Genomic DNA, 72,089 nt, shown 5'->3' on the forward strand with positions numbered 1-72,089 from the left:
AAAAGTGTTATTTACAGCCGCAAGTTGTTGTGGTAATTCAAGTCGGTAAGCTACTGGTCCGACACGATCAATAATCTTGAATGGTCCTATATACCTTGGATTTAATTTTCCTTGTTTACCAAATCGAATAACGCCTTTCCAAGGTGTAACCTTAAGCATGACATCTCTCCAATTTCAAATTCTATATCTTTTCTTTTAATGTCGGCGTAGCTCTTTTGTCGACTTTGGGCAGTTTTCAACCGTTGTTGAATTTGGATGATCTTCTCGGTAGTTTCTTGTATTATCTCCGGACCCGTAATCTGTCTATCCCCCAATTCACTCTAACAAATCAGAGACCTGCACTACCATAAAGTGCTTCAAACAGCACCATCTCAATGCTTGAATGGTAGCTGTTGTTGTAGGAAAATTCTGATAACGGTATATGTCGATCCCAACTGTTTCTGAAATCAATAACACATGCTCGTAGCATGTCTTCAAGAATTTGTATCGTCCTTTCGCTCTGCCCATCAGTTTGTGGATGATAGGCAGTACTCATGTCTAGACGAGTTCCTAATGCTTGCTGTAATGTCTGCCAGAATCTTGAAATAAATCTGCCATCCCTATCAAAGATAATAGAGATTGGTATTCCATGTCTGGAGACGACTTGTTTCAAATACAATCGTGCTAACTTCTCCATCTTGTCATCTTCTCTTATTGACAGGAAGTGTGCTGATTTGGTGTGACGATCAACTATTACCCAAATAGTATCAAAACCACTTGCAATCCTTGGCAATTTAGTGATGAAATCCATGGTAATGTTTTCCTATTTCCATTCTGGGATTTCGGGTTGTTGAAGTAGACCTGATGGTTTCTGATGCTCAGCTTTGACCTTAGAACACGTCAAACATTCTCCTACGTATTTAGCAACATCGGCTTTCATACCCGGCCACCAAAAATATTTCTTGAGATCCTTGTACATCTTCCCCGTTCCAGGATGTATTTAGTATCTGCTTTTATGAGCTTCTCTAAGTACCATTTCTCTCATATCTCCAAATTTTGGTACCCAAATCCTTTCAGCCTATATCGGGTTTCGTCTTCCCAAATATTAAGATGCTTCTCCGATCCTTTGGGTATTTCATCCTTTAAATTTCCCTCTTTTAAAACTCCTTGTTGTGCCTCCTTTATTTGAGTAGTATGGTTAGTGTGAATCATTATATTCATAGCTTTTACTCGAATGGGTTCTCTGTCCTTTCTGATCAAGGCGTCGGCTACCACATTTGCCTTTCCCGGGTGATAACGAATCTCAAAGTCGTAATCATTCAACAATTCAATCCATCTGCGCTGCCTCATGTTTAGTTGTTTCTGATTAAATATGTGTTGAAGACTTTTGTGGTCGGTATATATAATACACAACATGATTACAACCCTCTAATCTGAATCACTGGTTTCTTCTTCTTCGTACTTGGTTCGTTTTCCTAATTTTTTAGGGATATATGGTGTTCCTCTAATACGAGCCGTCATTTTCCACAATGGTTTAGAAAAACCTGGTGGTTTAGAGGTTCCCGGTTTATTGTTACAATTTAGGAAGTACGGACGTTGCTGATACATATAAAGTTCATCGGGGTTGAAATCAGGTTTCTCTATTTTTATACCTTTTCCCTTATTATTTTCTTTTACTTTATTAAATTGGGTCGGGGTAATTTCTATAACATCATCGGAATCCTCATCGGGATCCGATTCATCAGAAAATTGATAATCTTCCCAATATTTTGTTTCCTCTGCGGAAACACCATTGACCATTATTAATGTTGGTCCGTTGGTTGAGGATTTTCTTTTATTTAATCGATTTAATGTAGGTATCAATATTTCTTCCTCCGGAACCTCTTCTTCTTCCGGTTCTTCCTCTTCCGGTTCCTCCTCTTCCGGTTCCTCCTCTTCCGGTTCCTCCTCTTCCGGTTCCTCCTCTTTCGGTTCCTCTTCTTCCGGTTCCTCTTCGGGAATTTGTGAATCTTCCCAAAACATATTCAACTCTTCATTATTATTAGGTGAATCGATGGGATTTGTACTAGTGGTAGACATCTATCACACAATATCAAACATATTAAGAGGTTAATATATCACATAATTACATGTTAATAATATATAGTTTCCAACAAAAGTGTTAAGCAATCATTTTTAAAGAAAACACGGTCGAAGTCCAGACTCACTAATATATCCTAACAAACTCGATAAGACACACTAATTCAAATTTCTGGTTCTCTAAGACCAACGCTTCGATACCAACTGAAATGTCCCGTTCATATTGATTATAAACGTTCCATATTAATTGATTTCGTCGCGAGGTTTGACCTCTATATGAGACATTTTTCAAAGACTGCATTCATTTTGAAAACAACTATAACCTTTATTTTATCCATAAAGTTTTAAAAACATTACGTAGATTATCAAATAATGATAATCTAAAATATACCGTTTACACACGACCATTACATAATGGTTTACAATAAGAAAATATTACATCAAAAATAAGTTTCTTGAATGCAGTTTTTACATAATATCATACAAGCATGGACTTCAAATCTTGTCCTTATTTTAGTATGCAACTGCGGAAGCTCTTAATAATCACTTGAGAATAAACATGCTTAAAACGTCAACAAAAATGTTGGTGAGTTATAGGTTTAACCTATATATTATCAAATCATAATAATAGACCACAAGATTTCATATTTCAATATACATCCCATACATAGAGATAAAAATCATTCATATGGTGAACACCTGGTAACCGACATTAACAAGATGCATATAAGAATATCCCCGATCATTCCGAGAAATCCTTCGGACATGATAAAAAAGAATTCGAAGTACTAAAGCATCCGGTACTTTGGATGGGGTTCGTTACGCCCAATAGATCTATCTTTAGGATTCGCGTCAATTAGTAGATCGGTTTACTAATTCTTAGGCTACCAAGCAAAAGGCGCATATTCGGCTTCAATCATTCACCCATATAATGTAATTTCATTTACTTGTGTCTATTTCGTAAAACATTTATAAAACTGCATGTATTCTCATCCCAAAATATTAGATTTTAAAAGTGAGACTATAACTCACTTTCACAGATTTTTACTTCGTCGGGAAGTAAGACTTGGCCACTGGTCGATTCACGAACCTATAACAAATATGTACATATACATCAAAGTATGTTCAAAATATATTTACAATATTTTTAATACATTTTAATGTTTTAAGTTTATTAAGTCAGCTGTCCTCGTTAGTAACCTACAACTAGTTGCCCACAATTAGATGTACATAAAATAAATTGATATATATTATCTTGACCCAATCCACGACCCAGTGTATACACGTCTCAGGCTAGATCACAACTCAAAGTATATATATTTTTGGAATCAACCTCAACCCTGTATAGCTAACTCTAACATTACTGCATATAGAGTGTCTATGGTTGTTCCAAATAATATATATAGATGGGTCGATATGATATGTCAAAACATTTGTATACGTGTCTATGGTATCCCAAGATTACATAATATATTAGAATACATGTATAATACAATATAATTTAGCTAGGATATGATTAATATAGATTTGTTACCAATTTTCACGTAGCTACAACAATAAAAAAATATCCAATCTTGTTTTACCCATAACTTCTTCGTTTTAAATCCGTTTTGAGTGAATCAAATTGCTATGGTTTCATATTGAACTCTATTTTATGAATCTAAACAGAAAAAGTATAGGTTTATCGTCGGAAATATAAGTTACAAGTCATTTTTGTAAGAGGTAGTCATTTCAGTCGAAAGACCGACGTCTTGGTGACTATTTTGAAAAACATACTTCCACTTTGAGTTTAACCATGATTTTTGGATATAGTTTCATGTCCATAAGAAAAATCATTTTTCTAAAAGAATAACTTTTAAATCAAAGTTTATCATAGTTTTTAATTATCAAACCCAAAACAGCCCGCGGTGTTACTACGACGGCGTATGTCCAGTTTTACGGTGTTTTTTGTGTTTCCAGGTTTTAAATCATTAAGTTATCATATCATATAGATATATAACATGTGTTTAGTTGATTTTAAAAGTCAAGTTAGAAGGATTAACTTTTGTTTGCGAACAAGTTTAGAATTAACTAAACTATGTTCTAGTGATTTCAAGTTTAAACCTTCGAATAAGGTAGTTTTATATATATGAATTGAATGATGTTATGAACATCATTACCACCTCAGGTTTCGTGGATAAACCTACTGGAAATGAGAAAAATAGATCTAGCTTCAAAGGATCCTTGGATGGCTTGAAAGTTTTTGAAGCAGAATCATGACACGAAAACAAGTTCAAGTAAGATTTCCACTTGAAATAAGATTGTTATAGTTATAGTGTAACGACCCTAGTTTTTCCAACGTTATTTATTAATAATTATTATTATTAATACTTGTGATTAAACGAATGTATGTTATTACATTAACTTGTTGCCATGATTAATCGTACTTGACTTTAATTGCCCGAAACGTCTTTGTGTCACGCGTACATTACACGAATAATATTTTCAGATATTATTTACATTCATGATTAGTTTTATTAATCATTTTAATTAACTATGGTTAACTAGTTAATTACTTGGGCTTTTATTGGATTTACTTGTTTGTTATTTGAACTTGGGCCTTCATTAGTGTTAATGGACTTTAGAAGCCCACCCTACATTTTAAATGGACTAACTAGCCCACTCTTTCATGTAAGTAATACTTGGAACTAAACTAGAAGACTTAACTTAGTAAAGAATCTTGTTACTACATAATCCCCATGCAAACACATCTTGTATCCATCTTTTTAGACCTTTACATGCTAGTGACCAAGGAACAAGTCCCTCCTCCCTTCCCCATTTCTTGGCCAACGGTTTTGGAGTAATACAAGGGGAGTTCAAACTTTTCTTTTTTCATTACTCACTTACTAGCATTACTCCCTCATTTACACACACACAAATACTTGAAATTCTCTCAACTTTTTTTCTCTCTTTTCTTTCTAGATATTGTAAGTAACTTGAAGACTTTTTCTCTCTTCTTTTCTTTGTAAAAACCGAATTACATATACACATAATCATCATCATCACTTGTTCTTTGATTATTGTTTTGTTACTTGTTGTAGTTGTACTTACTTGTAGTTATTCTTTACTAGTTACAAGAATCAAACTCTTTAGTTTCATTCTTCATTTTATCTTGTAATTACAAGAACACACAAGAACTAAACTTACTAGTTTATGTTCTACATATGTTGTTTCAAAGATTGTAAGTTCATGGTTGTAAATCATACTTGAAGTTCATGAAGTAAACTTTAAAGTTTACTTTCTAAAGATCAAGACTTAGGCTTGAATCTTTAAAGTATGCAACCCATGAACTTATTAGCTTGTTTACTTAGCTTATTTACTTCATTTACTTCCACTTTAATTTCATGATTTATGTTCTTGTTGGTCAAATGTTACTAGTTAACTTTGATCTCATTAATCTTGAACTAAATTTAACTTTAAATAGTTCAAGAACATGTAAGTAAGATTTCTTTAATTATAACTTTGTACACTTTTGTTAGATCTAGACTTTTGAGTCTTGGATCTTCAAGATCAAACTAAGAACTATGTTCTACAACTTAAGATCTTGATTTCATAAGTTCACTTTCAAGTTTGTAACTTATTATTAGTTTTAAAGTTCATGTATGTGTTAGATCTAAGACTTTGATGTAACTTTGGTTCATCAAAACACTTGCAACACTTAAGTGAGTTGTGCTTCATGTCTTAGACTTATACTTGGGTTATGATGGTCAAACCTTGGTGAAAATGATGCAAACACATCAACGAGTTGTACACTTGAAGCTATATGCATCAAGGATGAGAACCATGATAAGCATCGAGCACCAAGAACCACCGGAACCTACTGACCCTACTATTTTACTGTTTCCGTGTTTGACCTGTACGACTTGGGCTACTGTAAAGATGATTTTCAGATAGCTCTGTTCGAGTAGATAACTTTTCATATAGGACTCGTCTTAATCCGAGTTACGGTTTAGGATTTATGGCCCTTCGATCGTCACTATGTCCATTTAACGTTGTGCTGAAAAATTCTGACCTACTCGCAGTTAGACCGTCGCCACGGTCAAGCGAAGACGAGTTTGCTTCTGTAATTTTTACCACAACTAAAGGACTCATATACGGAGCCATGGCCACTGTTCTCACCTTATTTCAGTAGGTATAGAAGCCGTGGTGACTGACCGAACTCAGCCTTTGTATTAAACTATTTTCATGAACGAAACTTACTTTACACCTTTTATTTAATGATGAATGATGATGACCTTTAAGACCTTATTTACATACTTTTAAACCTATTCGGACGAATTACTGACTTAGTACTATTTGACTTAGGTTGAGGACCCGTTTGGACAACCTTCATTACTTGCTTACTTTCCGAGTCATACTTTACCGCTACTTTATCATTGTGAGTTATAGCATTCCCTTTTTACTTTAACTATTTTGGGAACTGAGAATACATGCGCACTTTACGTTTTACATACTAGGAACGAGTACTTAAACTTATATATGTGTGGGTTATACAACGGCATAAACATTCCCTTTAGCTCGGTAACGTTTAGTCATTGGTTTTTGAACCGGTGAACGCGAATCTTAGATATGGATCCATAGGGTTTGACATTCCCACTCGGGCTAGTAGCGCTAGCATTTAATGAGTGTTTAATACTTCGTAAACATACGCACTTGACAAGTATACTTTCAGGGGGTATAAACGTTAAGTTAGTTACCAAGTGCCCACGGTTAAGCATATACTTTATCATACTGTTTTGAAACGCTCTTTGTAGCACTGAAATCTCGTGGCCTACCTTACATACTGTTATACTTAAACTATAGCTCACCAACCTTTGTGTTGACGTTTTTAAGCATGTTTTTCTCAGGTGCTTAAGGTTATTTGCTTCCACTGTCGTGCTAGTCTTGCCGTAGACACCCGCTGCTCTAGTGTTATCACCGCATGAACTGTTTATCTTGCATTCAACCTTTAATACTTTTCAACTATGTTTTGTAACGCCCTAAGGGTCACATACGTTTATTCATGCTTGCTATTCGTAGAAGCATACTGTTAGTGTAAAACATTTGATGTCGGTTATGACGTCACCTTTTTATCGTGAATGCAACTTCTTTTATTACAGCATATAGTACTTAACCTTGTAATGATCCTGTTGTTGATGATTCGTACACGATGGTTTTGTACGGGGCATCACATATAGAAATTGAATCAAAGTTTGAATATGAGTATTACCTTGTATTAGAAAGATATCTTACTGTAAATAAGAAAGATTTCTTGAGGTTGGATGATCACTTTACAAGATTGGCAGTAAGCTAGCAAACTTGGAACTATTCTTGATTTTATGAAACTAGAACTTATAAAATTTATGAAGAACACATAGAACTTGAAGATAGAACTTGAGAGAGATCAATTAGATGAAGAAAATTTAAGAATGAAAGTGTTTGTAGGTATTTTTGGTCATTGGTATATGGATTAGATATAAAGGATGTGTAATTTTGTTTAGATGTAAATAAGTCATGAATGATTACTAATATTTTTGTAATTTTATGAGATATTTCATGCTAGTTGCCAAATGATGGTTCCCAAATGTATTAGGTGACTCACATGGGCTGCTAAGAGCTGATAATTGGAGTGTATATACCAATAGTACATATATCTAAAAGTTGTGTATTGTACGAGTATGAATACGGGTGCATACGAGTAGAATTGTTGATGAAACTAAACGAGGATGTAATTGTAAGAATTTTTTTAAGTAGAAGTATTTTGATAAGTGTCTTGAAGTCTTTCAAAAGTGTATGAATACATATTAAAACACTACATGTATATACATTTTAACTGAGTCGTTAAGTCATCGTTAGTCGTTATATGTAAATGTTGTTTTGAAACCTTTAAGTTAACGATCTTGTTAAATGTTGTTAACCCATTGTTTATTATATCTAAAGAGATGTTAAATTATTACATTATCATGATATTATGATATATTAATATATCTTAGTATGACATATATACATTTAAATGTTGTTACAACGATAATCGTTACATATATGTCTCGTTTCGAAATCATTAAGTTAGTAGTCTTGTTTTTACATATGTAGTTCATTGTTAATACACTTAATGACATGTTTACTTATCATTTATCATGATTAAACATAGTGTATCAATATCTTAATATGATTCATATGTATTTAGTAAGACGTTGTTATAATGATAATCGTTATATATATCGTTTCGAGTTTCTTAATTCAATAAACTCAATTTTATGTATATAACTCGTTGCTAAAATACCTAATGAGATACTTACTTATCATAATATCATGTTAACTATATATATAATCATATATATGTCATCATATAGTTTTTACAAGTTTTAACATTCATGAATCACCGGTCAACTTGGGTGGTCAATTGTCTATATGAAACCTATTTAAATTAATCAAGTCTTAACAAGTTTGATTGTTTAACATGTTGGAAACACTTAATCATGTAAATAACAATTTCATTTAATATATATAAACATGGAAAAGTTTGGGTCACTACATTCTAGCACCTTGATGTGCCACTAATGGACGGTTTTATTTCTGCGGTGTCCTTAGGTTGCAGGGTGTCCGATTCGGTAGCACACCGTGTCTTCGTTTATTTATATTTTGCGGGGCCAAAATTTACTTTTACTTTCTAAGGTGTAGAAGGTGTAATTTAACCTAGTGTTGAATTTTATGCTGATTAACGAATTTAAGATCAAGGGGATAGTTGTCTTTTAGTTAAATTACCTAGATAAAGATAATAGTTGATTTTAGCTAAAGGTCCTAAATGCTGAAAAGTAAATAAAGCGGAAGGATATCTGGAGTATGCAGATCAGGGAAATGTTGACCAAGATATCTGTATTGGGTTAGGGAAAGGTAATTATGCTTATGTTAAGGCTATGCTTAGATTGATGTTGATCTGGTTGGATGAGCCAATTACACAGACCTACTTATCTCTGAACTCTCGGAGTCCTCTTTGAGCAGTGAGAAGTATGTCACTTGGTCTTATAACGGAAGTGTAACAATACCTCAAAGGTTATCCTCAGTAAAGTACTAGGTTTATTAGTAAGTTAAGCTCTAATCCTATCCCTCGTTATTAGTTTAAGTAACTAAATAACAACGTGCCGTGTTGATTGAACACTAATCACAAACGGAAGGAGTCCGTCAGTTTAAGTTGGAAAAACCTTAAATGGAAACTAAAAACCATTACATCATACTAGTGAGATCACAACAAATCAAACATTATACAGCATTACAGTTAATATACTGATAGTAAAGCAGATAGAGACCTAATAAGTACCTAAACAGTTGATATGACTAAGACCTAGGGCAACAATCAGACAAGAACATGCAATAGGCTTGGGTCATATAGTAAAGGCACTAACTAGATCTTAACAGCTCCTAGGAAGTCTCTTCGGAATAGTCAATAGGCATACTAGGTCATTCATGTCTCAATTCCTAGGTTCCATGTCCTAAAAGTACATTAAATGCCTCTCGGGAACTCCGGCCATACCGAGTTCATAGAATCTTCAGATACAGTATAACCAGGGGTTTTAATCCTATGAAGTAGCTAATTTCATATAGGTGGACAAGTCCTGATCACAACCTAAGTTGGTCAATCCTTAAGATGCTAGCATACAAATCTATCAGCCTTTCTAGTTCAGCATTATAACAATAACCGTACTATATTAACATAATTACGCTAACCCAAACTTCTATCATGGCAACATACAGTTAAATTAAGCTATCATGGCAATATCAGAACGCATTATTAAACATAAAGAGTAAGAATACATGTTTAATACAAAAGACAAGCGTTTCGGATAAAAACCTGAAAAGGCCGAACTAATCTGCCCGGGATCGCAGGGTCTCGCCGGGATATCCTCTGGAAAATAAAAGCTAAGCTAACTACTACTAAAAACTAACTAAAATATTGAAAATGTAAATTGAATTGCAAGTTGAGTGTCTCTTGGAATGAATGGAGAAAGGCCCTTAAATAGACTTGGAATTCTGCCAAATACGCTTGGCAGGGCGTATGGCAAGGCGTATGGCAGGGTGTATTTGGCAGGCTGTATGCAAGGCATGCTGTATGGTGAAGGCACTTGGTGGGGCGTATCCATACTGGCAGGCCGTATGGCAAGCCATATTTGGCACTGACCCGCCTTGATTCCCTGGATCGTTACTTGATTTCTTGTCTTTCACCGTTTTCGCACTAGAATCTTCGTTTTAGCTCCGTTTTACTTGATTCTTTTTGCATCGCCTTTGTAATTACTTAATCTACAAAATCAACTAAAAAAGCGATAATTTTGCTAACAAAGTTTTAATCTTTATTGTTTTAGGGCCTGATTTAGGGGGTAAAAACGTGACTTTTTGCCCGATATCAAATACCCCACACTTAGCTTTGCTTGTCCTCAAGCAAGAAAGCGGAAATATCGGGATCTTTCTAATAGATTCTTCCTTACCCTACCCGTAGATTTTTTTATTATGCCTTCATCAGAAGTCGGTACAACTTTCGAAAGTATTAGAAAAAGTTTCGAGCTTCGATGATTTGGCCGCTAGATTTCAATTGCGTCCATAATGGAAAAGGCGTAATTTCCAACTCTAAGATGTAGAGTATACATGATCAGGCTCCTTACTGATAGATCACTCATATCACTCAAGTGTTTAGGGTGTCCTATTCTAGTTGTATTGTCGCTCAGAAGCCAGTCGTGTAACAGTCTTCATCATAGGCTTGGTAAAGCATCGATATCTCCACCGGTTAAGTAAGGATGGCACTGATCTTCTTCCTAAGCATTCTTTCAAGAGGAAGATGGGTTATAGGGTTTGGTTGGAAATTTATGAATTTGGTGAAAGGTATCCAGATCTTTTGATTTGAGAGAATTGATAGACTTTGATTCTTCAGAGTATCCATTTTGGATAGATAATGGCTGAGAATTATGTAAAGGTTTTCTTCGGAAGAGGCGTATGTTGCTAAGACTTTGTCTAGAATTTTCTTTTTCTTTTCCAGCATTCTTCTTCAGGGCATCTCCTTAGGTTTCTTTTTGCCTTATTTGAGACTTTTCTCTATAGAGACTTTGCTCTTTTATAAACACATTTTTTTTTTCGGAATACCCTTTCTTCATAACTTTTGTCTTTCATTCCTGGTGCCCAGAGAGGAAGTGATAATCCACTGAAAATAGGTCTTTGACCTATCAAAAACAATCAGGGGTTCGGAATCTTTCGACTAGTGCTTTTGAATCGAATTAGATCGATCTATCTCTTCATTTATCTTTGGATCTTTGGATGAATGGAAAGGGGAATGAATGGTGTATTTTGGAAGTGAATTTGGGGTGAACATTTCTGATTCATCAACTCTTTATGTGAGTTGGTCGGTTTAAAATTGCGTGGAGTGGAAACGGAAACGGATGGCTTTTTGTCTTTTCTATTCAGAATGATTTCGGAAGGAGTATCGCACCTGCACCACGTATGGCGCTTACTAACCATTGGCCTTGAAATGTATGGATTAACCAAGTTCTAATTTGAACCGCACACCGGCACGCTCATCAATTGAAATAACAGAGTACTGTAGATATGATGGGTCATACAGATACTTTGGGTCCAAGATTCCTCACTTTTTAGAGTAGGGGTCGTGCTTGATCATGCGTAGCCTTTAACATATTTTCTTAAAAGAAATCTTTTTGACACAAAACATTAGTTTCAGCTTGATCGTTCCGTTCTAATAAATGTTCCGAAAACAGATTTCTAGCAATTTTATTAGATCTTTTGGGCAAAAACAAAGTAAGAATTTTTCAAAATTACCCAATATCCATTGCTTAATTACTTTTGAACAAAAGAATTTTTCAAAACTTGGCATTTTTGGTTACTTGACTTTAAAACTTTCGACCTTAAAAACCTTACCCATTACCCCACACTTAGAAGAACATTGTCCCTAATGTTCTCTAGAAAGAATATTTTGATACTTTATAAATTAAGGACATGACTTCTAAAATTCTAAGTTAGTTGCGAGGGTTACCCCACACTTAGAGATTTTAGTGCGTTATAATTGAAACAGGGTTGAGGAAAGATTACTTCCCTATGTCGCGTTACTTTCCTAGTGCTTGGGCCTTCCTACGTTCAATCTCCTACATACCAGTCTCTTTTAATAAAATTTCTGCATGAAGAACAAAAAGAGAAAGACAGCATTTCCACTATATATAACTTTTAGTACAATGCTTCAAAAAGATAAAAACTAAAAAAAATAAAGATAAAGTAGTCTATGGGATACTATCCTGGTCAATGCTGTGTCGGCTCTGCAAAGTATCTGAGGACGTCATCATCCTCCAGGATCGGCAAGTGCTAGAAAGGCTGCCCAATATCCATCTCAAGGCCGAGTAGAGAATCTAGACATAAGTCTGTCAGAATCTCCAGGTGGGATAAGTCTGGGAAGAGTTACTCGTCAGGTATGCTCCCAGTAATCTCAAATTCCTGGGACATTGGCGGCTCCACTGAAATAGGAATAGTAACTAGATGACAACCCTCTGGCAACTCAGTAACTAGAACTGGCTCGGTGACTGAGGCAGGAGTAGCGTGTGCAGGCATAGCAGCTGAGGCAACGGAGTGAACTGAAGCTGGTGTGGAATGCCCGGGCGTAGACCGTCGTATCAGCTGAACACGACGTGCTAGCCTAAATGAAGATGGGCCCAGAGTGCTGCGTCGCATCCCCTCGCACTGGAGGTATGCTCTCAGAGCGTTGTAAAGTCTCTACTGATCTCTGAGTAGTGCCCATGCAACATCAGGGTCACTCAACGTAGCTCCGTAATGGTTCACCATCTGTGGCTCATGCGTATCTGGAAACTGTATATGCTCAACCGGTCTCCTGGCTAGACATCTAGATCGTCGGACAGGAGGAGCTGGCGGTGATGTGCCGATATCTTCCTCAACGCTCTCTAATACTAATCTCCTAGGGCCTAATTGCCCTGTTGATGGCCTGTTCTGATCAGCACTGCTTCTGGATGAGTAAGCTACAGGAGTCCTCCTCCTGCGCACGGGAATATAACCTGATGCTCCTGAACTTGGCATTGCGCCTAAACACATTCAACAACTTGTAAGCACTAAGCGCAAGTATGGCGCTTAGTTGTTAGTACAGAAATAATATCTTAAGACTGAAAATAATGAAAATAAAAATAAGAAATAATAAAAGGATAAGTAAGGGGTACCTCCCAAGAGCACTTTGTTTATCAAGTCATTACAGCTCGACTTTTCCTTGTTAGATCTTTAGAATGGATCAAAGGAGAAGAGGTGCTCCTCCTTATCGTGGTCTTCTAAATAGGCTTTCAACCGGTGGCCATTGACCTTGAAATTACCAGTAGGTCCCACCAACACCACGGCTTCATGTGGAAAAGCGTGTACAACTTTGTATGGGCCACTCCATCTTGATCTAAATTTTCCCGCGAACTTCTTGAACCGAGAATTGAAGAGAAGAACTTTATCTCCAGGGGCGAACTTTGTAGGGATTAATTTTGCATCATGCGTAACCTTCGTTCGTTCCTTGTAGATGTATGATGTTTCATATGCTTGGTCTCTCAATTCGGCGAGTTCGTTCAATTGCATCTTCCTATGTCTTCCGGTAACTGAGGGATCGAGGTTGCAGGTCTTCAGCGCCCAGAGAGCTTTATATTCGAGTTCGAGCGGAAGGTGACAAGCTTTTCCATAGATCATTCGGTAGGGTGTAGTTCCTAGAGGATTCTTGTAAGCAGTCCGGAATGCCCACAGAGCATCATCTAGCTTTTCGGCCCATTTATTTCCATGATGGCCGATAGTGCGTTCTAAGATTCTTTTGAGTGCTCTGTTCGTGACCTCTGCTTGTCTGTTGGTCTGTGGATCACAGGCAGTGGACATCTTGTGGGTAACTCCGTATTATTGCATCACCTTCATGAACTGAGTGTTACAGAAGTTTGTGCCTCTATCACTTATTATCGCACGGGGAGCTCCAAATCTACAGAATAGTTTCTTCAGGAAATTTGTGACAACTTTGGCATCATTAGTTGGAAATGCTTGAGCTTCGACCCATCTGGAGACGTAATCTACTGCTACGAGGACATATTCTTTCCCGTTAGACTTTGGAAATGGGCCCATGAAGTCTAATCCCTACATATCGAAGATCTCGCAAGCTTGGATATTAGTCCAAGGTATCTCGTTCTTCATAGAGATATTGCCTTGCCTTTGGCATGCGTCGCAACGCTTTACAAGCTCTTGCGCATCACGAAATATAGATGGACAGTAGAATCCTGATTCGTAGACTTTCCTCGCGGTTAAGTTTGCTCCATGATGACCTCCAGTGGGTCCATGGTGACATTGGTGAAGAATCCCTGCTGCTTGCTTTTCATCTACGCACCTCCTGATTATCTGATTAGGGCAAATTCTAAACAGGTAAGGATCTTCCCAGTAGTAGTACTTGGCATCCCTGAAGAACTTCCTTCTTCAGGAGGTACTCATACCCTTTTGTACTACTCTGGCAACTAGGTAGTTGGCCATGTCATCATACCAAGGAGTGTCAGTAAATTGTGATCCTATGTGAGTTTGTCTAAACTCATAAGCTGTTCTTCTGGAAATTTATCTCTGATATCTTGTTCTGCAAGTTTTTCCATCGTTAGGTTCTCCAAACGACTAAGATGATCTGCTGCGACGTTCTCTGCTCCTTTCTTGTCCTTAATCTCGATGTCGAATTCTTGAAGGAGTAAGATCCATCGTAGGAGTCTTGGCTTTGCGTCTTGCTTTGTGAATAGATATTTGAGGGCTGAATGATCCGTATAGACTGTAGTCTTGGATAGAATAAGATAGGAACAAAATTTGTTGAAGGCAAATACTACGGCTAGCAGCTCCTTCTCCGTGGTAGTGTAATTCTCTTGAGCTCCGGTTAAGGTTTTGCTTGCGTAATAGATTGGATGAAAGTGTTTATCTACCCTTGTCCAAGCACTGATCCAACTGCAAAATCGCTCACATCACACATGATCTCAAAGGGTAGACTCCAGTTAGGAGCTATCATGATCGGTCCATGTGTTAACTGCTCTTTTAGATAGTAGAATGCTTTTCGACATTCTTCATCGAAGACAAACGGGACTTCCTTTCCTAGGAGATGAGTGAGAGGTCGTGTGACCTTTGAAAAATCCTTAATGAAATGTCAGTAGAAACCGGCGTGTCCTAGGAAACTCCTTACCGCTCTTACTGTGGTAGGCTCTGGAAGTTTAGTGATGGTGTCAATCTTAGCCTTATCAACTTCTATTCCTGCTTTAGAGATCTTATGTCCTAAAACTATCCCTTCTTTTACCATGAAGTGACATTTTTCCCAATTTAGAACTAAATTTGACTCTTCACACCGGGTGAGCATCTTGTCAAGGTTTGAAAGACATGAATCAAAGGTACTACTAAAGACTGAGAAGTCGTCCATGAAGACTTCCATACAACGCTCAATCATGTCGTGGAATATTGCTACCATGCATCGCTGAAATGTAGCTGGTGCATTGCATAACCCAAAGGGCATGCGTCGCTAGGCAAATGTTCTATAAGGACAGGTAAAGGTTGTTTTCTCTTGGTCCTTTGGATCGAGGGGAATTTGAAAGTAGCTGGAAAAACCGTCTAGGAAACAGTAGTACTCATTTCCTGATAGACGTTCCAACATTTGATCAATGAAAGGTAATGGAAAATGATCCTTCCGAGTTGCATCATTTAATTTACGATAGTCTATGCAAACCCGCCAACCGGTGACTTCCCGAGTTGTAATAAGCTCATTATTCTCATTTTGAATTACGGTCGTCCCTCCCTTTTTGGGTACCACTTGAACAGGACTGACCCATGGTGAATCAAAGATTGGATAGATCAGATCGGAATCCAGAGGTTTGATTACTTCTTTCTTGACGACTTCTTGAATCATAGGGTTGACCCTTCTTTGCCTCTGAACTGATGGTTTGAAATCGTCTTCCATGAAGATCTTGTAGGTGCAATAGTTGAGGCTGATCCCTTTGATGTCGTAGATCTTCCAAGCAATTGCCTTCTTATGTGATTTCAAAACTTGAATCAATTTCGCCTTCTCTTGTAGCGCGAGGTCTTTCGATATGATCACAGGGAGTTGCGATTCTCCTTCTAAGAATGCATACTCCAGATTTTCGGGTAACTTCTTCAATTCTAATTCCGGAGGCTCCTCGATAGATGGCTTCATCCTTGCTATCTCCTTTCGGTCTAACGAGTCGTACTTCTCCTGGAATTCTGATTCTTCAGTAGCGGTCACTGATGCTATATGTTCTTCATTTCTGGAAATTGTCCTTCTTAATGCTTCTTCTTCAGAAACTTCTTCTTTAGTTTCGAAGGTAGGTTCGGGGAATTCCTCACAGTCTTTCCTTGACTGGGGTCCCTGATATTCCGGAATGAAATCTGTTTCTTCATTCGGTCTTCTCCTTAATAGAGATAAAGGAATGCCTTGTCCTAGCGGTGCTATTTGAATAGTGTTGCCAAGAAAGTTACTTTCAAAGAGGGGAGATATGGGATGACTAAGGTCTATGGCTGAATGGTTATCAAGATTTCCTTCAGGAGGTGTAAAGAACAGATCCTTAGAAATTTGATCTTGACTGCAAATAGCCATAGTCTCTTCCAGGTACTCATTGACGAGTTCTTGGAAAGAAGCAGAGAGATTCACATCCTCTTCGTTAGGATGGTTTATGAGGCGATCAATATTGAATGTGATTTCTTCTCCTCCAACCCTTAACTTTAGAGATTTCTCGTGAACGTCAATTACGGCCTTGGCAGTATTCAGGAATGGTCTGCCAAGAATGAGTGGGACCTTCGTGTCTTCCTCAATATCCATAATGACAAAATCAACGGGAAACGCGAATTTATCTACTCTAACTATGACATCTTCAGCTATTCCCCTAGGAATTTTAACTGATCTGTCCGCGAGTTGGATAGTCATTCTGGTTGGCCTTAAGTCATTTAATCCTAGCTTCTTGAATAATGAATAGGGCATTAGATTTACACTGGCTCATAAGTCTGCTAACGCATTGCTAATTTACACTGTAAATCTTCCTGTATCTCCTAACTTAGGGGGGATTCCATGCTGTAACACTAACGAGCATTCTTCACTTAAGGGCAAGCTAACTATCTCTCTTAATCTCTCTTTGTTTGAAAGCAGTTCTTTGAAAAATTTAGCGCAGTTTGGCATTTCTACTAAAGCATCTACTAGACGTACATTCAAATGCAAATTCTTAATAATATCCCAATACTTAGCAAATTATGCTTCTTGTTTTTCCTTCCTAAGCCTACCTGAGAAAGGTATGCGGGTGCGCGAAATAATTTCCGGGGTCTTAGGAGAGATAGGTTCTGGTGGATTGACGACTGGGTCAATTGGCACAGGTTCCTTGGAAAAATCTTGTATGGGTATATTAACAGTTGTTTCTTTTCTTCCTCTAGTAATTACTAGGGCATCAAACTCACTACACTCTATATCAATTTTAGTGGTTAAGCGTTTAAGTGTAAGCTGAAAATTTGTGATTAATTCTTCAAAAGTCTTTATCAAAGTGTCGAACTTGTTCTGGCATTCTATGACTTAAAGGTTTATCATATATTGCTTTTTCATAAATTCAGCTAAAACTTCGTTAGAGTGGAGAGTAGGTTTGTGCAATGAAAAAATTATATTATAATCTGAGCTATTTTGCTATTTGTGTGCCCATCTAGGGTAAGGATACCTTAGATTGGTTCTAGTGGCATCAGAGTTCTTAGGAATCTATAAACTTTGAAGAGTGAGGGTGAGATCTTGTAACCTGGTTTCCAGCATTTTTACCGTATGAGCGAAGACGTCATCCTTCTCAGTAGCTTTATTGTTCCAGTCTTCCTGTTGTGCAGCTATCGTGTCCAAGAGATCTCATGCTTCATTTGCTGTTCGAGACATGAAGTTGCCTTGCGAAGCCATGTCTAGGAGAGACTTATCATCCTTGGTCAAACCATTGTAAAGCGTACAGATTATGTCTGCCCGACTTAACGAATGATTCGGACATCTTTTAAGCATCATCTTTACTCTATTCCATGCTAGACACAATGACTCATTTTCTTTTTGAGAAAAGTTTGTGATGTCATTTCTTAAACAGGTTTGCAGGGAGGGTGGATAAAATTTGTTTAGAAATTTAGTGTCTAAATCCTCCCATGTATGAATTGAATTTGGATTAAGTGCCTCAAACCATGCTGAAGCGTGTTTAGAAAGTGAGTATTGAAAAAGATGAAGTTTTAAAATATTTTTCTCGTTTGATTCCTTCTTAAAAGAGTCAACCAGACTGATAAATTTGTTTATATGAACGTTAGGATCGTCAGTCGGTAATCCTTGAAATTTACAGATCATACTGACTAGTTTAATCATGTGCGAACTGATTTCAGGAATTCCTTCGGTTCCTAAGGTGATTGGTCCTCCTCTTTCCTCTAAGCATGACTTATGCATAGAAGCAAGGGTGTCTTGTTGTTCCATTTTTTTATTTTTCTGTTAATAAAAATACTTAAAAGTAACTTTTAGAAAATATTAATTTACTAAAAGGATCGATAAAAACAATTATTCTTGAAATTCGGTCGCTAACCAGATCGGATATCTCAACTGATAGGACTTCTCACAGATTACTTGTATCTAGGTAGCCAGGCTTACTACAGAGAGGCAGGATTCTTTTGGTTCCAATATAATTCGAGACTGTTTGGAAAATCCAATAACCAAGTCCGTGTATAATTGTCTTTCTTAGACACCACCAAACAATACTTTGTCTATTTAAAATCTTTCTCGATTAAAATATTCGATCCCCGGCAGTGGTGCCAAGAGAAACAGTGATGTGCCACTAACGGACGGTTTTATTTCTGCGGTGTCGTTAGGTCGCAGGGTGTCCGATTCGATAGCACACCGTGTCTTCGTTTATTTATATTTTGTGGGGCCTAAATTTAGTTTTACTTTCTAAGGTGTAGAAGGTGTAATTTAACCTAGTGTCAAATTTTATGCTGATTAACGAATTGAAGATCAAGGGGATAATTGTCTTTTATTTAAATTACCTAGATAAAGATAATAGTTGATTTTAGCTAAAGGTCCTAAATGCAGAAAAGTAAATAAAGCGGAAGCATATCCGGAGTATGCAGATCAGGGAAATGTTAACCAATATATCAGTATTGGGTTAGGGAAAGGTAATTATGCTTATGTTAAGGCTATGCTTGGATTGATGTTAATCTGGTTTGATGAGCCAATTACACAGACCTACTTATCTCTGAACTCTCGGAGTTCTCTTTGAGCAGTGAGAAGTATGTCACTTGGTCTTATAACTGAAGTGTAACAATACCTCGGAGGTTATCCTCAGTAAAGTACTAGGTTTATTAGTAAGTTAAGCTCTAATACTATCCCTCGTTATCAGTTTAGGTAACTGAATAACAACGTGCCGTGTTGATTGAACACTGATCACAAACGGAAGGAGTCCGTCAGTTTAAGTTGGCAAAACCTTAAATGGAAACTAAAAAACATTACATCATACTAGTGAGATCACAAAAAATCAAACATTATACAGCATTACAGTTAATATACTGATAGTAAAGCAGATAGAGACCTAATAAGTACCTAAACAGTTGATATGACTAAGACCTAGGGCAATAATCAGACAAGAACATGCAATAGGCTTGGGTCATATAGTAAAGGCACTAACTAGATCTTAACAGCTCCTAGGAAGTCTCTTCGGAACAGTCCATAGGCATACTAGGTCATTCATGTCTCAATTCCAAGGTTTCTTGTCCTAAAAGTACATTAAATGGCTCTCGGGAACTCCGGCTATACCGAGTTCATAGAATCTTCAGATACAGTATAACCAGGGGTCTTAATCCTATGAATTAGCTAATTTCATATAGATGGACAAGTCCTGATCACAACCTAAGTTGGTAAATCCTTAAGATGCTAGAATACAAATCTATCAGACTTTCTAGTTCAGCATTATAACAATAACCGTACTATATTAACATAATTACGCTAACCCAAACTTCTATCATGGAAACATACAGATAAATTAAACTATCATGGCAATATCAGAACGCATTATTAAACATAAAGAGTAAGAATACATGTTTAATACAAAAGACAAGCGTTTCGGATAAAAACCTAAAAAGGCCGAACTAATCTGCCCGGGATTGCGGGGACTCGCCGGGATATCCTCTGGAAAATAAAAGCTAAGCTAACTACTGCTAAAAACTAACTAAAATATAGAAAATGTAAATTGAATTGCAAGTTGAGTGTCTCTTGGAATGAATGGAGAAAGGCCCTTAAATAGACTTGAAATTCTGCCAAATACGCCTGGCAGGGCGTATGGCAAGGTGTATGGAAGGGCGTATTTGGCAGGCCGTATGCAAGGCAGGCCGTATGAAAGGCAGGCCGTATGGTGAAGGCACTTGGTGGGGCGTATCTGGCAGGGCATATCTATACTGGCAGGCCGTATGGCAGGCCGTATAGCAGGCCGTATAGCAGGCCGTATGGCAAGCCGTATTTGACACTGACCAGCCTTGATTCCCTGGATCATTACTTGATTTCTTGTCTTTCACCGTTTTCGCTCTAGAATCATCGTTTTAGCTCCGTTTTACTTGATTATTTTTGCATCGCCTTTGTAATTACTTAATCTACAAAATCAACCAAAAAAGAGATAATTTTGCCGACAAAGTTTTAATCTTTATTGTTTTAGGGCCTAATTTAGGAGGTAAAAACGTGACTTTTTGCCCGATATCACACCTGCAAAAGAAACCAAACATCCTATACAAGTACTATATGCATTAAGTGTGTGAGATTTGGTCTTATTGCATGAAAGTGACTAATCATTCCAAAAGTGGCAAACCCAACATTCTTGGAGAAGTGTCTTGATTGATATTTAGGGAAATTTCAGATTGGTCAAGACTTAGTTAGTCACTTTAATGCTCTTGGTTCAATTCTAAAGGCTAGTCACTATATCATTAACTTCCTAGTTTTAATTAATCTCAACTCATGTTTTATTTGAGTTTAGTTAGGGATTAATTGAATAATGTCTCTATAGGATAATCATGAAGTATGTAGAGACATTAAGGTTAAGTTATTATTGAATAAGCAATCATACTTAGTTACTTAGACTAGACCAAATAGACAATTAACTATTGTGAACCATTTTACACTTAATCTATTAGAGTAAGTTAGTTACTTAAATTCTAACTAATGAGCACATGGCAAACATATTAAGTTGACAAGTTTGTGAGTATTAAGCATATTAGCAAGTAGCAAGTAATACTCACATAGCAAGAGATAGTTATTCTAAGATCAATCATATAGATACTTGTACAACTTATAATTCTTAATAAGTATAATGTGCAATATAACACATTTCATGATTCATGTGTAAGCACACATTAATATCCAACACATGCACAAGGGAAGAGCAATCTCTAGTTGGGACTTGGTGACCATCCTAAATGTATCTAAGTGTGTTTTAGGATTACAAGTCATTTCTAGTTTAACCTTGAGATCATTGTTCTTCATTTAGCCTTAATTAATCACTAAGTCCTTTTTAATAGCAATCATTGTTCTAGTGATATTGACTTGCGTGTGCTGATAATTGATGATCATAATAAAGATATCTAGATAAGAATTAAGATCACAAGTTATTGATTAACACTTATGTGTTATGCCTAATCTTGGTTAACTTGTCATTAAGATATCATTAGGCGTAATTAATCACAACTAGTGTTTTTATGATCAGGACTCAATTGAGTATGGAGAGAGCATCTATCCTAAGTATGTTTAGAAAGGTTTCATGAATTATAGATGCCGGGAACTAGTCAAACTTTATTTGGCCAAAATTTGAGACAGAAGAAACTGCGGTCGTACTGCGGTTGACCGTGGTGGCAACCGTGCAACTTGTTTTCACAAAACTTCGTTGCAATTCAGTTTGGGGGTTCACGGTTGACTATACGGTCGACCGTACCTCGATCGTGTGTTTGCCTGAACTTTTAATTTCATTCTTTAACCTATGTTTGACTTGGTCGTTTGCAAGATAAAGTATGGATTAGTGACCTTGCGTGTTTTATGTTAAGATGCCAGTCATCACTTATGTGTATGTGTGTGTGTCATCATCATAACATATTCTTTGGTTAATCATACTTAAGTTTATCGTTTAGTGTATTAACCCACATTCAACCAACATTTTCCCCCTTTTTGATGATGACAAACCATACAAGTGATGAGGGACATTTTGCTATAAATACGTAAGTGTTAACAATCACTTGTATCCATCTTTCTCCCCCTTTTGTCGAAGCAAAAAGGTTAGCTCCCCCTGGAACTAAGCTCGCCCTTAGAACAAAACTCCTCCTTAAATTGTGCACGTTGGAAGAAAAAAAAACATATATATTAAAACACAACAAGCACTCATTTTATTCAAATTAAGCACGAAATACAGATAGAGAATACTCATCTTATTTAAATTTACCCTTGTCTTTGCCCTCAAGTCATGATAATCTTTGACCAAGTTTTAGAATGTTTGCATGAATTTAATTGTTTTGTCCTTGTGTCGAAAGAGAACAAAAATTGGGTGGATTTTCAAGAGGAGGTTCTTGGACATGCTTGGTTGAAGCTTTGCATATTGGATATGAAGAGACTTGAATGGAATGATGAAATGGAGATGTCATTCCAACATATGCGAAAAGCTTGGTTAGATGGAGACCGTGGGAATGTTGACTTGAATGTTGCATTCTTGATGCCATGAAGTGTGCAACATTCACATTTGTGGAGTTCAGAAGACACCACATGAAGGTAACTTCATTTGCATCAAATCGATCTAGTAGCTCCCCCTTTCTGTAAACATTTGCAGTAATGATCTGTTGCCAAAGATCACACGTTGATGCAAGATGTTGACAAAGGAATCCATCCTTTTTGATGAATTCGGGTCTAAGAATTCCGTTGCACATAATGTCTAGTGCATTATCTTTCTTTACCCATCTATGAAATTCATTGAACGAATTTGGTTCTAGAAAGAATGTTCGACCGTAAACTCAGCCGTACAGTGACAGATTTTATATTTTTGCAAGCAAAATCTATTTAAGCACACAATAGGCATCACATAGGCAAGATCAACTTAAGCAAAAAATAAACATCACATTACTAGTTATTTAACACATAAGTGTTTTGGTGCCAGCAGTTAAGTACTTCACATATTACACAACTAGAGAGTATTTTCCCAAATACACAAGTTATGACCTGTTACAAGAAATTGTTTTGACAAATCACTTCAATGCTTTCTTGATCCTAGAATGATTTTCACTTATCTCTTCCTCACATTTCAGAATCCTGTCAATCTTGGTTTCAAAATTTGAATTAATAAATTCTTGATGTTCCTGCAAGATTGCTTCTTCATCTTCTATCTCCTCTTCATCCGATTCTTCCTCTGGTTGATAGTTCTCAATCTCTTCGAGATCCCCTTGAAGACTTGATCTTCTTCCACGAGAGGATTCTCCCCGACGACCACTTTGAATGATGGTTAACTTATCTAATGGCTCGAATGAAGGTTGCTGAACAATAGCGTGAGTCACTTTGAGATAGGTGAACAAACTATTCAGATGCATTCCATATGGAAGAGATCTGGTTAATTCAGTCATTAGATTGCTTATTCGGGATGCCATCAGAAACGCCACATTAACCTTCACATCTAGTTCAATTGCCCACATGATAAAAATCTGGGTGACATGGATGTTAGCATGGTTTCCCAGCCTACAGTAGATGTTGTGGTCAATGATTTTGTTCAAGATATCCAAATCTAATCGGAGATCCTTTCTGGTTAGTCCTTTGGATAGGATTTCTGAGTGATTGGCATTAGGATTGCAAAGTAAGGTTAGTACTTCGGTAGCTTGAATACACCCAGGAAGATGTTCTAGTTTGTGTCGTCTACTGTAGAACTCAATTACTTCAGTGGGAACACCCAGAATTTCACCAAACGTGCTGAGAGGATAATCCCACCACTCTTTGTTGAGATGAAATCTTATCATCTTAGTTTCTGTGTTGAAGCTAAAATTGGCATAGAACTCTCTTATCAACTCTGGATATATAGGCCCATTGATTAGAACAAACAAACCTAGATCCCTCTGAAATAGCTTGTCAACTACTTCAGGGAATGCTTCAAGATTTACGATTCTTCCTTCTGCTATTGCTCTAGTTTTGATCCATTTCTTGTTATAAGTTGTGCGTTGTCTTGCATCAGTTGGAGGATTATATCTATTCTCTCTTCCTCTAGATTGAGCATCTCGGGTCCTTGCCATTTTCTACACAATGACACTTCAAATTAATTCAAGATGCATAATTCAATTCTAGGCAACATGTTTTGCAAACTTTAATTATCATCAATACTTAGGTGTTTTGATGTTAATATTCTTCACATTTTCACTCTTCATTAGTGTTAATGAGTTTGCAACTAGATTAGGTTTTTCACAAAGTTCATATGTGTTCTAGACTTTTGAAATCATCAACACATGTTTTGACATTCAACATTATTACACTCAATTAGTAACAATGTTATTCATATCATATGAACAATGCTTCTATGAAAATCTAATCTAGATGTATAGTGAACCCTAGAATCGTTCAATGTTAAATCAATGCATAGATACAAGCTAATCATTACTACAATTGTTTTCAAATTGTTCTTCAAGAGCAATTTCAATTGTTTGCATCAATTTAGGTTTTGATTCATTCTAGTTAGGGTTTCTTCATAACCCTAATTCATTATACAAACACAATTGAATGTTAGGAAAGCAAGGATTAATCATACCGAATGTAGGATTTGAATTTGAAGGAATGCGTGTTTTTCTTCGTGTGGTCGATCTCCTCAGCCGTGTGTAGGTGTGTGTGTTTTGAAGTAGGTTAAAAGGAAATAATAGTGAGGGTTTAGTTTAAATTAAAACTGAATCAGACCACGCACGGTCGAAGCACGGTCGACCGTGGTGTTAGCCGTGTAGATATTTTTCCACGAACAGGGCAGGGGTCTGCGGTCGAGTACATGGTCAGCCGTTGTACTGCCGTGGATCCTTCTGATCACTCGTTTCTTCACTTCTTCTTTCTTCAAGCGCGTTTTGATGATTCTTAGGTTCTATAGAATACTTGAGGACAAGTTTTCTTTTCCTAACATTGAGTGATTACATTCTTCCGATGTTTAATAATCAATGACACGTAATATACTATATCTATACGTATATATATATATATATATATATATATATATATATATATATATATATATATATATATATATGTTCAATCACACATACTATACACAAAATGCATCAACCTAGTATTTAGCATACAATACATGTTTTCACATAAACACACAATCCTAAGGCAAGTAACCTTCCTACACTTAATATTTTAAAATCATTTTTCAAAAAACAATTTGCATTTGTAAGAAAAACCTTTCTTTTATACAAAGTCTTTTGAAAGGTTATTCTCATTAGCATTTTGATCATTGATTTTGATTGATTTTAAGATTACCCAATCCTTGACTTATCTCTACCATGGAATTACTAGCTTGGTCCATTTTTCCCATAATTTCAATTTTCCTAATAATAGATAATGGACTTTGATTACAAGATTTGTGTTTGTTAGAGTCGTGGCATACATTAATTTCATGTTTTCCTCTTGACGAATCAAGTTTTCTTTTCAAAGTGTTATTTTCATCAATTAGAGCTTTGTTAAGTTGTGTAACTTTGTGTAATTATTTCTCCAAAAGTTTTACTTTGTCACGACTACGATCATACACAAATTTAATAGTCTTGTAATCATCTAACAATTCTTCATAATTACAAGGATAGAATACATGTACCTCATTGCAATCCATGTTGGAGACATCATCTTCTTTGAATGGAGATTCAACCTCTTCTTCACTTTGACCATCTTGATCCATGTCATTCCAAGAGCTCATGAGGCAAAAGTCTTCATTTTCATTCAACCCTTTTGCTCGAAAATCACCAACCCTTTCATAGCCCTTCTCTAATCCTTTACCCTTTAAACTCTTAGAGTTTAAATCTTCTTGAGAATATAGTGAGTCCCAACATTCTTTTGCACTTTCACATGAGATTATCTTTAATCTTTCTTCACTAGGAAGAATTTCATGAAGTAGTGAAATTGCATCAAATTGTTTCAAAACATCATAGTTTTGAAAAGTTTGCTTTACTAGTCTTGAACTAGCTTGTGGTACAAAGTCTCCTACTTTGATTATTCTCCACAAGTAGTAATCCTTAGATTTAAGGTAAGACTCAAATCTTGATTTCCACACATCAATATTCATCTTATCAAAGATTGGTGCTTCTTTCACCAATTCTTCCAAGTATCCCATCGTTTGAGTTGATCCGAGAATCGTTGACTCAAGTTTTTGCACGAAACGAATTGTCACGCTTTCACGATCGTTTGTAGCGCAATGATTTGAGCAACTACTCTGATACCAATTGTAAGTAAGTAGAGGGGGGGATGAGTAGTTACTTAATACGTTTTTAACAATTTTTTGATTGATCACCAAATTCGATTTTACTTTGATCAACCAATTCAACTCAAACTTAATGTGTGTGGTGTATATGTTCAAAATGATAAATGAAGTAATGTAAAGAACATAGACACAAGGATTTATAGTGGTTCGGGTGGATGTTAAATAATCCACCTTAATCCACTCCCCGATTACACTAATCGGGATTTGTTGCTTCACTAAGCACTTTTCTCCAAACTCGGTGGAGATCCGATTTACAAGTCTTCAATCTTCTTTAGTAGACAACAAACCTAATCTTTCTATCCCTTCAAAAGATCAACTCTAACCTAGATCAACTTGTCTTCACCTTGGACAAGTATTAATCTCCAAATAAGATTAATCAACTTCATAAGTCTCTTTAAGGAAGTAGATCACTAAGCTAGCCTATGCTTCTACTAATTGAAGTTACAAGACTTATACACTCTGCAATGATGATCCTAACACAATACTAGGACATACATTACATTAAGTAAACTCACAAGATAAATGAATTTGATTAGTAAGTTTACAAAAGTGGCAAACCCAACATTCTTGGAGAAGTGTCTTGATTGATATTTAGGGAAATTTCAGATTGGTCAAGACTTAGTTAGTCACTTTAATGCTCTTAGTTCAATTCTAAAGGCTAGTCACTATATCATTAACTTCCTAGTTCCAATTAATCTCAAGTCATGTTTTATTTGAGTTTAGTTAGGGATTAATTGAATAATGTCTCTATAGGATAATCATGAAGTATGTAGAGACATTTGAAATGTCCCGTTCTTATTGATTAAAAACGTTCCATATTAATTGATTTCGTTGCGAGGTTTTGACCTCTATATGAGACGTTTTTCAAAGACTGCATTCATTTTTAAACAAACCATAACCTTTATTTCATCAATAAAGGTTTAAAAAGCTTTACGTAGATTATCAAATAATGATAATCTAATATATCCTGTTTACACACGACCATTACATAATGGTTTACAATACAAATATGTTACAACAAAATAAGTTTCTTGAATGCAGTTTTTACACAATATCATACAAGCATGGACTCCAAATCTTGTCCTTATTTAAGTATGCGACAGCGGAAGCTCTTAATAATCACCTGAGAATAAACATGCTTAAAACGTCAACAAAAATGTTGGTGAGTTATAGGTTTAACCTATATATATCAAATCGTAACAATAGACCACAAGATTTCATATTTCAATACACATCCCATACATAGAGATAAAAATCATTCATATGGTGAACACCTGGTAACCGACAATAACAAGATGCATATATAAGAATATCCCCATCATTCCGGGACACCCTTCGGATATGATATAAATTTCGAAGTACTAAAGCATCCGGTACTTTGGATGGGGTTTGTTAGGCCCAATAGATCTATCTTTAGGATTCGCGTCAATTAGGGTGTCTGTTCCCTAATTCTTAGATTACCAGACTTAATAAAAAGGGGCATATTCGATTTCGATAATTCAACCATAGAATGTAGTTTCACGTACTTGTGTCTATTTTGTAAATCATTTATAAAACCTGCATGTATTCTCATCCCAAAAATATTAGATTTTAAAAGTGGGACTATAACTCACTTTCACAGATTTTTACTTCGTCGGGAAGTAAGACTTGGCCACTGGTTGATTCACGAACCTATAACAATATATACATATATATCAAAGTATGTTCAAAATATATTTACAACACTTTTAATATATTTTGATGTTTTAAGTTTATTAAGTCAGCTGTCCTCGTTAGTAACCTACAACTAGTTGTCCACAGTTAGATGTACAGAAATAAATCGATAAATATTATCTTGAATCAATCCACGACCCAGTGTATACGTATCTCAGTATTGATCACAACTCAAACTATATATATTTTGGAATCAACCTCAACCCTGTATAGCTAACTCCAACATTCACATATAGAGTGTCTATGGTTGTTCCGAAATATATATAGATGTGTCGACATGATAGGTCGAAACATTGTATACGTGTCTATGGTATCTCAAGATTACATAATATATAATACAAGTTGATTAAGTTATGGTTGGAATAGATTTGTTACTAATTTTCACGTAGCTAAAATGAGAAAAATTATCCAATCTTGTTTTACCCATAACTTCTTCATTTTAAATCCGTTTTGAGTGAATCAAATTGCTATGGTTTCATATTGAACTCTATTTTATGAATCTAAACAAAAAAAGTATAGGTTTCTAGTCGGAAAAATAGGTTACAAGTCGTTTTTGTAAAGGTAGTCATTTCAGTCGAAAGAACGACGTCTAGATGACCATTTTAGAAAACATACTTCCACTTTGAGTTTAATCATAATTTTTGGATATAGTTTCATGTTCATAATAAAAATCATTTTCTCAGAATAACAACTTTTAAATCAAAGTTTATCATAGTTTTTAATTAACTAACCCAAAACAGCCCGCGGTGTTACTACGACGGCGTAAATCCGGTTTTACGGTGTTTTTCGTGTTTCCAGGTTTTAAATCATTAAGTTAGCATATAATATAGATATAGAACATGTGTTTAGTTGATTTTAAAAGTCAAGTTAGAAGGATTAACTTTTGTTTGCGAACAAGTTTAGAATTAACTAAACTATGTTCTAGTGATTACAAGTTTAAACCTTCGAATAAGATAGCTTTATATGTATGAATCGAATGATGTTATGAACATCATTACTACCTTAAGTTCCTTGGATGAACCTACTGGAAAAGAGAAAAATGGATCTAGCTTCAATGGATCCTTGGATGGCTCAAAGTTCTTGAAGCAAAATCATGACACGAAAACAAGTTCAAGTAAGATCATCACTTGAAATAAGATTGTTATAGTTATAGAAATTGAACCAAAGTTTGAATATGATTATTACCTTGTATTAGAATGATAACCTACTGTAAGAAACAAAGATTTCTTGAGGTTGGATGATCACCTTACAAGATTGGAAGTGAGCTAGCAAACTTGAAAGTATTCTTGATTTTATGAAACTAGAACTTTTGGAATTTATGAAGAACACTTAGAACTTGAAGATAGAACTTGAGAGAGTTCAATTAGATGAAGAAAATTGAAGAATGAAAGTGTTTGTAGGTGTTTTTGGTCGTTGGTGTATGGATTAGATATAAAGGATATGTAATTTTGTTTTCATGTAAATAAGTCATGAATGATTACTCATATTTTTGTAATCTTATGAGATATTTCATGCTAGTTGCCAAATGATGGTTCCCACATGTGTTAGGTGACTCACATGGGCTGCTAAGAGCTGATCATTGGAGTGTATATACCAATAGTACATACATCTAAAAGCTGTGTATTGTACGAGTACGAATACGGGTGCATACGAGTAGAATTGTTGATGAAACTGAACGAGAATGTAATTGTAAGCATTTTTGTTAAGTAGAAGTATTTTGATAAGTGTATTGAAGTCTTTCAAAAGTGTATAAATACATATTAAAACACTACATGTATATACATTTTAACTGAGTCGTTAAGTCATCGTTAGTCGTTACATGTAAGTGTTGTTTTGAAACCTTTAGGTTAACGATCTTGTTAAATGTTGTTAACCCAATGTTTATAATAACAAAATAGATTTTAAATTATTATATTATCATGATATTATGATGTACGAATATCTCTTAATATGATATATATACATTAAATGTTGTTACAACGATAAACGTTACATATATGTCTCGTTTCAAAATCATTAAGTTAGTAGTCTTGTTTTTACATATGTAGTTCATTGTTAATATAATTAATGATATGTTTACTTATCATAATATCATGTTAACTATATATATAACCATATATATGTCATCATATAGTTTTTTTACAAGTTTTAACGTTCGTGAATCACCGGTCAACTTGGGTGGTCAATTGTCTATATGAAACCTATTTCAATTAATCAAGTCTTAACAAGTTTGATTGCTTAACATGTTGGAAACATTTAATCATGTAAACATCAATCTCAATTAATATATATACACATGGAAAAGTTCGGGTCACTACAGTACCTACCCGTTAAATAAATTTCGTCCCGAAATTTTAAGCTGTTGAAGGTGTTGACGAATCTTCTGGAAATAGATGCGGGTATTTCTTCTTCATCTGATCTTCACGCTCCCAGGTGAACTCGGGTCCTCTACGAGCATTCCATCGAACCTTAACAATTGGTATCTTGTTTTGCTTAAGTCTTTTAACCTCACGATCCATTATTTCGACGGGTTCTTCGATGAATTGAAGTTTTTCGTTGATTTGGATTTCATCTAACGGAATAGTGAGATCTTCTTTAGCAAAACATTTCTTCAAATTCGAGACGTGGAAAGTGTTATGTACAGCCGCGAGTTGTTGAGGTAACTCAAGTCGGTAAGCTACTGGTCCGACACGATCAATAATCTTGAATGGTCCAATATACCTTGGATTTAATTTCCCTCGTTTACCAAATCGAACAACGCCTTTCCAAGGTGAAACTTTAAGCATGACCATCTCTCCAATTTCAAATTCTATATCTTTTCTTTTAATGTCAGCGTAGCTCTTTTGTCGACTTTGGGCGGTTTTCAACCGTTGTTGAATTTGGATGATCTTCTCGGTAGTTTCTTGTATAATCTCCGGACCCGTAATCTGTCTATCCCCCACCTCACTCCAACAAATCGGAGACCTGCACTTTCTACCATAAAGTGCTTCAAACGGCGCCATCTCAATGCTTGAATGGTAGCTGTTGTTGTAGGAAAATTCTGCTAACGGTAGATGTCGATCCCAACTGTTTCCGAAATCAATAACACATGCTCGTAGCATGTCTTCAAGCGTTTGTATCGTCCTTTCGCTCTGCCCATCAGTTTGTGGATGATAGGCAGTACTCATGTCTAGACGAGTTCCTAATGCTTGCTGTAATGTCTGCCAGAATCTTGAAATAAATCTGCCATCCCTATCAGAGATAATAGAGATTGGTATTCCATGTCTGGAGACGACTTCCTTCAAATACAGTCGTGCTAACTTCTCCATCTTGTCATCTTCTCTTATTGGTAGGAAGTGTGCTGATTTGGTGAGACGATCAACTATTACCCAAATAGTATCAAAACCACTTGCAGTCCTTGGCAATTTAGTGATGAAATCCATGGTAATGTTTTCCCATTTCCATTCCGGGATTTCGGGTTGTTGAAGTAGACCTGATGGTTTCTGATGCTCAGCTTTGACCTTAGAACACGTCAAACATTCTCCTACGTATTTAGCAACATCGGCTTTCATACCCGGCCACCAAAAATGTTTCTTGAGATCCTTGTACATCTTCCCCGTTCCAGGATGTATTGAGTATCTGGTTTTATGAGCTTCTCTAAGTACCATTTCTCTCATATCTCCAAATTTTGGTACCCAAATCCTTTCAGCCCTATACCGGGTTCCGTCTTCCCGAATATTAAGATGCTTCTCCGATCCTTTGGGTATTTCATCCTTTAAATTTCCCTCTTTTAAAACTCCTTGTTGCGCCTCCTTTATTTGAGTAGTAATGTTATTATGAATCATTATATTCATAGATTTTACTCGAATGGGTTCTCTGTCCTTCCTGCTCAAGGCATCGGCTACCACATTTGCCTTCCCCGGGTGGTAACGAATCTCAAAGTCGTAATCATTCAATAATTCAATCCACCTACGCTGCCTCATATTCAGTTGTTTCTGATTAAATATGTGTTGAAGACTTTTGTGGTCGGTATATATAATACTTTTGACCCCATATAAGTAGTGCCTCCAAGTCTTTAATGCAAAAACAACCGCGCCTAATTCCAAATCATGCGTCGTATAATTTAGTTCGTGAATCTTCAATTGTCTAGACGCATAAGCAATCACCTTCGTTCGTTGCATTAATACACAACCGAGACCTTGCTTTGATGCATCACAATAAATCACAAAATCATCATTCCCTTCAGGCAATGACAATATAGGTGCCGTAGTTAGCTTTTTCTTCAATAACTGAAACGCTTTCTCTTGTTCATCATTCCATTCAAATTTCTTCCCTTTATGCGTTAATGCAGTCAAGGGTTTTGCTATTCTGGAAAAGTCTTGGATGAACCTTCTGTAGTAACCAGCTAGTCCTAAAAACTGGCGTATGTGTTTCGGAGTTTTCGGGGTTTCCCACTTTTCAACAGTTTCTATCTTTGCCGGATCCACCTTAATACCTTCTTTGTTCACTATGTGACCGAGGAATTGAACTTCTTCCAACCAAAATGCACACTTTGAAAACTTAGCGTACAATTCTTCCTTCTTCAATACTTCTAACACCTTTCTCAAATGTTCACCGTGTTCTTGGTCATTCTTTGAGTAAATAAGTATGTCATCAATGAAAACAATGACAAACTTGTCAAGGTATGGTCCACACACTCGGTTCATAAGGTCCATGAACACAGCTGGTGCATTAGTTAAACCAAACGGCATGACCATAAACTCGTAATGACCGTAACGTGTTCTGAAAGCAGTCTTTGGAATATCATCTTCTTTCACCCGCATTTGATGATACCCGGAACGTAAGTCAATCTTTGAATAAACAGACGAGCCTTGTAGTTGATCAAATAAGTCGTCAATTCTCGGTAGTGGGTAGCGGTTCTTGATGGTAAGTTTGTTCAACTCTCGGTAGTCGATACACAACCTGAATGTACCATCTTTCTTCTTGACAAACAAAACAGGAGCTCCCCACGGTGATGTGCTTGGTCGAATGAAACCACGCTCTAAAAGTTCTTGTAATTGGCTTTGCAGTTCTTTCATCTCGCTGGGTGCGAGTCTGTAAGGAGCACGAGCTATTGGTGCAGCTCCTGGTACAAGATCTATTTGAAATTCAACGGATCGATGTGGGGGTAATCCCGGTAATTCTTTCGGAAATACATCGGGAAATTCTTTTGCAATGGGAACATCATTGATGCTCTTTTCTTCAGTTTGTACTTTCTCGACGTGTGCTAGAACAGCATAGCAACCTTTTCTTATTAGTTTTTGTGCCTTCAAATTACTAATAAGATGTAGCTTCGTGTTGCCCTTTTCTCCGTACACCATTAAGGGTTTTCCTTTTTCTCGTATAATGCGAATTGCATTTTTGTAACAAACGATCTCCGCTTTCACTTCTTTCAACCAGTCCATACCGATTATCACATCAAAACTCCCTAACTCTACTGGTATCAAATCAATCTTAAATGTTTCGCTAACCAGTTTAATTTCTCGATTCCGACATATATTATCTGCTGAAATTAATTTACCATTTGCTAATTCGAGTAAAAATTTACTATCCAAAGGCGTCAATGGACAACTTAATTTAGCACAAAAATCTCTACTCATATAGCTTCTATCCGCACCCGAATCAAATAAAACGTAAGCAGATTTATTGTCAATAAGAAACGTACCCGTAACAAGCTCCGGGTCTTCCTGTGCCTCTACCGCATTAATATTGAAAACTCTTCCACGGCCTTGTCCATTCGTGTTCTCCTGGTTCGGGCAATTTCTAATAATGTGGCCTGGTTTTCCACATTTATAACAAACTACATTGGCATAACTTGCTCCGACACTACTTGCTCCGCCATTACTCGTTCCGACACCATTTGTTCCTTTCGTTCTATTAACCCCTGGTCCGTAGACCTCACACTTCGCCGCGCTATGACCATTTCTTTTACACTTGTTGCAAAATTTGGTGCAGAACCCCGAGTGATTCTTTTCACACCTTTGGCATAGTTGCTTCTGATTGTTGTTGTTGTTGCGGTTATTATTGTTGTTGGGATGATTGTTGTAGTTGCTGTTGTTGTTGTTGTTGTTGTTGTTGTTGGGCCGTTTGTTGTAGTTGCGATTGATGTTGCGATTGTTGGGATAATTGTTGCGATTATTGTTGTAATTGTTATTGTTGTTGTATTGGTGATTCTTATCACCGTTTTCCTCCCACTTTCTTTTGACTTGCTTCACATTGGCCTCTTCAGCAGTCTGTTCTTTAATTCTTTCTTCAATCTGGTTCACTAGTTTGTGAGCCATTCTACATGCCTGTTGTATGGAGGCGGGCTCGTGTGAACTTATATCTTCTTGGATTCTTTCCGGTAATCCTTTCACAAACGCGTCGATCTTCTCTTCCTCATCTTCGAATGCTCCCGGACACAATAGGCACAATTCTGTGAATCGTCTTTCGTACGTGGTAATATCAAATCCTTGGGTTCGTAACCCTCTAAGTTCTGTCTTGAGCTTATTGACCTCGGTTCTGGGACGGTACTTCTCGTTCATCAAGTGCTTGAATGCTGACCACGGTAGTGCGTACGCATCATCTTGTCCCACTTGCTCTAGATAGGTATTCCACCATGTTAACGCAGAACCTGTGAAGGTATGCGTAGCGTACTTCACTTTGTCCTCTTCAGTACACTTACTTATGGCAAACACCGATTCAACCTTCTCGGTCCACCGTTTCAATCCGATCGGTCCTTCGGTTCCATCAAATTCCAAAGGTTTGCAGGCAGTGAATTCTTTGTAGGTGCATCCTACACGATTTCCTGTACTGCTAGATCCAAGGTTATTGTTGGTATGTAGCGCAGCCTGTACTGCGGCTATGTTTGAAGCTAGAAAAGTACGGAATTCCTCTTCATTCATATTCACGGTGTGTCGAGTAGTCGGTGCCATTTCCTTCAAAATAGTTAAATGGAACAAGTTAATCATACAGAATATTAAGAGTAGTTAATAGTATTTCGTAGCATAATATGAACTCATTTATAAAAGCTTTTTCTTCATATTAGCGTTTTATAAGTTTAAATTCGGGTAGTACCTACCCGTTAAGTTCATACTTAGTAGCTAATATACAATTCAACTACTACAATTCTATATGAAAAACTGATTATAATAATATTTCGCGTTCAAACTTTTATACAATATTTTACAAACTTACAATACCGCTTATTTTACATAAAGCATGAAATATAGCACACAATAACTTTGATACAAGATAGTTGTGAAGACAATTCTAGCTAGTACACAAGTCGTTCAGCAAAGGCAATAAAGACACGTAATTCATACGTCCAGAAACAAGTCATGCATTCTGGTTTTACTAGGACTACTTCCCATCCTTGGTCTTGTGCAACATAACCGTTATGGCCGTTGATAAGACAGCGTGTTGTAACGTCATCAAAGGGACGAGGGTTACGTAATGTCCAACAGTCCCGTAATAATCTAAAAACCTCATTTCTTACCCCAATTACCGACTCCGTCACTTGTGGAAACGTTTTGTTTAATAGTTGTAGCCCGATGTTCTTGTTCTCACTTTGGTGAGAAGCGAACATTACTAATCCGTAAGCATAACATGCTTCTTTATGTTGCATGTTAGCCGCTTTTTCTAAATCACGAAGTCCAATATTCGGATATATTGAGTCAAAATAATTTCTTAACCCGTTGCGTAAAATAGCATTTGGGTTCCCCGCAATATATGCGTCAAAGTAAACACATCGTAACTTATGGGTTTCCCAATGTGATATCCCCCATCTTTCAAACGAAAGTCTCTTATAAACCAAGACATTCTTGGAACGTTCTTCGAATGTCTTACAAACTGATCTCGCCTTAAATAGTTGTGCCGAAGAATTCTGGCCGACTCTAGACAAGATTTCATCAATCATGTCTCCGGGTAGGTCTCTTAAAATATTGGGTTGTCTATCCATTTTGTGTTTTTAAACTGTAAAATAGACAAGAGTTAGATTCATAAAAAAATACTTATTAATACAAGCAATTTTTACATATATCATAAAGCATAAGAACACTATATTCCATATATTACACCACACGAATACAACTATCTTATTCCGACTCGCTCGTTTCTTCTTCTTCGGTTTTGGTTCGTTTTGCCAAGTTTCTAGGGATATATGATGTTCCCCTAATACGAGCCGTCGTTGTCCACATTGGTTTAGAAAAACCTGGTGGTTTAGAGGTTCCCGGGTCATTGTTACAACTTAAGGACTTCGGGGGTTGACGATACATATAAAGTTCATCGGGGTTGGAATTAGATTTCTCTATTTTTATGCCCTTTCCCTTATTATTTTCTTTTGCCTTTTTAAATTCAGTTGGGGTAATTTCTATAACATCATCGGAATTCTCGTCGGAATCCGATTCATCGGAGAATTGGTAATCCTCCCAATATTTTGCTTCCTTGGCGGAAACACCATTGACCATAATTAACTTTGGTCGGTTGGTTGAGGATTTTCTTTTACTTAACCGTTTTATTATTTCCCCCACCGGTTCTATTTCTTCATCCGGTTCCGATTCTTCTTCCGGTTCCGATTCTTCTTCCGGTTCCGACTCTTCTTCCGGTTCCTCTTCGGGAACTTGTGAATCAGTCCATAAATTATTCCAATTTACATTTGACTCTTCATTATTATTAGGTGAGTCAATGGGACTTGTTCTAGAGGTAGACATCTATCACATAATATCAAACACGTTAAGAGATTAATATATCACATAATATTCATATGTTAAAAATATATAGTTTCCAACAAAAATGTTAAGCAATCATTTTTAAAGAAAACACGGTCGAAGTCCAGACTCACTAATGCATCCTAACAAACTCGATAAGACACACTAATGCAAATTTTCTGGTTCTCTAAGACCAACGCTCGGATACCAACTGAAATGTCCCGTTCTTATTGATTAAAAACGTTCCATATTAATTGATTTCGTTGCGAGGTTTTGACCTCTATATGAGACGTTTTTCAAAGACTGCATTCATTTTTAAACAAACCATAACCTTTATTTCATCAATAAAGGTTTAAAAAGCTTTACGTAGATTATCAAATAATGATAATCTAATATATCCTGTTTACACACGACCATTACATAATGGTTTACAATACAAATATGTTACAACAAAATAAGTTTCTTGAATGCAGTTTTTACACAATATCATACAAGCATGGACTCCAAATCTTGTCCTTATTTAAGTATGCGACAGCGGAAGCTCTTAATAATCACCTGAGAATAAACATGCTTAAAACGTCAACAAAAATGTTGGTGAGTTATAGGTTTAACCTATATATATCAAATCGTAACAATAGACCACAAGATTTCATATTTCAATACACATCCCATACATAGAGATAAAAATCATTCATATGGTGAACACCTGGTAACCGACAATAACAAGATGCATATATAAGAATATCCCCATCATTCCGGGACACCCTTCGGATATGATATAAATTTCGAAGTACTAAAGCATCCGGTACTTTGGATGGGGTTTGTTAGGCCCAATAGATCTATCTTTAGGATTCGCGTCAATTAGGGTGTCTGTTCCCTAATTCTTAGATTACCAGACTTAATAAAAAGGGGCATATTCGATTTCGATAATTCAACCATAGAATGTAGTTTCACGTACTTGTGTCTATTTTGTAAATCATTTATAAAACCTGCATGTATTCTCATCCCAAAAATATTAGATTTTAAAAGTGGGACTATAACTCACTTTCACAGATTTTTACTTCGTCGGGAAGTAAGACTTGGCCACTGGTTGATTCACGAACCTATAACAATATATACATATATATCAAAGTATGTTCAAAATATATTTACAACACTTTTAATATATTTTGATGTTTTAAGTTTATTAAGTCAGCTGTCCTCGTTAGTAACCTACAACTAGTTGTCCACAGTTAGATGTACAGAAATAAATCGATAAATATTATCTTGAATCAATCCACGACCCAGTGTATACGTATCTCAGTATTGATCACAACTCAAACTATATATATTTTGGAATCAACCTCAACCCTGTATAGCTAACTCCAACATTCACATATAGAGTGTCTATGGTTGTTCCGAAATATATATAGATGTGTCGACATGATAGGTCGAAACATTGTATACGTGTCTATGGTATCTCAAGATTACATAATATATAATACAAGTTGATTAAGTTATGGTTGGAATAGATTTGTTACTAATTTTCACGTAGCTAAAATGAGAAAAATTATCCAATCTTGTTTTACCCATAACTTCTTCATTTTAAATCCGTTTTGAGTGAATCAAATTGCTATGGTTTCATATTGAACTCTATTTTATGAATCTAAACAAAAAAAGTATAGGTTTCTAGTCGGAAAAATAGGTTACAAGTCGTTTTTGTAAAGGTAGTCATTTCAGTCGAAAGAACGACGTCTAGATGACCATTTTAGAAAACATACTTCCACTTTGAGTTTAATCATAATTTTTGGATATAGTTTCATGTTCATAATAAAAATCATTTTCTCAGAATAACAACTTTTAAATCAAAGTTTATCATAGTTTTTAATTAACTAACCCAAAACAGCCCGCGGTGTTACTACGACGGCGTAAATCCGGTTTTACGGTGTTTTTCGTGTTTCCAGGTTTTAAATCATTAAGTTAGCATATAATATAGATATAGAACATGTGTTTAGTTGATTTTAAAAGTCAAGTTAGAAGGATTAACTTTTGTTTGCGAACAAGTTTAGAATTAACTAAACTATGTTCTAGTGATTACAAGTTTAAACCTTCGAATAAGATAGCTTTATATGTATGAATCGAATGATGTTATGAACATCATTACTACCTTAAGTTCCTTGGATGAACCTACTGGAAAAGAGAAAAATGGATCTAGCTTCAATGGATCCTTGGATGGCTCAAAGTTCTTGAAGCAAAATCATGACACGAAAACAAGTTCAAGTAAGATCATCACTTGAAATAAGATTGTTATAGTTATAGAAATTGAACCAAAGTTTGAATATGATTATTACCTTGTATTAGAATGATAACCTACTGTAAGAAACAAAGATTTCTTGAGGTTGGATGATCACCTTACAAGATTGGAAGTGAGCTAGCAAACTTGAAAGTATTCTTGATTTTATGAAACTAGAACTTTTGGAATTTATGAAGAACACTTAGAACTTGAAGATAGAACTTGAGAGAGTTCAATTAGATGAAGAAAATTGAAGAATGAAAGTGTTTGTAGGTGTTTTTGGTCGTTGGTGTATGGATTAGATATAAAGGATATGTAATTTTGTTTTCATGTAAATAAGTCATGAATGATTACTCATATTTTTGTAATCTTATGAGATATTTCATGCTAGTTGCCAAATGATGGTTCCCACATGTGTTAGGTGACTCACATGGGCTGCTAAGAGCTGATCATTGGAGTGTATATACCAATAGTACATACATCTAAAAGCTGTGTATTGTACGAGTACGAATACGGGTGCATACGAGTAGAATTGTTGATGAAACTGAACGAGAATGTAATTGTAAGCATTTTTGTTAAGTAGAAGTATTTTGATAAGTGTATTGAAGTCTTTCAAAAGTGTATAAATACATATTAAAACACTACATGTATATACATTTTAACTGAGTCGTTAAGTCATCGTTAGTCGTTACATGTAAGTGTTGTTTTGAAACCTTTAGGTTAACGATCTTGTTAAATGTTGTTAACCCAATGTTTATAATAACAAAATAGATTTTAAATTATTATATTATCATGATATTATGATGTACGAATATCTCTTAATATGATATATATACATTAAATGTTGTTACAACGATAAACGTTACATATATGTCTCGTTTCAAAATCATTAAGTTAGTAGTCTTGTTTTTACATATGTAGTTCATTGTTAATATAATTAATGATATGTTTACTTATCATAATATCATGTTAACTATATATATAACCATATATATGTCATCATATAGTTTTTTTACAAGTTTTAACGTTCGTGAATCACCGGTCAACTTGGGTGGTCAATTGTCTATATGAAACCTATTTCAATTAATCAAGTCTTAACAAGTTTGATTGCTTAACATGTTGGAAACATTTAATCATGTAAACATCAATCTCAATTAATATATATACACATGGAAAAGTTCGGGTCACTACAACATTAAGGTTAAGTTATTATTGAACAAGCAATCAGACTTAGTTACTTAGACTAGAACAAATAGACAATTAACTATTGTGAACCATTTTACACTTAATCTATTGGATTAAGTTAGTTACTTAAATTCTAACTAATGAGCACATGGCAAACATATTAAGTTGACAAGTTTATAAGTATTAAGCATATTAGCAAGTAGCAAGTAATACTCACATAGCAAGAGATGTTATTCTAAGATCAATCATATAGATACTTGTACAACTTATAATTCTTAATAAGTATAATGTGCAATATAACACATTTCATGATTAATGTGTAAGCACACATTAATATCTAACACATGCACAAGGGAAGAGCAATCTCTAGTTGGGACTTGGTGACCATCCTAAATGTATATAAGTGTGTTTTAGGATTACAAGTCATTTCTAGTTTAACCTTGAGATCATTGTTCTTCATTTAGCCTTAATTAATAACTAAGTCCTTTTTAATAGCAATCATTGTTCTAGTGATATTGACTTGCGCGTGTTGATACTTGATGATCATAATAAAGATATCTAGATAAGAATTAAGATCACAAGTTGTTGATTAACACTTATGTGTTATGCCTAATCTTGGTTAACTTGTCATTAAGATGTCATTAATTAATCACAACTAGTGTTTTTATGACCAAGACTCAATTGAGTATGGAGAGAGCATCTATCCTAAGTATGTTTATAAAGGTTTCATGAATTATAGATGCCGGGAACTAGTCAAACTTTATTTGGTCAAAATTTGAGACAGAAGAAACTGCGGTCGTACTGCGGTTGACCGTGGTGGCGACCGTGCAACTTGTTTTCACAAAACTTCGTTACAATTCAGTTTGGGGGTTCACGGTTGACTATGCGGTCGACCGTACCTCGACCGTGTGTTTGCCTGAACTTTTAATTTCATTCTTTAACCTATGTTTGACTTGGTCGTTTGTAAGATAAAGTATGGATTAGTGACCTTGCGTGTTTTATGTTAAGATGTCAGTCATCACTTATGTGTATGTGTGTGTGTCATCATCAAAACATATTCTTTGGTTGATCATACTTAAGTTTATCGTTTAGTGTATTAACCCACATTCAACCAACAGAAGCGAAGACCCATGAACCGTGATGTTTTTCTATGTTTTGTTTCTACTACTTCGTGGGTTCTCCTGTTAAAAAAAATAAATGAATAAATAATATAAATATGATACTGAGAACTAGGTTATGATATAACTTGGGTCATTTAAATTGATTTGGATCGGGTTTTAAGTGGACTAAAATAATTTAACTTTTGGGCCGTGTTCTTATTTATGTTGTTGAGCCAAGACCCGGTTGTGTTTTGCTGATTGGATTGAGATGACGAATGAGGATGATGGTGTATGATTTATGATGAAGATGATGCACTGTTTGGTATTTCTTAATTAATCACGCGATGTAGTAACAATAAAAATTGACAGATCATTGGTTAGTTGCGTATTAGGGGAATGAGAGCTCATGAGTTCGAGCCCGGGTTGGGGCATTATTTTTAGCCTATTTCTTTTGAGGTAGAACTTCTAATTTTTATTATTATTATTGTCTTATTATTATTATTAATTAATTAATTATTGTTATTATTGATTAAGGTAATTATTATTATTATTATACAATTAATATTATTATCATTATTGTTAGAATTAGTAATATCATTAATTTTATCAGATTATTATTATTACTATAAGTATTATCATTTTTATCATCATCATTAAAATTATTATTATTATAGTTATTATTATTATAAAAAATAAGTATTATTGTTATTATCATTAACATTAAAAATAAACATTATAATTAAAACTATTACTATCATTAGAATTATTATTATTTTTATCATTATCAATATTATTATAAGCATTAACATCTTACTGATCATTATTATTATTATTATTTTTATTATTATTATTATTATTATTATTATTATTATTATTATTATTATATATTATCATTATTATTAAAATTAATATTTTTATTAAAATTATCATTATTATTATTTTTATCATTATTAGTATTAACATTATTATTAATATTTTTATCATTGTTAATATTATTACTATCATTATTATTACTTTTACCAATACAACTATATTATTATTATTATCAATATTAATATTAATATTATTATTATTATTACAATAAAAGTTAGTTACATAATATATACATAATAAAATTATATTTTATAAATTAACTATTTAAAGTATATAAAATAAATATATTTACACATGAATTACTAAAATAACAGTTATATTAATAATAATACATAAATTATTCGACTTCAATTATATGTGTTAATATATGAATAAATGATATAGGTTCGTGAATCCGAGGCCAACCCTGCCTTGTTCAATATCGTCGTATGAATATTTTTACTACAAAATATTGTAGAGTGAGTTTCATTTGCTCCCTTTTTAAATGCTTTTGCAATATATATTTTTGGGACTGAGAATACATGCACTGCTTTTATAAATGTTTGACGAAATAGACACAAGTAATCGAAACTGCATTCTATATTGGATTATCGAACCGAATATGCCCCTTTTTTGCTTGGTAGCCTAAGAATGAGTGTTAATTATAATTGCCACTAATTGACGCGAATCCTAAAGATAGATCTATGGGCACTAACAAGCCCCAGTCAGAGAATTTGAACTGCTTTAGTACTTCGATTTATCATATCCGATGAGAGTCCCCGAATGATGGGTCTATTCTATAAGTATCCTGTTAAGGTCGGTTACCAGGTGTTCATCATATAAATAGATTTTATAGCAGTGAGCAGACCTGCACTTTGAAATGAAAAAGAAATCTTGTGGTCTATTCAAATTATTGAAATGATTGTTTATGATAAACCTATGAACTCACCAACCTTTTGGTTGATACTTTAAAGCATGTTTATTCTCAGGTATGAAAGAACCTTCCGATGTGCATTTGCTCATTTTAAAGATATTACATGGAGTCGTTCATGGTATATATGCGTCAGTTCATCGCGATGGTACCAGATGTTATTGTATTCGTTCAGGTGGATTTGGACGGGTTATGACACTAAGCCTAAATAAGCTAGCAAAACATTGAGTTTCCGAAAATTTCACCAATTCCTAGCCTAAAACCTCAACTAACGAATCGAGAGCTAAAAACTATCCAAAATGCTTCAATCGAACCTAAAAACTAACACACATCGATCACATTATCTATCTAAGCAAAGAGGAATTCAAAATTGGGCATATAAGACAATTTTTCTCAAAAGTTAAAGTTTTGACTTTGAGTAAAAACTCGAATTTTAACCGTGAAAGAGTACCTTTTATGCCAAATTGATGATGGAAACGCGTTTAGCAGGCACGAGAGAGTAGGATTTGAGCTTTGAATCGCTTAATTTGATCAATATTTGAGGTTAGAGTGGTGGTGATGGAGCCTTTGATCGAGAACACAGAAGGGAGGAAGAAGAAAAAGAAAAAGGAGAAGAAAGAAAGAGAGGAGGAAAGAAAAAAGAAGAAAAATGGGACTGTGTGGCTCGCGGGCTTATTTCCCCGACCCGACTCGTGAAATTTTTATATTTTTAAAATTTTAATATTTTCACTAGATTAATAGAAGGTAAATAAAAATTTGCTTCGGATTTTAATCCGGTTATTTTTATTAATTAAACTAAAATTTAAAAGAAAAAGGTAAATGGACGGAATAAAGTTAAAACATTTATTTTATTAATAACTCAAATTACACAGATTCCACAACTAAGTTCCAGAAATAAAGAGGAAAGCAAGATAAATTTAAAGCTTCTTTTACCATCCAGAATAAATCAGCGGAGTGTATTGAAAATATTTCAAAATTACTTAGCATTTTACGCTCGCGCTTTTGTAAATCTCCGATGTCGTCCATAAGTTTAACCAAAGCCCTTCTAACTTTTTTAACGTTTGAAATTCCATCTCTAGGTCCAGTATCTCTATAATTAAGCTCGAAAAGAAGTTTTGACACAGTGTCTTGAAATAACAGATCTTTCGTGTAGTCAGGATCACCGATAGTAATTTTAAAGTACTTAGATATTTCCCGAATGATCTTTCTTTGCGGTGTTGTAAATGGAAATTTGACATAGTGAGGATTTGTACAAGTTCAGAATAAATTTTCTTTCTGCTTGTGAAGAAATTCTGATGCATTATTTCCTCGGTTGAATCCGGAAAAACTTCAATTAATCTTTTGATAAGAAATGAGGCTGGATCGAAGTAGAAGAAATCTCGATCTCCGTATTTTGAAATAGGGTTAGGTTTCTTGCTTTCAATCCAAAATTCTAATTCAGAGATCATTGCGGCGACATATCGGTTTATATGAAATTGAGAAAATTCCTTATCACTGAAGTGAGGGAGAAAACTGACGAATGCCTCTAAATTGAATTTGAAATCAATTTCTGCATCCTGATTCTTGACAAAAATATCATCTCCACATTCTTTTAACAGTTTGTGAAGAAAACGAACTTGAGAACGCAACTCTTTTAACAGATTGCTTTAAAATGTTGAGAACGGGAAGTCTGAGGAATAGAGGTGCCTAATGAATTCTCTATAGACATCTTACCTTCTACTAGGATTTAACAGATTTCCAGTAAACGGAGCTTGTGTTTTATCAATGCGTCATTTCTCTTTGGGATTAAATTCAAACAAGTCTGGGTAGTTGAAAATAGTTGGATATTCTTCCCGTATTTCATCTTCTATAATCAGGAGTTCGTTAAGACTGAGCCTCCCTTTTGGATCATGAAGAGGGTCGAATCCTGGTTCATTTGAGTAAAACTTATCCAAAATCAATAAAATCTCTAAGTCAGATGAAATTATCTGGCTTCTTGGACTACATGGATCAAGAACTAATTCTTGATGAGATTCATTAGGGTTTAGATTTGTTTTGGTTTTATAAAAGAAAACTTCTCCAGTTTTCGAAGTTGTGGGAGAGCAACTGCCTTTCGCACATTCTTCGTAGTCGGTTAAGTTTGAACTGAAATCTATAGAAATTAATACCATAATTAATATTTTGTTTTTGTAGTTTTGAAAAGGTTTTAATATAATGGCGACTTTAAATCCTATACCGACAAACTCTATGTTTGTTAAGCATTGTGTTTCTTGTCAATTTTTCTTTGAAACAAGTGGCCAGGCCAACAACGGAGAGGCAGGATCCTTTTGGTTCCAATATAATTGGAGACTGTTCGAAAAATCTAATAACTAAGTCCGTGTATAATTTTCTTTCTTAGACACCACTCAGGAGTCTCAGATATTTGACAAAATCAACGATTACCTTAACAGACAGAAAATTAAGTCCCCGGCAGCGGAGTCAAAAACCTACCTCCTCTTGATATGGCCAAAACGGACGGTTTTATTTGTGCGGTGTCGTTAGGTAGCAACACGTCAGCTTTAACTACCAATAGAGAGTAATGGTTTTATTATTTATATTTAGCTGGACTTTCCTACCTATAACTCACCTACTTGTCTTCCTTTTAACGAGTAAGTGTTAAATATAACTCAGGTTCGTATTTTTGTATGTTTGCTTAGTAAAGTGTTACAAAAGTGCCTATATAGTTAACCCTAGTGACAAGTGGTGATAGATTAAGAATAACTGCGAATATATTAATATAATTATAAGGATAAAGATAGATAGGTATGACAAATAGAATTCTGATGGGGAATTATCACAAGAGGTTAACTTCCTAGAATAAATACTTAACCTCAATCAATTGGGCTTTAAACCTAACTGATTTTTCACTAAGAGTTTAGGCCTTGAAGATTCTGGCTAAGACGGATATCCCTACTCCCAACGTTAACCTAGAGGGTTTAAATGACCATATGGATAGGATCCTAGGTACATGAACAAGTGGTATATCCCTAAAGGAAAGTCTCAGTTTTTCTTAATCCTAGTCGGTCTAACTAAAGTAATATTCCACCACTTATTACTAAGCTATGCCTTAACATTAACAGATGTGCAATCTTAGATATTCTAAGGTACTGCTAATTGGATTAGAGTTCTCTCCTTTGCGATCACTTATTCAACCCCGGATCATCTTACAGCATCTCAAGAACGTTGCTTCTGACGCGAATCATGCTTCTAAGTAGACCAGTGTTCACTGAACTCTATATTGTCTACTCTAATCACAACCTAAATGGGCAGCTCTTCTTTGACGAATAAATGATTATTCGTACGTAGGTGCTATATCCCTATTGCGATGTTAAGCAAACATAACTACTTACCCGTATCCTAGGGTTGATCAAGTCCTAATACTAGGTTATAGCCACGTGAATAAGTGGAAAGGGTGATCCGTAAATTAAACTTCTAAACCGTCAAGGTTTCAGCATAACAATAGCATAAGTTTCAGATAAAGTATTCAACATATAATAAAAATTTGCAACGAATAGATAAGCATGCACGATGAAAGCAACTTAAGATATTTTTTCTAAATTAAGGAAATAAATTAAGGAAAGCATTCACTGTTTATAGATGAGATCCGAACTATTACAATCTTCGGCGTTCGCCTCCGGGTACTTAATTTTCCGCTCGAAGGTGAGAAGGCCTTGAAAGCTCTAGGGAGAGAAAGTGTATTGTAGCGAGAGAGTGAAGAGAGGTGTGTTGAAATTGGATGACAAAAAGCCTTTAAATAGACTTGGATTTTGCCTGCAAATGGCTGGCAGGCCTGCCGGGCCGTTTGCCAGGGCAAGCCGTTTGCATGGGCCATTTGTCTTACCCATTTGGCAGGCCGTTTGTGAGCCAGGCAGGCCGTTTGACAGGCCGTTTGGCTTGCCCGGTTCCCTGGATCGTAACTTAATTTCTTGTCTTTCCTCGTTTTCGCTCTAGAATCTTCGTATTAGCTCCGATTCTCTTGATTCTTCTTACATCGTCTTCGTTATTACTTTATCTACAAATTTAACCGAAAAAACGATTATTTTGCCAACTGTAACGACCCTACTTTTTCCGTTATCTTTTACCGCTAATTATTTAATGACCGTTAACTGTTATTCATGCCACGTCATTTCTATGACCTATATTATTATTTTAGTAATAATATATAATTATTATGTGTTAAATGAATATTTGTATTCATATTTTAAATAGTAAGTTTATACGAATCGCGGATTTCTATCCGGCGAATCTTTTCGGTTTTCAAACCAACGGTCGAGCTTTTGGGATTTTTAAGTCATAATTATTTTAAATATGATATTTTAATGTCATATGTTTATATATAGTATTTATATATATTTTTCATCGCGTATTTGTTATCTCTCCGAATAATTAATCGCGTAATCGTGTTTTCGCGTTTCGGGCTTCGATCGGGTATTCGGGCCACAAGGAAATTACATTTAATAAAAATTGGGCCATGAGGGGCCCAACCCATTACCCCATCAGCTGAATTAGGGAGGGAGTATACTCCCTTGTTTTTCCATTTTTCAATTTCGTAATTCATTTCACAAATAAAATCACTAAACCTAACACTTGATATTTTGCTCTCTTTTTCTCTCTTCCTCCCTCCCCTTGCCGTCGTCCTACCACCACCACAACACCATCATCATCAATTAAAAATCTTGCTTGGATCATCAAATCATATACATAATCGGATTCTACACGTTCTTCTCTACACGATAACATCTCTTGATTCTTGATTAGGGTATAAACCCTAACCCTAGCTTTTCAATTTTTCTTATATTTTCTGTTTTTGTATGTTATATTAGTAGTATGATGATTATATGTTATTGTATTGTTGATTGTATGCGTAGAAATGCTCGTTAATTCATGTTTTCGATTTGATTGTTTTGGGACAGCGGTTTGATTGTTGTTTTTGGGAAATATAACTGATATAAAGGTGAAATTAAAGTGTCTAGATGAGTTCCTCTCATCAAGACATTAATTTTAGACTCCGGATTCATGTTATTTCGATTTCCAGAACATAAGTTATGATTAAAATGGTGTTTTATTGAGATCAAAATACAAAAACGAATTGAACCAGGTGTGGTCTGACTTTGTGACTATTTTTAGAGTCTTTAGGGTGTACTAGTGTGTTAAGATTGATGATAGGATGAACTTTCATGTTCGGATCATCGAAATCCGAGCCACGGATCACCCGTTATGACTAAAACACGTTTTTGAGCGGATTAAAGATCCAAACTGATTAAGGGCTGTAAGTCACGACTTGGTGACTATTCTTGGTATGGTCTTGAGCATATTAAGGTGTCGGGTGGGTTGGTTAGGCGAAGATATATATAAGGCTCACCGAAAACTGATTCCCGGGGCTCAAGTTATGACCCGATGAACTTTTAATTAAAACTTATGGTTATTAATTATGACTTATGATATAAATAATGAATTTCATTATTAATAAATTACTTATGATATAAAAAGTAATTAATTCAATTTAAGACTTATGATATATATATATATATATATATATATATATATATATATATATATATATATATATATATATATATATATATATATATATATATATATATATATATATATATATATATATATATATATATATATATATATACATATACATATATATATATATATATATATACATATATATATATATATATATATATACATATATATATATATATATATATATATATATATTATATCATTTATTAATTACTTATGATTTAATTAAACATTTAATTAAACTTATGATTAATAATACTTTCATTATTCATGAAAAAATACTAATGGTAAGTATTAAACTTATATTATGAGATTATTATAATAAGACTTATAATATGGATTAATTAATCATTTAATTATTATAAGGCTTAGTTATTATTTAATTATAATTTAATTACTAAATACTTATGATTTAATAATTATAATTAGAAACTTATGATATGATTAATAATTCATTATTAATTAATAATACTTATGATATGATTTAAAATTTATTATTAATTAATAATACTTGTATTATGATTAATATTTAATTAATTAATTAGATACTTATGTTATATTAATTATATCATTTAAACTTATGTTAACTTTAATAATTCAATTTAATTTAATTAAACTTTTGTTATGACATAATTATACATTTATGACTTTAAATAACATTATAACCTATATTATTATTATAACCTATACTTTAAAAATCGATGTTGACTATGTTTGACCAATGTTGACTTTTGAGTTGACTTTTGGTTGACTTTGACTTTCAGTTGACTTTTGTTGACTTTCTAATTAAGGAAACTTTTCTAACTTAATAACTTTCTAAAAATAGAAACTTTCTAAATATGGAAACTTTCTAAATTTGGAAACTTTCCAAAAATAGAAACTTTCCTAAAATAGAAACTTTCCTAAAATAGAAACTTTCCAAAAATAGAAACTTTTCAAAAATGGAAACCTGCTAAAAATAGAAACTTTCTAAAAATAGAAAGTGTGTGTCCGTACGCTGTTCCGATCAAACCGATGCATGTTGAATGTTGTTCTATGTCTACTTGCAATATGTACAATAGCTATCATACTAAGACTTGACCTAAGGTTGTTATTTATATCGACCTGCTTGATTTATAGGTCGGCATTGTGATCATTCCTGATCACTTTACTTCGTTTGCTGTTCGCTTAATTGTGTGGTTACTTCGTTTGCTATTAAGGTGAGTTATAGTCCCGGTTTTTCATACTTTTCAAAGTATATTTTTGGGATGTGATTACATGCATTTTATTTTACGTTTAGACACAAGTGGCAATTAAATTGAATTATTCGTTATGAGTTGAATAAAAATATTCCCTAGTCTGGTAACTGTAATCACTGGTTTCTACTGGTGAACGCGAATCCTACGGATAGATCTATCGGGTTTGACAACCCCATTTCGAGCTAGTCGCGCTAGCAATTTATAATCGGAATGTCTAGTACTTCATATTTTGTTGTAGATACACTTGTTCAGTGTATATTATTATTGTGTTTGGCAAGGGTAAATAAAGGGTTAAGTGGTTACCAGGTGGCTCATTGATAATGGAATAATGTTTTATGTTTTCTAACATTTTAAATCTTGTGGTCTAAAGTTTATTCAATTATTTAAACCTATAATTTACTCAACATTTTTGTTGACAGTTTACTCGCATGTTTTCACAGGTACTTGAGTTATTTGGTTGCTTCCGCTGTGTTAGAAGAGTCTGCATGCATTTGGGCAGATTTTTGTTAAACAATTATAAAAGCTTAAACTTGCATTCTCTTTTTGAATAATTAAAATTGTGGGTGTTTTGTTGACAATGTTTTATGTCAACTTTGGATATTTAATATGTTGGGTTTGTTAAACTACATGTTTTGTTAAATTTCCTTTTTGGGAAACTTTTTGAATAAAAGAATGCAATGTTGTTTATTTAATTCATTTAAGTCCGATCAAGCTGTGTGTAACGACCCTGGAATTTCCAACATTTATTTATTAATAATTATTATTAATACGTGTGGTTAAACGAATGTATGTTATTACATTTACATGTTGCCTTGATTGCCCGTACTTGACTTTTAAGGGCCCGAAACGTCTTTGTGACACCCGGAACTTTCACGAATAATATTTTTAGATATTATTTACATTCATGATTAAATTTATTAATCATTTTAATTAACTAAGGCTATTAGTTAGTTACTTGGGCTTTAATTGGTTTAACTTGTGATTTATTTGAACTTGGGCTTTGTTAGTGTAATGGACTCATGTTATTGGACTTCCAAGCCCACCCTACACTACTAGTGGACTTAGTTAGCCCATGTCTTCAAGTGTAAGTATCATTTAGTGAGGTAACTAGTTAGTTTCAACAATTGGAATCTAGTTAACATACATTTCCCATGCATGCATCCTCATTATCCAACTTTTAAGCTTTAACACATGAAGAGCCATTAAACATTAGCCTTCCCCCTCCCTTTTTCTGCTGAATGCCGAAACCATGGTGACCCTTTAGTGGTGTTTTGAATTTTTTTTACACTACTTGTTCACTAGTACTCACTTGCATCTCTCATTTCCAACTCACACTCTTACTTGCAACATTTCTTTTCTCTCTTTTCTCTAGTTCTTGTAAGTAATCTAGAAGACTTTTTCTCTTCTTCTTTTCTTCTTAAAACCTTATACATACATGCAAATCATCATCATCATTTGTTGTTCTTTGTTGTTAATGTTACTTGTCTTGTTAATTGTTGTTATTTACTTACATGTTTCAAGAATCTAACTTTCTAGTTTGATTCATCTTTTATCTTGTTTTAACAAGAACAATCAAGAACTAAACTCTCTAGTTTAAGTTCTACATATAATGTTTCAAAGATTATAAAGTTCTTGTGTTGATTAAAGACATACTTGTAAGTCATGGAAGTAAACTTAAAGTTTACTTTGCTTAAAGATCAACTTTGGTTGAATCTTTAAAAGTATGAACAACCATGAATCTTTTCTTGTTTATTTAAGTTTAATTCCTCAATTTATGCACTTTAATTTCATGTAGTTAGTTTATATGGTCAAGTACTACAAGTTAGTCTTGATCTCATATCTCTTGAACAAATTAAGTTAACTTTGAAAGTTCAAGAACACACAAATAAGTTTTCTTTAAATATAACTTTGGATCTAGACTTTTGAGTCTTGGATCTTCAAGATCAAACTAAGAACTATTTTCTACTACTTATGATCTTGATTAGTTAGTTTACTTTTAAGTTTGTAACTTGTTATTAGCTTTAAAGTCCATGTATGTGTTAGATCTAAGACTTTGATGCAACTTTGGTTCATCAAACTTCATACAACTCTTAAGTAAGTTGTGCTTCATGTCTTAGACTTGCACATGGGTTATTATGGTCAAGACTTGGTTAAGATGATGTAGATACATCAATGAGTTGTACACTTGAAGTTATATGCATCAAGGATGAGAACCATGATGAACATCAAGCACCAAGACCACCGGAACCCTTTTTAAACTCACTGTTCTGTCCAAAACCTACTGACCTGATGCTTCTGGAACATACCAGTAGACCTGGGCTGTTCTAACCTTAATTTTTAGATAGAACTTTTCTAGTAGATAACTTTTCATATAGGACTCCTCTTAATCCGAGTTACGGTTTAGGATTTATGGCCCTCCGATCGTTACTATGTCCTTTAACGTTGAGCAGAAACTTCTGACCTACTCGCACTTAGACCGTCGCCACGGTCAAACCAAGACGATTTTGCTTCTGTAAATTTTACCACACTTAACGGACTCATAGACGGAGCCATGGCCACTGGTCTCACCTAAATTCAGTAAGGGTAGAGGCCGTGGTGACTGACTGAAGTCAGACTTTATTTTAGGCTACTTTCATAAACGAAACCTACTTTACGCCTTTTGTTTAATGATGATTGATGATGACCCTTAAGACCTTAAATACATACTTTTAAACCTATTAAGACGATTTACTGACTTAGTACTATTTGACTTAGGTTGAGGACTTCGGACCATTTACTTGCACACCTTTCCCGACTACTACTTTACCGCTACATATCATTGTGAGTTATAGCATTCCCTTTTTACTTTAACTTATTTTGGGAACTGAGAATACATGCGGATTTTATGTTTTACATACTAGAAACGAGTACTTAAACTTATATATGTGTGGGTTATACAACGGCATAAACATTCCCTTTAGCTCGGTAACGTTTAATCATTGGTTTTTGAACCGTGAACGCGAATCTTAGATATGGATCCATAGGGTTTGACATCCCCACTCGGGCTAGTCGCGCTAGCAGTCAATGAGTGTTTAATACTTCGTAAACATACGCACTCGCCAAGTGTACTTTCAGGGGGTATTTTAAACGTTAAGTTAGTTACCAAGTGCCCACGGTTAACATATACTTTATCATACTGTTTTGAAACGCTCTTTGTAGCACTGAAATCTCGTGGCCTACCTTACATACTGTTATACTTAAACTATAGCTCACCAACCGTTGTGTTGACGTTTTTAAGCATGTATTTCTCAGGTGGTTGAGGTTGCTTCCGCTGTGTACTAGTCGTGCTGTAGAACCCGCTGCTTAGAGTTGTTATCGCATGACTACTTATCTTGCATTCAAACTTATTTACTTTTGAAACTATGTTATGTAACGACCTTTGGGGTCACGTACACTTATTTATTTGCTTCTACTTAGTGAAGCATGCTTTTGAAATGTAAAACATTTGATGTCGGTTATGACATCACCTTTTTATCATGAATGTAACTTCTTTAATTACAGCATATAGTACTTAACCTTGTAATGATCCTGTTGTTGATGATTCGTACACGATGGTTTTGTACGGGGCATCTCATTTGGTATCAGAGCATTGGTTGTAGGGAATTAGGTTGCATTAGTGAGTCTAAGACCGACCCGAGTAGGATTTACTAATAGGACTAATCTACAACTTGCTAGTTTACGTGTTTCTGCTGAACTTGCTGCATGCTGCTGCTTACTGTTACTGCTATATGCCATATGCTATTACATGATTTCACTACTGCATGATGCTACTTGCTTTCGATTGCCTGCTACTTTCATACGAATTACTGTTATTGCCATGCTAGTTACTGTTATACATGATTTAAACTGTTGGCCTATTATTTGCTTGCTTTATGACATACTGACATGGAAAATTTATTTTTCCTTGTTCAGATGTCGGATGTTCCACCTGCTGGCATTTCGGGCAGTACAGACTCAGACCCCGTCGCCCTACCTACTGCTACACCTGCTGCTGCTACTGCCGATACACCGGCCCCGACACCCACTAGTGATCCCGGCGCTTCTACTTCCAGAGCTGGTACTAGTGCACCTGCCCCAGTGTCTGCTCCCGGACCCTCGAGGTCACAGCCCCGCATTGGTGGTATTGAGATCCCCGCGGAGTTCGGGGAAGGGCCGTTTCGTAACCACATGCGCACGACTTGCCGACGCACTCCCGACGGACGTTTAGTCGTGATTCCTCCAGGCAGACACAGACAGATGTTGGCCGCCTTCGGACGCTTCGGATTACCAGCTCAGCCACCAGTGTCACCACCACACGATTTGGATGACTCATCATCCGCCGATTCTTCATCATCAGACGACTCCAGCGATGATGAGGATCCTGCTGATAGACCTATTCAGGCACCCTCCACCCCGCCGAAGAAGCGGTACCGTTTCGACGGCTCCGTCATTCCAGGGGTGAATAGAGGTCGTGCTTTTACTGACGCTTTTGGCCATCGTCGTAGGGTTACTGCTCGTAAACAAATTGTGCCATACCCTGCCAACCCACAGATACGTAAGGTTCCCCGTTACGTATTGACTATTCCTGGAACCGTACCACCTAGATTTAGATACGGACCGCTTACATCTAGGGACGTACCGTCTACATCCGGAGCTGGACCATCTACATCAGCACCACCGGCACCACCCGCACCACCCGCCCCACCTGCACCGCCTGTCCCACCAGCTCCCTCTAACGAGGAACTGATGAGGGAGGTTGAGACTCTCCGAGCTCGAGTCACTGAGCTCGAGGAGCAGTTCACCCGCCTTCACCGTAGGACTTTGTATTTAGATTTCATGATGTAATCTAGATATAGTTTCATGTATTTCATATGTATTGTACGAACTTATTCAGATGTATGAAACTTATTATTATTAATGAATGGAACTTTGGGTTATTTAATTCTTGCACAATGTTCTATTTACATTGCTGTACGATGATTCTGTGGTATTTGTACCTAGATGCATTATTTAATAACATGTGATGTTTTGATTCCATGTTGGTCACTATATACTGTATTACTACTACTTGCATACTGGATTTTGACTTGAGTCAAAAATTTTGTTTAGAATACCATGGCTAATGGAAGATCCACACCTACCGCCACCCAGATTGAGGACATGATCAACGAACGGGTCGCTGCAGCCCTAGCAGAAAGAAATCTCGAAGCTCCACCGCCACCACCATCGGTTATTCCACCCGTTCGAAATGGGTGTACATACAAGGAATTCCAGAGCTGCAAACCGCATAACTTCAGCGGCACCGATGAAAGGACCCGTCCTAATCCATCTGGACGAAGTCCATATTGATTATAAACGATTCAAAATAGTTGATTACATTGCGAGGTACTTGACCTCTATATGATACATTTTACAAACATTGCATTCGTTTTGAAAAGACAATCTTTCATTACATCTAAAGTTGACAGACATGCATACCATTTCATAATATATATCCAACTATAATTGACTTAATAATGATCTTGATAAACTCAATGACTCGAATGCAACGTCTTTTGAAATATGTCATGAATGACTCCAAGTAATATCTTTAAAATGATCAAATGCACAACGGAAGATTTCTTTCGTACCTGAGAATAAACATGCTTTAAAGTGTCAACCAAAAGGTTGGTGAGTTCATTAGTTTAACATAAATAATCATTTCATAATTTTAATAGACCACAAGATTTCATATTTCCATTTCTCATAAACATACGTCCCATGCATAGAGACAAAAATATCATTCATATGGATTGAACACCTGGTAACCGACATTCACAATATATATATAAAAATATCCCCATCATTCCGGGATCCTCCATCGGACATGATATAAATTTCGAAGTACTAAAGCATCCGGTACTTTGGATGGGGCTTGTTGGGCCCAATAGATCTATCTTTAGGATTCGCGTCAATTAGGGTGTCTGTTCCCTAATTCTTAGATTACCAGACTAAAAAGGGGCATATTCGGTTTAATAATCCAACCATAGAATGTAGTTTCGATCACTTGTGTCTATTTCGTAAAGCATTTATAAAAGCAGCGCATGTATTCTCAGTCCCAAAAATATATATTGCAAAAGCATTTAAAAAGGGAGCAAATGAAACTCACGCATATAAATATTTTAAAACAGTTAATAAAGCATTTGCATGTATTCTTAGCCCAAAAATGTAATGAGTAAAGAGGGATCAAATGAAACTCACCTAATGTCTTTTGTAGTAAAAATACACATGATTAAACTGAACAATGCAGGGTTGACCTCGGATTCACGAACCTATATCATTTGTATATATATTAATATACATAATTGTAATCAAGTAAATTTATATATTATTATTAGTGATGTACTTGTTATATTTAATAATTTATAAGTTGTATTAATTATTTATATATATTCATTTTATATATAGTATTATTAAATTAATTAGGTTATGTAATATAAATATATTTGTATATCTATAATCTTTATTTTAGTACTTATAATCTTAACAACATCGTATTAAAACTTTTATTTTTATAAATAATATTATCTTAATACTAATGATATAGATAATACTTGATAATAATGATAATAATAATAATAATAATAATAATAATAATAATAATAATAATAATAATAATAATAATAATAATAATAATAATAATAATAATAATAATAATAGTTTTAATAATAACAAAATAATAATTTTTGTAAAACATGATAATATTCATAATACTTTTGTTGATAATAATAATAATACTAACAATTTGAAATGTGATACTAATAATAATATTTATAATAATAGTTTGTATTATGTTCATAATAACGATAATAATAACAATAATAATGAGCTTAATTATAATAGTAATAATACATATATTAATTTTGGTAATAGTAATAACAATAATACTAAGTGATAATAATATTAATAATAATAATACTTATAAAATATTAATAATAATGATAATAATAATAATAATAATAATAATAATAATAATAATAATAATAATGATAAAAATAATGATAAAAATAGAAAGGTACCTTAGAAAAGGGTTCCAAAAAAAATTGTGCCTCATGCGAGGCTCGAACTCCCGACCTCTCGTTCCTTGTCAACACCCCTAACCAATGGGCTGATTATTTATTTCTGTAATAACTATCGTGTTTATTTATTTAACTAGTACGAAATCATTTATCACTTATCATCTTCCACGATCTCATCGTGCACCATTCATCTATCATCCTAATCCCATGGTAATCATCATCATAACAATATCATCATCATAACATGATCATAGTATCAACTTCATCGTGTACATTCATCATTATATCGAATTCGTTAATATCATCACCAATCATCTCATAACCGTACCATTATCTTAACATCATTAAGACCATAATCAACTCGTTCATCACGATCACGTTCATGATTGCATCACCGTTACTTCTTATCTCATCATCATCATTCTTTATCATACGCTTATCATATTCATAATCATATTATCAAATCGTCATTAACAGCCTAATCATCACCTTCTTTGTTATCCTATCATCACTTCCTTCACTGTCATCATCACCATTACGATATCTCACCATCAATCTTCATATCCACATAGTACAGTGTATCATCGTGGGTAAAGAAAAGAAAAAAAAATTAATAAATCTAAATAATTCCCGGTCCTTTGATTATTTGGTTATGGTATAAGAAAAGTTGGAATATTATCAAATACTATGTGGGATCCGCCTGTAGGCTGTAGTCCGAATGAAAAAAGAAAGGAAATGTAATCCTAATTTGTCACCTTTATTCCATCGGTGAAACCCACCAATTTAGCAAGTGTTATATAATCACCAAGTTGTATAGTGGGTTACCACTTTAATCATGTCATCCCAATTAGAGAGAAAGAAAAAGGTACGCACTAATTGAATTCATCTTTATATGGTCACCATATCCTTAAACATAATTATGTTTGCATGCTTCTCTTTCGTATTTTAAATCACCACAAAAATAGAAGAACAAAACAGAAAGATAGAGATACTAGTTGCAGGGATGTTTGTTGGGTTTTTGGTTTAGTCATGGAAACAAAATAGAATGGTAGCGGATGATTCATGATGGAGGTTAAGGGAGATAAAAGAGAGATGTGATGGTGGTGTATTATGATGGATTGTGGTGATGGATTTGGGTCGACGTAAACAATATAAAGAAAAATGGTGATAAGTTGAGTGGATTTAGGGTAGTAATGGCTTACGGTTGTAGTTGAGTTTGCTCGAAATAGGAAGAAGAGGAACACAAGAAGAAGAAGGTAATTACTTGGGTTGAGCTACAAAATGGAATAACAGATGACGATCATGTGTTTATTGTGAAGGTGATGATGGCCGTATTCAATGAAGGGATAGAAAGAGAAAAATTAAATGGGTTTTTGAACAACAAAACCAGGTGTACATCGATCTGTGATAGAAGGTGGTGGTTGTGATGGGTTCCAGAAAGAATGAGAAGAAGGGTGTCGAAGGTAGAGTGTAGTTGAATGAGTGTGATAATATCTCTGAGTAAATCACTTGTTTAACAGCAACTTGGGTCGACAAAGGATTTTCAAAACAGTCATAGCATCTTGAGCTCGTACAAAAATATTGTAAAATAATAAAAAGTTGAGAGGGATGGCAAACTGAATTTGGAGTTTACTGCTACTGAAATCGTGTTAATTCAGATTCCAAAGACAGGATCCAAAATTCTTTACAATTTGATAATGATATTAAATGGATTACATATCTATCCTATATATAAATGTGTATATATATCGTATGTATATATGTATTTATGTATTTATCTATATAACAGTATTTGTATTTTAGTATATACCTGATTTGATACCTATCTGTGTATGTATATATGTATATAGCATATTAACTTGTAATATTACTTAACTACATAAATCCATTATTAGTTTCAAGAATATCATTTATTTTTAATAAGAATAAGTATACTAATATTAATAATAATAATATTGTTAATGATAATTATAATAATAATAATGCTAATTATATTATTATTAATTTTATTAGTCATAATAATATTTAGATATATCAAATTTCATATATCTATACTTTAATTAATAATACTAACTTTAATATCAGTATTAATATTTATTGTAATAATAATGAAATTAATAATGACAATATTTTAACTTAGGGTTAATTTTAATATATTAACATTTCAATTTTATTAATTATGTACTGTTATTGATTATATACTATGTATATCTGAATTCTTATAAATTACAATATACATATAATCATAATCACATATAGAAATCATATATTTATATATATAGATTCATTTTAAAGTATAACATAATTATTTTATGTTTTATTTTACATATTTAATTTTAATGATTAACTTATCAACATACATGAGAAATTATTGTAAAGCACTCATTAAAAATTAAACAGGAATCTCTATTAACTTTTGACTAACTCTCAGTAATTGGTACCTGGTTCTCACATGTAAATCACTTTACCTTTTATTTCAAATATTGTTAAAAAAGGAAAGATTTCTTAAATCAAAGTGGACCTCTCAACAGAGACTTGTAATCATCCAATATATCTGATCAATCATTTGATATCATCTTCTCATTCTATCGATAAACATATTGAAACAAATACGTTCATGTAAAGTATTATACATCTAATACATTGTTAACGTTTTCAAATAACATGTATATATTATATATACATATCTATATATACATACATGTTCGTGAATCGTTAGGCATGGTCAAAGGTCATTTGATTACATGAATATAGTTTTTAAACTTTCGAGACTCAATATTACAAACTTTGCTTATCGTCTCAGAAACATATAAAGATTAAAGTTTAAATTTGATCGGAAATTCCCGGGTCACTACAGTACCTACCCGTTAAAGAAATTTCGTCCTGAAATTTGATTGAGGTCGTCATGGCTAACTATAAAAATGTTTTCCTGACGAATATGAGCTGATAAATGGAGTTTTATCATTATTGAGTAATATGGATAAAACCGTTGATTTTGTGAAGAGTACTAGTGATGCTATCACTAAAGGGTGAAATGAGTAGGTATAGATTCGTCATATCTTTTGACGTAGATAGAATTTATTTCCAAGTTCAAGAGATTTGGAGAAAATCTTCGTAATAAGATTTGATTCTTCGGTAATCAAGGAAATTAGGATCCGCTTTAAATGCGATCATCTATTTTGATTGCTCTGTCGGATATTTTCCTATAAATCCACCCCCTTTTATTACCTTATAACTCACACCTTCTATTCTTCCTCCTCAATTCATACTTTAAAATATCCGTCAATATGCTCCATCCCATTCTGATCCTTGATATACTCTTATCTTTCATATCTATCATTCTTCTCTTTCATCTACCACCGGAGGATTTTATTTACTTTTACTATTACCTTGGGGTTATAGTGTTTTTAATTCTCCCGTGCCTTTACGTGGCAATACGTATTGTTATGCATGGTTTGTAATTTATGTATTGTTGTCGAGCTTTATATTTTCTTTTATATTCAAGGGTTCCATACTTTTGTCTCCTCTTCCCGACTACAAGTCAAGCGAATAATGGTCTGGAATTTGTAGGTATGGATTTTGAAATGAACATAGTTAACATTCTAAGAAGAAAATCGTAATGGCACGATCTTGATTTGGTAAATTACCAGAATTCAATAGAAAAGATAGAACTATCAGGTAGATATGTTCTTGATATGTTTGGAGATTGGGTAGAATGTAAGAGTCGTGTAAATGGCACATGATGATGGTACTGAGAATCATCACGTTTCATTAGAAACTCAGCATTAATTACTGTAATATAATCACGTTGATCAAGTGTCATTATATTATACTAACTCATGCATCAGTTTCCAACACTACTTCAAAAGCATTCATATTCTAAATTCGAAGGTTCGTAGAATATAGAAACTAAAACAGTTTCCTTTTATGATATAATACGGATAACGCAGAGTGATAATTAATATCGAACGAGAATATTTATGAAAATATTTTCAGAAATATTGAGGATATTAATAAAGAAAGGTACGATGATATCTTAAGATTTCAGAATCAAATTATGATGAAGAAATTCATTCACGATGATTTAGAGTGGTTAAGGAGTAAGGTATTTGTTAAAGATTTCATCAGAAATAGAATCATATGAATTCTTTATGTACAAGTTTAGTCCTTGTAATTCATTCAGAGTCTCATTCATGGTCTGCTCAATCCGGTTTCCAGTTCCAACTTTTCTGAGCTTTGCCAATATACTATTCTTTATCTTTACACTTTTGACAGTTAAGGTCGTGTACAATTTTTGTTGTTGTATTCAGCTTGTACAGTTTTTGCTGCTGTATTCAGCTTGTACAGTTTTTGCTGTTGTATTCAGCTTGTACAGTTATTGCTGCTGTATTCAGCTTTTTCGGAATTTGGAGTATTGATTTGTAGGCTGGGTGCTTTTCAAAATTTCAGAGTGTAAGTTCATAATTCTAAGAGATAAATGTTATATGTGTACATATAACTGTTGATGTAGAAACGCTGCGAGATTCGAAATACTGATTGCTACTTCTCGGTAATTGATATGACAACTCTCGTTATAAGATGCGGATAAGTATATGATAGGGTTTTAATGAACAAATATAGTGATTCTTCGGAGGGACTTAAGTCAATGAGTAGTGAAGTTGCTGGTAAGTTTAATGCTAATGTGATGGAATATAAACGGTCCCCCGGTAACGATGATGAATGGGTAATCTTTATAATAGGGTTTATTTGAATAAATAACTTGAAGTTGATTTGCTGGAGCTGTCACAAAATTGGCTAATTTGAAAAGAAATTGTGTTGTTATTTTCAGAAATAACAATGCCAAAGAAGCTAGCACAGATACGTGTTAAACATTTATACAGGTTCCGAGAATTTTTCAGGTGCATAACTATATGCATAGATCTCTTCTTCTGTAGATGAAGTGCGGTTGGTTCGTCCTCTCGATTTAGGTGTTTTCAAGATTCACGAAAGGTTTGAACGCAGATTGTAATCATCACGATACAAATGAGGTTTAAGATGAAAATCAAGTGGCAAGCTTGAAGAATAATTAATTTCATATGTTATAATTAATATTTTAATTCATTTTAATTATCCACTATTGGTAGTCCTCAGTTGATTAGTCCATAGTTAGCTAGGAACAGTTAGCTAGGATTTTGTTAGCGTGGATTCTTAACAAAATTTCTCATAGTTAATTTGTTTGTTTCTAACAAATTTTATTCTGTCAAATGTTTTTCTTCATTATGCCACTTGTTGGATTCTAATAGGTAAAAATCTAAATTTGAATGAAAATGGTTATTTTGTGGTGAACGGATTCATATATTAGTGAATGTAAGTAGGATAGTAAATGACTGTTGAATCAGATTCGAAGAATGTACAGTGTAAATTATTAATGTGAAATCTTAAATATTCCTCGGGTATTACCTACCCGTTAAAATATTTTCATCATTAACAGTTTGTACGAAAGAATTTTTAATCACAATCTTTATGAAAATATATATATATACATATATATTTTCTTCAGATGTAATCATGGATTTAATGAGTCAATATAATATTAGACTCATTTTATTTTCGATTTGAGCTAGAATAAGTAATCTCTAAAGCTATTAGGATCCACATATTCTTTGCAAAATATTAATGAAGTTATGGGTCAATACTTCATTGTTAATTGCTGTTGGTACTCCTTGGTATCCATGGTGCGTATGATGTTGATGTTCGTGGAACAGATTGTGATGTTGAGGTGTGGGATGCGGATGTGATTGTTGTTGGTGGTAATGATACTGTTGATGTTGATGATGGTGGTACCGTTGATGCCGGTGATGTTGCTGAAGCTGGTACATTTTGCACCATATTTTTCCAGGCTACAACTCGGGTGCGAAGCTCGTTGACTTATTACTCCGGGATGATTGTCGTTTGGAACAAGTGGATGAATAAGGTTGGAGATTTTGAGATATCATATAGTCATTGGGAGATATCCTGGAATTGAGGGTAAATATGGTGTTTCAGACTGATTCGCTGATAAGTACTTCAGGTTCATAGCCAAGAGAAGAATTCGATTGGTGAAAAGGATCGCCTTCGTCGCGTCTCCATTGATTAAGTCGTTTACGAACCCATCAGATGAATTGGGGATGGTTGATTTGTTGATACATTCTAATGACACTGCTTCCGAAGCTTAGGTGAATATCCATGTCGGAATAGCTGTCGGAATAACTATCGGAATAGCTATCGAAATCTGAGGGACTTGAACTGGTGGAGGGATTCATCTCGTACGATCAGATGAAGGATTTTCGATAAAAAAAATTATAGGATGTAGATTAGTACCCTGCAATACATAGTTTACATATGCATATATAATACTAAAATCCCATAAGTTACGGAAGAATCTACGGAATATGTAAAGCAAAGTTTACAGTAACAGATACGCTAAGATATGAATTAGCAGATACGCTAAGATATGAATTTTTGTCTATACATTAATCATGCAATCCAGGCAGTAAGATATGTCTAGATTAAGAATGATAAGCAAGTAATTTCCTAAGGATGATAAGCGGATGATTTTCGACATGAAATGATAAGCAAACTTTTGACCTGCAGACACGGTCGAAGTGCAGAGTCACTAATGCATCATAACGACTATCAGTTTGACACACTAATGCAAGACCTGGTTCACTAAGACCACCGCTCTGATACCAACTGAAAGGACCCGTCCTAATCCATCCGGACGAAGTCCATATCGATTATAAACGATTCAAAACAGTTGATTACATTGCGAGGTACTTGACCTCTATATGATACATTTTACAAACATTGCATTCGTTTTGAAAAGACAATCTTTCATTACATCTAAAGTTGACAGACATGCATACCATTTCATAATATATATCCAACTATAATTGACTTAATAATGATCTTGATAAACTCAATGACTCGAATGCAACGTCTTTTGAAATATGTCATGAATGACTCCAAGTAATATCTTTAAAATGATCAAATGCACAGCGGAAGATTTCTTTCGTACCTGAGAATAAACATGCTTTAAAGTGTCAACTAAAAGGTTGGTGAGTTCATTAGTTTAACATAAATAATCATTTCATAATTTTAATAGACCACAAGATTTCATATTTCCATTTCTCATAAACATACGTCCCATGCATAGAGACAAAAATATCATTCATATGGATTGAACACCTGGTAACCGACATTCACAATATATATATAAAAATATCCCCATCATTCCGGGATCCTCCATCAGACATGATATAAATTCGAAGTACTAAAGCATCCGGTACTTTGGATGGGGCTTGTTGGGCCCAATAGATCTATCTTTAGGATTCGCGTCAATTAGGGTGTCTGTTCCCTAATTCTTAGATTACCAGACTAAAAAGGGGCATATTCGGTTTAATAATCCAACCATAGAATGTAGTTTCGATCACTTGTGTCTATTTCGTAAAGCATTTATAAAAGCAGCGCATGTATTCTCAGTCCCAAAAATATATATTGCAAAAGCATTTAAAAAGGGAGCAAATGAAACTCACGCATATAAATATTTTAAAACAGTTAATAAAGCATTTGCATGTATTCTCAGCCCAAAAATGTAATGAGTAAAGAGGGATCAAATGAAACTCACCTAATGTCTTTTGTAGTAAAAATACACATGATTAAACTGAACAATGCAGGGTTGACCTCGGATTCACGAACCTATATCATTTGTATATATATTAATATACATAATTGTAATCAAGTAAATTTATATATTATTATTAGTGATGTACTTGTTATATTTAATAATTTATAAGTTGTATTAATTATTTATATATATTCATTTTATATATAGTATTATTAAATTAATTAGGTTATGTAATATAAATATATTTGTATATCTATAATCTTTATTTTAGTACTTATAATCTTAACAACATCGTTTTAAAACTTTTATTTTTATAAATAATATTATCTTAATACTAATGATATAGATAATACTTGATAATAATGATAATAATAATAATAATAATAATAGTTTTAATAATAACAAAATAATAATTTTTGTAAAACATGATAATATTCATAATACTTTTGTTGATAATAATAATAATACTAACAATTTGAAATGTGATACTAATAATAATATTTATAATAATAGTTTGTATTATGTTCATAATAACGATAATAATAACAATAATAATGAGCTTAATTATAATAGTAATAATACATATATTAATTTTGGTAATAGTAATAACAATAATACTAAGTGATAATAATATTAATAATAATAATACTTATAAAATATTAATAATAATGATAATAATAAAAATAATAATAATAATAATAATAATAATAATAATAATAATAATAATAATAATAATAATAATAATAATAATAATAATAATAATAATAATAATAATAATAATGATAAAAATAATGATAAAAATAGAAAGCTACCTTAGAAAAGGGTTCAAAAAAAAATTGTGCCTCATGCGAGGCTCGAACTCCCGACCTCTCGTTCCTTGTCAACACCCCTAACCAATGGGCTGATTATTTATTTCTGTAATAACTATCGTGTTTATTTATTTAACTAGTACGAAATCATTTATCACTTATCATCTTCCACGATCTCATCGTGCACCATTCATCTATCATCCTAATCCCATGGTAATCATCATCATAACAATATCATCATCATAACATGATCATAGTATCAACTTCATCATGTACATTCATCATTATATCGAATTCGTTAATATCATCACCAATCATCTCATAACCGTACCGTTATCTTAACATCATTAAGACCATAATCAACTCGTTCATCATGATCACGTTCATGATTGCATCACCGTTACTTCTTATCTCATCATCATCATTCTTTATCATACGCTTATCATATTCATAATCATATTATCAAATCGTCATTAACAGCCTAATCATCACCTTCTTTGTTATCCTATCATCACTTCCTTCACTGTCATCATCACCATTACGATATCTCACCATCAATCTTCATATCCACATAGTACAGCGTATCATCGTGGGTAAAGAAAAGAAAAAAAAAATAATAAATCTAAATAATTCTCGGTCCTTTAATTATTTGGTTATGGTATAAGAAAAGTTGGAATATTATCAAATACTATGTGGGATCCGCCTGTGGGCTGTAGTCCGAACGAAAAAAGAAAGGAAATGTAATCCTAATTTGTCACCTTTATTCCATCGGTGAAACCCACCAATTTAGCAAGTGTTATATAATCACCAAGTTGTATAGTGGGTTACCACTTTAATCATGTCGTCCCAATTAGAGAGAAAGAAAAAGGTACGCACTAATTGAATTCATCTTTATATGGTCACCATATCCTTAAACATAATTATGTTTGCATGCTTCTCTTTCGTATTTTAAATCACCACAGAAATAGAAGAACAAAACAGAAAGATAGAGATAATAGTTGCAGGGATGTTTGTTGGGTTTTTGGTTTAGTCATGGAAACAAAATAGAATGGTAGCGGATGATTCATGATGGAGGTTAAGGGAGATAAAAGAGAGATGTGATGGTGGCGTATTATGATGGATTGTGGTGATGGATTTGGGTCGACGTAAACAATATAAAGAAAAATGGTGATAAGTTGAGTGGATTTAGGGTAGTAATGGCTTACGGTTGTAGTTGAGTTTGCTCGAAACAGGAAGAAGAGGAACACAAGAAGAAGAAGGTAATTACTTGGGTTGAGCTACAAAATGGAATAACAGATGACGATCATGTGTTTATTGTGAAGGTGATGATGGCAGTATTCAATGAAGGGATAGAAAGAGAAAAATTAAATGGGTTTTTGAACAACAAAACCAGGTGTACATCGATCTGTGATAGAAGGTGGTGGTTGTGATGGGCTCCAGAAAGAATGAGAAGAAGGGTGTCGAAGGTGGAGTGTAGTTGAATGAGTGTGATAATATCTCTGAGTAAATCACTTGTTTAACAGCAACTTGGGTCGACAAAGGATTTTCAAAACAGTCATAGCATATTGAGCTCGTACAAAAATATTGTAAAATAATAAAAAGTTGAGAGGGATGGCAAACTGAATTTGGAGTTTACTGCTACTGAAATCATGTTAATTCAGATTCCAAAGACAGGATCCAAAATTCTTTACAATTTGATAATGATATTAAACGGATTACATATCTATCCTATATATAAATGTGTATATATATCGTATGTATATATGTATTTATGTATTTATCTATATAACAATATTTGTATTTTAGTATATACCTGATTTGATACCTATCTGTGTATGTATATATGTATATAGCATATTAACTTGTAATATTACTTAACTACATAAATCCATTATTAGTTTCAAGAATATCATTTATTTTTAATAAGAATAAGTATACTAATATTAATAATAATAATATTGTTAATGATAATTATAATAATAATAATGCTAATTATATTATTATTAATTTTATTAGTCATAATAATATTTAGATATATCAAATTTCATATATCTATACTTTAATTAATAATACTAACTTTAATATCAGTATTAATATTTATTGTAATAATAATGAAAGTAATAATAACAATATTTTAACTTAGGGTTAATTTTAATATATTAACATTTCAATTCTATTAATTATGTACTGTTATTGATTATATACTATGTATATCTGATTTCTTATATATTACAATATACATATAATCATAATCACATATAGAAATCATATATTTATATATATAGATTCATTTTAAAGTATAACATAATTATTTTATGTTTTATTTTACATATTTAATTTTAATGATTAACTTATCAACATACATGAGAAATTATTGTAAAGCACTCATTAAAAATTAAACAGGAATCTCTATTAACTTTTGACTAACTCTCGGTAATTGGTACCTGGTTCTCACATGTAAATCACTTTACCTTTTATTTCAAATATTGTTAAAAAAGGAAAGATTTCTTAAATCAAAGTGGACCTCTCAACAGAGACTTGTAATCATCCAATATATCTGATCAATCATTTGATATCATCTTCTCATTCTATCGATAAACATATTGAAACAAATACGTTCATGTAAAGTATTATACATCTAATACATTGTTAACGTTTTCAAATAACATGTATATATTATATATACATATCTATATATACATACATGTTCGTGAATCGTCAGGCATGGTCAAAGGTCATTTGATTACATGAATATAGTTTCTAAACTTTCGAGACTCAATATTACAGACTTTGCTTATCGTCTCAGAAACATATAAAGATTAAAGTTTAAATTTGATCGGAAATTCCCGGGTCACTACAACCGAGGGACCATTTGGTCTCGCCAGATGGTTCGAGAAACTTGAATCAGTATTCCGAGTTAGCAACTGTTTGGAGGACAATAAGACCAAGTTTGCATCTTGCGCATCAGACGGCGCGCTAAAGTGGTGGAACACGTTAGCTCAAGCGAAAGGTATCGATGAGGCGTATGCTACACCATGGGAGGAATTCAAGGCGGCTATGATTGATGAGTATTGTCCGAGAACCGAAATTCAGAAGATGGAAATCGAATTTATGCAGTTAAAGGCCGTAGGGAACGACCTTAACAGTTACAATCGTAGGTTTTTGGAGTTAGCACTGATGTGTCTGACCATGGTCACCCCCGAATTTAAGCGCTTGGAGAAATACTTCTCGGGACTTCCTAAGTCCATCAAGGGTAATGTTACCTCATCCAAACCATCGAATGTTCCCGAAGCAATGCGCATGGTGCATACTCTCCTGAATCAAATCATCCATGACGAGCCGGAGAAGGCTAAGTTTGAAGCCGGTAGTAGTGAAAAGAGGAAAGGGACAACAACCACAACAACCACAACAACCACAACAACAACAACAACAACAACAACAACAGGGGGAGAAACTACGATCAAACCCCCGCCAAGAGGCACAACAACGGTGGAAGCCCTAATCCCAACAACAACACCAACACCAACCCGAACTACAAAGGAACCCTACCACAATGCAAGCGGTTCTACAAGCACCATACTAGATATTGCAATGTTGTCTGTGAGAAGTGCCAACAGGCTGGGCATATCGGAAAGGACTGCAAGGTCACCACTTTGAATGGGAAACCGAACACCAATGGACCGAAGAAGTGCTACGAATGTGGACAGACGGGCCATTTCAGAAACGCGTGCCCAAACAAGCAAAAAGACAGAGGACCACCCCGAGGTAGAGCCTTCAATGTTAATGCAAGGGATGCATGCGATAACCCCGACTTGGTGACAGGTATATTCACAATCAACAATCTTTTAGCTTCTGTCTTGTTTGATACTGGTGCGGATAGAAGTTATGTATGTAGACATTTTTGCGATAAGATTAATTGGTCATTAGTCCCGTTAAAAGAAAGTATGCTTGTCGAGGTCGCAAATGGAAAACTTGAAAAGGTCGACCACATTAGTCGAGGAGCTATTATCAACATAGCTGGTGCAGATTTCGAAATTGATTTGATACCTATCAAACTGGGAAGTTTTGACGTGATCGTCGGTATGGATTGGTTGAGCAAGATAAAGGCCGATATTATCTGTGGAGATAAAGCACTTCGTATACCACAAGAAGACAGTGAGCCACTGGTTATCTATGGAGAGAGATGTACCTCGAAGTTGAACCTCATTAGTTGCGTGAAAGCACAAAAGATTATGAAGAAGGGACGTTTTGCTGTCCTAGCACATGTGAAAGCGGTAGAAACTGAGGTGAAGAGCGTGAACGATGTTCGAATTGTGAACGAATTTTCCGATGTCTTCCCAGAGGAATTGCCTGGATTGCCGCCGCAGAGAGGCGTAGAGTTTCAGATTGATTTAGTGCCAGGATCTGCACCTGTAGCTCGCGCACCTTATAGACTCGCACCTTCCGAGATGCAAGAATTGCAGAGTCAGCTACAAGAGCTATTAGATCGAGGGTTTATCCAACCAAGCTTCTCGCCTTGGGGCGCACCTGTGTTGTTTGTGAAGAAGAAGGATGGATCCTTCCGTATGTGTATCGACTACCGTGAACTCAACAAATTGACTATCAAGAATTGGTATCCTCTTCCGCGAATTGATGATCTTTTTGATCAACTACAAGGATCGAGTGTCTACTCAAAGATCGATTTACGATCCGGCTATCACCAGTTGAGGGTGAAGGAAAGTGACGTGATGAAGACTGCATTCAGGACCCGTTATGGTCATTATGAGTTTCTCGTGATGCCATTCGGTTTGACAAATGCACCTGCCATGTTCATGGACCTCATGAATCGTGTCTGCAAGCCTTACTTGGACAAGTTTGTTATCGTCTTCATAGATGATATCCTCATCTACTCTAAGAGCGAAGAAGAACATGAGCAACACCTCCGACTAGTGCTTGAACTCTTGAGACAAGAACAACTTTATGCTAAATTCTCCAAGTGTGAATTTTGGTTGAAGGAAGTACAGTTTCTGGGTCATGTTGTGAGCGACCATGGTATCAAAGTTGATCCCGCCAAGATTGAAGCCATCAGCAAGTGGGAGACCCCCACTACTCCGACGCATATTCGCCAATTCCTAGGTCTCGCCGGTTACTATCGAAGATTCATCGAAGGATTTTCTCTGATTGCGCGTCCTTTGACCGCGCTGACTCAAAAGGGCAAGAAGTTCATTTGGGAACCCGCACACGAATCAGCATTCCAAACTTTGAAGAAGAAGTTAACCACCGCACCTATCCTATCACTTCCTGAAGGCAGTGATGACTTTGTTGTTTATTGTGATGCATCGAAGAGTGGTTTTGGTTGTGTACTGATGCAACGATCAAAGGTTATTGCCTATGCCTCCCGCCAATTGAAGATTCACGAGCAGAACTACACTACACATGATCTTGAACTTGGAGCCGTTGTCTTTGCACTCAAATTGTGGAGACATTATTTGTATGGAACTAGGAGCACTATCTTCACCGACCACAAGAGTCTCCAGCACATCTTTGATCAGAAGCAACTGAATATGAGACAGCATCGATGGATCGAGACGCTCAACGACTACGATTGTGAACTCCGTTATCACCCTGGCAAGGCCAATGTTGTAGCTGACGCTTTAAGCCGAAAGGAGAGGACGGCACCTCTTCGTGTTAGGGCTCTGAACATCACCATCCATTCGAACCTCAACAGCCAGATCAGAGTAGCCCAAGTTGAGGCTCTCAAGGAGGAGAACATATCTCACGAACATTTGAACATACTTGTCTCTCGATTCGAGGTTAGGGAGTCTGGACTCCGATGTTATGCCGGAAGAATTTGGGTACCTCTTTATGGAGATCTACGGAACCTGATACTTGATGAAGCACACAAATCGAGATATTCGATTCACCCCGGTGTGGGTAAGATGTACCACGACCTTAAAGAACAGTATTGGTGGCCGAATCTTAAGAAGGACGTTGCGACTTATGTTGGTAAGTGTTTGACTTGCTCGAAGGTTAAAGCCGAGCATCAGAGACCTTCTGGTTTACTTCAGCAACCGGAAATTCCACAATAGAAGTGGGAAAGGATCACAATGGATTTCATTTCTAAGCTGCCGAAGACGGTGGGCGGATACGATACCATTTGGGTTATTGTTGACCGCCTCACCAAATCTGCACACTTCCTAGCGATGAAGGAAACTGATACAATGGAAAGACTTGCTCAGCTATACATCAAAGAGGTTGTATCTCGTTATGGTGTACCTTTATCGATCATCTCCGATCGCGATCCCCGTTTTACTTCTAGATTTTGGCGTTCTTTGCAAGAAGCCATGGGAACTCGACTCGACATGAGCACTGCTTATCATCCTCAGACTGACGGGCAAAGCGAACGAACAATTCAGACCTTGGAG

This window comes from Rutidosis leptorrhynchoides, chromosome 7 (genome assembly GCF_046630445.1).
Source record: "Rutidosis leptorrhynchoides isolate AG116_Rl617_1_P2 chromosome 7, CSIRO_AGI_Rlap_v1, whole genome shotgun sequence".
Taxonomy (NCBI): domain Eukaryota; kingdom Viridiplantae; phylum Streptophyta; class Magnoliopsida; order Asterales; family Asteraceae; genus Rutidosis; species Rutidosis leptorrhynchoides.